The following is a 72,089-nucleotide window of genomic DNA, read 5'->3' as shown; positions in this document are numbered from 1 at the left end:
GCGGACCAAACAGGGTGGGACTTACACGGTGAGCAGTCAGGAACTGAGGAGTGCGGGATCTGGGAATACAGATCTATAATTCCTTGGAAGTTGCATCACAGGTAGATAGGGAGGTAAAGAGGGCAGACAATTGTGAGAACCAGTCAGGGTTGATCTTACACGGTGAGCATTAGAACATGGAGGAGTTTGTTAGAACAGAAGGATCTGGGAATACAGATCCATAATTCCTTGAATATGGCACCACAGGTAGACAGGGTTGTAAAGAAACTGCAGGTCAATAGGACTAGGCAGATTAATGGATTGGTATGGGCCGGACTGGTCAAAGGGGCGGTTTCTGTGCTATATTGTTCTTATGACTCCATGGCCCCTACGAATGCCTGGTGATGGTTTTGGTCTTTCTACTGTAACAGACTGCCTGGTTTTACAAGCCTTCATCAATGAGATCCTCCAAGACAGTTATGTGTTCCTCTACTCCATGACATCCTGATCTCTCCAAACACCCACAAGACCACATCTGTCACTCCACACAGTCTTTCATCATCTCCTCAAAAACTAGCTGCACTGCAAATTAGAAAATTGCCAGTTCCCCACCCCAGTCATTTCCTTCCTGGGTTACGTCCTTTCACCCCAAAACGTAACCATGGACCCAAAGAATATGCATGCCACTGTTGAATAGCCCCAGCTGTGCTCCCTCAAACAGCTACAGCCTTTCTTCGGCTTTTCCAACTTCTACCACTATTTCATCAGGAGCTACAGTCAAACTGCTGCTCCTCTCACCTCCCTCACCAAATCACTTTGCTCATGGGTAACCTGGTCTGCTGCCACAACCACTCTTTCGAGCTACTTCACCACCAACCCCATTCTCCACCATCCGAACTTCTCCCTACCTTTTGTGGCAGAGGTTGATGCATCTGATACGGATGCCAGGGCCAACCTCTCCCAGTCTGGTCCGGACAGGAAAACACACCATCGTGCTTTCTTCATGCACAAGTTCGACTCTACACGGTTCTGCTATGGAGTAGGAGACAGGGAGCTGCTCACCATCACATGGGCCCAGGAGGAATAGAGACAATGGCTGATGGGAAACACCGAGCTCTTCCTGATCTGGACTGACCAGCTGAACCTCATAAACTTTCAATAGACCAACCAACTCAACCCACGTCAGGCTCACTGGACCCTCTTCTTTGAGCAAGTCAACTTCACCATCTTTTTCTGACCCAGTTCCAAGTACGCTAAGGTGTGCTTGGTCACGACAGTTCAACTCAGCTGAAGCAGAGATTGCCCCTCAGCTTATTATTCCATCCTCCCAGATCCTCACCCCGATTGTCTGGGATTTTTAGAAGCAGATCCGCCAGGCCCTACAGCACGAAGCTACTCCGGCTGATACACCTGACTACGGCACGTGCGTGCTGGTGGCCGCGTTCGCTGAAGCACTCCACTGGACCCACCCCTCTGCACCATCCAGGAGCACGACGGACTCTATGACACTGGTTCTGGTGGCCCACCATGACTGCTGATGTACATCAGTTTGTCGCCGCCTGCCTTCAATGTGTCTAATCCAGTTCCTCCAACCAGAGGCCCTCTGGGCCCCTACTGGTCCCTCAATGACAGTGGACCCACACTGCCATCGATCTCATCATGGGTCTGTCACCTTCCGATGGAGCCGTGGTGATCATGAAGTGGTGGCAAGTTTCCTAGGCAGCCCACTGCGTTGCTCCAGAACCAAGGATGATGGAAGGTGGTCCAGTATGCATAGTTCACCGATTGATGGATTCACGTGACTGTAGACAAGATGTACAGTACCTGGTTGACTGGGAACTGTACAGTCTTGGGAGTAGTCCAAAGTCATCTTGCATCCATTGTTCATCGGAAATTTCGTTTGGACCTATCCAGACTGTCCTGGGCCAACGGGGGCTGGCCATAGGAGAGTGGGTCCTGTCAGGAGGCATCTCCCAGTCTCCACCCAGCTTACAGAGGTCACCTGGAACTCATTTCCGAATCTTCACCTGCAGCTCTTTTTCACCCAGCTCTTACCCACAATCTTTGTTCACTTATACGAACCAGCCAGCCGCAACCAATTGTTCCTCACCTCCAGTTAACTTGTTGCCTTGTCGTGTGAAGTATTTGTTCTCTCTTGTTTTGTTGCCCCTTATGGCTTGTTATTTTGCAGCTGATTAGCAATTCTTTTGTGTGGGGATGGGGATTTGGAGGTCAAAACGCCTGATCCATTCTGTTTGTTTTTTTTTGTGTTGAAGGAGGGATTTGGGGGTCAAAATGACTATTCCATTTTGTTCATTTTTTTGTGTGGGAGGAGGGATTGGGGGGGCACGATGTGCTTGATTTGTTTTTGTTCACTTTTGTGCGGGGATGGGGTTTTGGGTGCCCGTGTACCTAATCCATTTTGCTCAGTTTTTGTGCGGGAGGGGGGATTTGGAGGTTATGTGCCTCATCTGTTTTTGTTCATTTTTAGCAGGGAGGTGGGATTTGGCGGTTGATGATCGCGCTGCCTTTCTTTTCTTTCCTGGTTTTATGGCTACCCGGAGAACCAAAGAATTTCAGATTTGTATACTTTGATAATAAATGAAACTTTGAAATATCATTTACTGCTAAATCTTTTCTGCTGTTCTGCTTTTGGGTCGAGCCTCGTCTACACTCCCTGACATTGAGTAGAAAGGATTCCACAGGGGTTAGTAGCTAAGCCACACGTGAAGGCCAGAAGTTGGACTACATTGTCAGAGGGTACTTGAGATGCATTCCATTGGAGTACTTAATAAGTAGTGGGAGCTTATTCCCACTACCCTCTCCCAGCTATGACAACTTTAAGGAACTTGGCAACCTTAAGGAACCTTAAGAATTGCCCCAAATATTCGAAATTCCATCATTGTATCTAAGAATTTTTTTTTTTTGTTTTACATGAGTAGGGTACTGAGCTATCTGGCAATGCATGTTATTAAGTCCTTGAATATGTCATCACAGATAGACAGGATAGAATTATAAAGAGAGCTTTTTGGAATATTGGCCTTCATAAATCAGAGTATTGAGTACAGGAGTTGGGATGTTCTGTTGAAGTTGTTTAGGACATTGCTGAGGCTTAATTTGGAGTATTGTATATAGTGCTGGTCACCTACCTACAGAGAAGTTATCAACAAGATCGAAAGGATGCAGAGAAAATTTACAAGGATGCTGCCAGGAGTTGAAAACCTGAGTTATGGGGAAAGGTTGGATGGGTTAGGAATTTATTTTCTGCAGTGTACTTTATACTTTATTGTCACCAAACAGTTGGTACTAGAATGTACAATCATCACAGCGATATTTGATTCTGCGCTTCAAACTCCCTGGATTACAAATATTAAATATTATAAATATTAAAAATAGCTAAAATTAGTAAATGTTAAAAATTTAAATTATAAATCATAAATAGTAAATAGAAAAATGGGAAGTAAGGTAGTGCAAAAAAACCGAGAGGCAGGTCCGGATATTTGGAGGGTATGGCCCAGATCTGGGTCAGGATCCGTTCAGCAGTCTTATCACAGTTGGAAAGAAGCTGTTTCCAAATCTGGCCGTACGAGTCTTCAAGCTCCTGAGGCTTCTTCCAGAGGGAAGAGGGACGAAAAGTCTATTGGCTGGGTGGGTTGTGTCCTTGATTATCCTGGCAGTACTGCTCCGACAGCGTGCATTGTAAAGTGAGTCCATGGATGGAAGATTGGTTTGTATGATGTGCTGCGCCGTGTTCATGATCGTCTGCAGCTTCTTTCGGTCTTGGACAGGACAACCTCCATATCAGGTTGTGATGCACCCAAGAAGAATGCTTTCTACAGTGCATCTATAAAAATTAGTGAGGGTTTTAAGGGACAGGCCAAATTTCTTTAGTTTTCTCAGGAAGTAAAGATGGGCTGGTGGGCCTTCTTGGCAGTGAACTCTGCTTGGTTGGATCAAGTCAGGTCATTTGTGATATTGACCCCAGGGAATTTAAAGCTTTTGACCTGTTCCACTTGCGCACCACCAATGTAAATGGGGTTGTGCAGACCGCTACTCCTTCTGTAGTCAATAACCAATTCCTTCGTCTTTCTGACGTTGAGGGATAGGTTATTGTCTTCGCACCATGCCACCAGGTTCTTAATTTCCTCTCTGTACTCAAACTCATCATTACCCAAGATACGGCCTACAATTTTTGTGTCATCAGCAAACTTGTATATTGAGTTTGATGGAAACTTGGCTACACAATCATGGGTGTACAGTGAGTACAGCAGGGGGCTGAGTACACAGCCTTGTGGGGCACCGGTTCTCAGAGTGATTGTCGAGGAGAGCTTGTCCCCTATTTTTACAGCCTGGGTCCTGTCTGTGAGGAAGTTGAAGATCCAGCTGCAGATCTGAGTGTTAAGGCCCAGGTTCCGGAGCTTAGGAATCAGTTTATTTGGAATGATGGTATTAAAGGCAGAGCTGTGGTCAATGAAAAGGAGCCTTACGTATGCGTCTTTATTCTCCAGGTGTTCTAAGGAGGAATGTAGAGCCAGAGAGACGGCATCTGCCGTTGACCCGTTGCTCCGGTAGGCGAATTGCAAAGCGTCGAGGTTGACTGGTAGGCTGTGGCTGATGTGTGCCATAATCAATCTCTCGAAGCACTTCATAGCAATTGATGTCAGAGCCACAGGTCGATAGTCATTCAGGCATTCCATCTTGCTATTCTTTGGCACTGGGATTATCGTTGCCTTCTTAAAACACGAGGGGATCTTAGACTGAAGCAAGGAACAGTTGAAGTTGTCAGCAAACACTCCAGCTAGCTCGCTTGCACAGGCCCGGAGAACCTGTCCTGGGACGCCATCTGGGCCCATCGCCTTCCTTGGATTTATCTTCAGGAAGGCCCTTCTAACGTCCTCCTCGGTGACGATGAATCTCGATGCCACCAGGTCCGGTTCATCCGGAGGGAGTGGGACGCTCCTCTTCTGTTCGAATCTTGTGAAGAATACGTTAAGTTCATCAGAAAGAGAAGCGCCACAGTTATTGATATTCCCAGCCTTTTCTTTGTGCCCAGTGATCTCATTTAGACCCTGCCATAGTCTACCGGCATCCCTCTGATCAGGCTGGGCTTCCAACTTGGCTCGATATTGCCTCTTGGCGCCCTTAATGGCTTTCCGGAGTTCACATCTGGATTCTGTGCAGCGACTGGTATCCCCGGACCTAAAAGCCGCAGCTCTAGCCTTTAAAAGGGACTTGACCTCATAATTCATCCAAGGTTTCCAGTTAGGGAATACCCGGATCGTCTTGGGACACACACAGTCCTCCGTGCATTTCCAAATAAAGTCCGTGACAACTGAGGCATACTCATCGAGGTTAGCTGCCGATGAGTAAAAGAATAAAGTGAGATTTAACAGAGGTATATGAAATTTAGATAGGGTGAATGCAAACAGGCTTTTTCCCACTGAGATTGGGTGAGGTTAGAACTAGAGGTCATAAGTTAAGGGTGAAAGGCAAAATATTTAAGAGGAAGCTGAGGGGGAGCTTCTTCACTCAAAGGGTGGAACGAGCTGCCAGCAGAAGTGGTGGATGTGGGTTCAAATGCAACATTTAAGAGATGTTTGGATAAATACATGGATAGGAGGGGTAAGGAGGGCTATGGTCCAGGGGCAGGTCGATAGGAATAGGCAGAACAGAAGTTCTGAAGGGCTTGCTTCTTTGTTGTAGTGTTCTGACTCTGCTTTGTTGTTTAGTCTCTAAAGGTACCTGCATACAGTAGTATGGCCAGGGAAAATAAGACTCTGCAGAAGTCCCTGGGTTGTAAGGGTGATTTTAAATTAAAGAACAATCAAAGAAAGTTATAAATATTTAAAACCTTGTCCTCAGCTACTAACATAAACGATTTTATCAGCTGTTTTTTTTTGCAGGCTGCGACCCTGCCTTCTGTTTTGCAGCTTAGCCAAGGGATTGCTATGTCTATTTTAAATCCAGTTTATGTATGATTTTCACATGAAACCTGAAATTCCATTTTCAGTCAAAGCTGCTGACAAGAGACAGCTTCACATCTTTTCTTAATTTTCTCCAATTGGTATCTAAATTCCAAAACTATTCTCCCACTTTGGCTTCAATTATTTCCAAAACACAAAATTTTCAAATAAAGAAAGAGGTACTGCCCTTTACTTCGTGAAGGTATGTTCAGTAGATCTTCTCTTTGCTGCCCAGAGATGGGTTAAGCCAAACTGAAATGTTTTAATCCAACATTGGAGCCTTGTGCTTTATAACTGTTGTTTTCCTTTTCATGAATTTTTCCTCGTAATATTTCCATTTATCCTTTAACTATATCCATCTGTAAATATGACTGATCTTGTGGTCTTACAGCCTGACCAAAACTCTTCCATGGAGGGCGTCCAGACTGTTTGGGCTGACCGGAAGTGCACTGAAAGAAGTAAGCGTAAAGGAGTTGGGTGCTTGCTGTTCTGGTTAACAACGGATGGTGCAATCCTGGTCATATTACGATCAAGGAACGTGTTTGTAGCCCGGATATTGGACTTTTTGCTGTTGGACACCAGCCATATTCCACCGAGATACAACACTGGGCGTCACGGGAGGTTGTTCCTGCCTGTGGCCATCGAACTTTGCAGCTCCTCCCGTGGAGGGTCAGACACCCTGAGCCAATAGGCTGGTCCTGGACTTATTTCCATCTGGCATAATTTGCATATTGTTGTTTGATTGTTTGTGTTTTTTGTATTTGTATATTTATACTCTATTTTTGGTTGGTGCAGCTGTAACGAAACCCAATTTCCCTCAGGATCAATAAAGTATGTCTATGTCTATGTCTGTGATTCAGTTGACAGTTGTCCCTGAGTCAGAAGAGTGCAGGGTCATCTCCTACTCCAGAGACCGGAGTACAGAAAATCTAGGTTGATACTCCTATTTAGTGGCAAACACACACTTTGTTGTAAAAGAGCAACAGAAAATCTGCAGATGCTGGAAATCCGGAAACACACACAAAATGCTAGAGGAACTAAGCAGGCCAGGCAGCATCTATGGGAAAAAAAGTATAGTCAACGTTTCAGGCCAAAACCCTTCGGCAGGATCATCTGGTTCATTTCCCCCCCAAATTTCCGTATAAATTTACACAGGCATGCACATATTTACTATTATATTTTTTATCTTGCAACACAAACTAAATTTCAAAAGTATTTAATTGGTATATTATCAGTACTTTACATACCTCCATATTCCATCACTCTACTTATCTCTCCTGATGTTACAAATTTATCCTAGAGTTCAATTACGTAAGTTCTGAAACTTTCCTGAGAATCATCCTTGGGTTAATTTTAACACTGAAGTTTTGAGCAACAGTAGGCTATGTAATCATGAAACAAATGTATGCTGTTTTTATCTGATGTTCACACATTTGATCTTGTCAAAGCATAACAGCTAGAATAATTATCAGACTGTGGAGTGTTTTTCATCATCACTACTGTAGTAGTTAACTAACCATAGAACTCAGAATTTTTGGTGAAGGCACTAATCAGTGCAACATTGATTAAGGGAATGAGAGTCAGGCCAGGAGCAATTTGAAACCATGTTAAATGTTGACATGATTAAAAATTGCCCCGATATAGAAATGTGGGCACATGTCTCTTGCTTTTCCTTTTGATAAAGCAATTTTTTTTAGAAGTTCAAAAAGGAAAAAAAAATTTAAGATGGATTTCAAATAATACAAAATGATGAGTTTTAATGACCTAGTATTTAATAACTCATTTAGCATAGACCCTTGGCTGGGTTGTAGTGTAACATGAATTTTAACAAGTTTATTTGGGTATCATATAATTCATTTTAGGTTTAATGCATGCCACAGACAAATACAGGCTACACTCTAGTCCAGTAATTTTATCCTTATATTCAATTTTGTGAGATTATGGTTTGAAAATATTGCTTGGCACAGATTTAGCTGACAGAGCAGTCAGCTGAATGCTGCCCGTGCTCTCTGAAATTACTGTATTTTGTGGGGATAAGATTGGAGGAAATGTCTACAAGTATAGAAAGGACTTCATGATGCTGATTAGATCATTGCAAACAAAGGAAAATTTAAATATGACGTGTATAAAATCTTAGAAATCTGGAATTACTACTAAAATTCAGGTTTTCGGTTAGTGATGCCAACCCCTTGTGTTTAATAAGGTGCAGACTACAAGCATATGCCCAACGGAGACACCTCTTTCTCTCTTATTAGGGAGAGAGAGAGCCTGTGGTATGTTGAATACTGGGTGAACAAGTAGATGCTGGAGTACTGGAAGTCTGTGTCTTTGCTATTGCTTTGCTCACGCTTGAGTGCTTGGTGGCGGGTGCTGATGCTTTTTTTTTGCCGGTGGGGGAGGGGGATCCTTGCTTGCTGCCACGTACATGTGGGAGGGGGGAGCTGGGGGGTACTTTGGGGTTCTAACATTTAACTGTCGTTCATTCTTTGGGGGCACTCTTCTGTTTTCCTGGATGGTTGCAAAGAAAAAGCATTTCAGGATCTATATTGTATATATTACTCTGACATTCAATGTACTTTTGAAATCTTCGAAACCATTGAAACAATCCCTAACTTTCAGTTGTTAAATCTTACTAATTGCCGAAGTTACTTGGTGAGTTTGGCAACACACATAAAAGTTGCTGGTGAACGCAGCAGGCCAGGCAGCATCTCTAGGAAGAGGTGCAGTCGACGTTTCAGGCCGAGACCCTTCGTCAACTTGGTGAGTTTGGCCCTTGATTGATTAAAAATTGGACGGATAAATTACAATGAAATCCTGCTTCCCTATTACCTGGATCAGCACGGCATAAATTGGGTGTTGCCTTAAGAACAGCAATTTAGCTTCTAGTGGGGGAACATGGATGCAATCCAAGAAATTTTCATCCATGCAAATAGTAAAGTTAGGACAGGGTGAAAACAGTCAACCCAACTCCCATAGCCTTCTTGTTCCTTTCTTCTCTGTTTTAAAGGTGTGTTTTTACGTAACCTGTTCATCAAAATGGATATCTTTGGTTAAGATGATACTTAACTGAAGTTACTTGTATTTATATTTACAATATCTCTACCAATAGAAATCATTCTTATCAACAGGAAACTTCTATACTTCTGTTATTCCTGGAATGTATTCTATTTCAAGATAAGAGAGGATATGATGGCTACACAACAGTCTTTCCCATGGGAATTTCACTTTATGTGATTTATATCCTGGAGGTAGAGGAGCAGCAGGAGGCTTGAAGTGAAGTGAGATTAATCAGGCAAAGCCAGAAGAGAGCCAGACTATCTTAACAATACTCATCCAGTAGCATCTATAGATCCAAATGTACTTTCCAGTGCCTATTCCAGTGGTTTTCTTTCCTGAAGCTGCAGTTCATTCATCTTTTTTCCTCTTCTCTAACTTCTAACGAATGATAATTGATCTAAGTTCAGGTGAAAAATCCTTGATCTAAAAGGCTGACCTAGTTTCTTTGTTTAGATGATTCCTGACCTGCTGAGTACTAGGAGTCTCTCTGAGATTTCCAAAAGGCTCAGCTTTTGCTGTTTACTGATTAAGAGGCAGTATTGTAGTGCAATTAACTTCTACTGAAGTACTGTTGAAAGTACCCTAACGGTTGCATCATGATCTGATAAGGATATTCAAATACGAGGGGTGATTGATAAGTTTGTGGCCCAAGGTAGAAGGAGTCAATTTTAGAAACCCTAGCACATTTATTTTTCACCATAGTCCCCTCCTACATTTACACTCTCAGTCCAGCGGTCGTGGAGCATACGGATCCCTTCTTTTTAGAAGTCGGCGTCTTGGACCTCCAGAAAGTGGTCCACAGCAGGGGTGATTGATAAGTTTGTGGCCTAAGGTAGAAGGAGATGAGTTATTAACTTCAAACTTTCTGCATAATCACTCAAGGAGTTGAACTGCACATGCATGTAACGAGAGCTATATAACTCATCTCCTTCTACCTTAGGCCACAAACTTATCAATCACCCCTCGTACACTGGAATATAAGAAGCTGAAGAGAGTGGTGGACTCAGCCTGATACATCATGGGTGTATCCCTCCTCTCAATAGGTAGTATCTTCAGAAAGGGTTACCTCTAAAATGCAACATGTATCATCAAAGATCCCCACTGGCTGGGCCAAGCCACCTTCTCTCAGCCATCATCAGGAGCCTGAAGTTCTACACCACCAGGTTTGAGAGCAGTTACTTCCCTTCAACTGCTTTTGAATCAACCAGCAAAATCCTAATCACTACCTCAACCACTCTGATCATTTTGCACTAGAATTGACTTTGATTTTTAAATTGTTTAAATTGTGTTTTTCTTGTAAAATTATATGTAATTTATGCTTGATTTTTTTTTGTGAATGCATCTTATCTGATGTTCTGTGCCTGTAATGCTATTGTAAATCAGTTTTTCACTGCATCTGAGCATACATGTACTTGTGTATATAACAGTAATCTTAGCTTTGACTTTGAATTCTATCTCTAACTATAGCCACAAGTCTCAAATTTTCAGTTTCATTCTGCATTTCTAAAATAGCTCAACCTGCTCTATTTAGATTCCTCTCAAATAGATGATTGAATTCTTGAATTTCCCAGGGATGGCTGAACTGTTATTGTAACTCCTAAAAGCAAACCTCCGTATTTGTATAATCCACAAAAACTTCTTTTCCTCAAATAAACAATGGCCAACATGTGCTTACATAAGGAACAGGGAGTTGGTTTGATGCTTTCAGTAATTTGCAAGTTTGATTTTTCAGCTGCACTTTGTCATCAAAGGAAATTTGTGGGATAGGTGCATTTTTATAGTGATAGAGAGGAGCAACTCTGAGACACTAAAGTTGATTGCTAGTGACTTATGAACATTTTTGCCTCTATAGGCATGTTCTTCCTCTGTTGGCTGGCACCCAGAATCCTTTTCCAATAGCTGAACAACAATGCGTGCCCAAGATTAAGTAATCACACTAGTTTTAATTGGAATGAGGGATTTTCCTCAGTCTCACAACACTTTTCTGTGGAACTACTAGTGCTTGACATGGTTTTGGTTTTGTAATACTGCAATCAGAAAAGGATTAATGCCACATATTTCAGAGGATTCTAGAACACTTGATTGAGAAAAGGAACCAAGTCTAGCAGCAATGAATGCTTGTCAGCTGATAGATTCATTTGGTGTGCTATTTTGGTGCGCTTCTCGGCCTTTTGGCTAAGATCAAGTGTAGTATCTGTTCTTATCAGACCAGAAGGCGGAGGTGAAGAGTTCGCGCTGACGCAGGGGTGGATCCTAATGCTGATTGGCCTCCAATCTAACACCCTATACCAGCGACGACAGTAGTGAGGAAGAAGATGGCAGCAGCGAGCAGTGCATCGGCTCGAGGCCAGGGCATCAAGAACACTGTCAGGCTGACAGTGCGAGACCGGAACGGGGGCACCGGCTTCACCCGAGAGACCTTCATCCGGAAGGTCTTGATGGAATGCTGCGGATTTACGCCTGACGACATCTACTGTGTCCAGGACTTCGCAGGTTTCTTCAATGTCACTTTCCAGCAGGCTGCAGGGTGGCAGAAGCTGTACCAGCAGCTTCAGCTGAAGGGGACAGAGGCGCCGCTGTCGCTGCTGAAAGCACAGGCCCTCTTTTCAACGGCTACACAACAGGAACGGGCAATCACGGTGCACATGTTCAACCCGCACGTGCCAGTGGTGGATGTCCTTACATTCCTCGCTCGGTATGTGGAGAGCGTAGGAACACCAGCGGACGTGAAGGACGGACTGGGAATCTGGACCAGCAAATGGCAGGTCAAGGTGAAGCTGAGGTTGGATTCCAACGGCGGCGTCATCCACCCCCACTCCGTCTTCGCCATCGGAGGGAACCGAGGGTGCACGGTGTACGCGGGGCAACCCAGAGTGTGCCGAAACTGCGGCAAGGCAAGGCACATCGCAGCCCAGTGCAGGGTGGTGATGTGCAAGAACTGTAAAACCGAAGGCCACCTGACCAAAGACTGCACGCAAGCCAAGTCCTGCAACCTTTGTGGACAGGCTGGCCACCTGTACAGAGCCTGCCCGAGGCGTGGGGGCACCTACGCACAGGCGACCAGGGGAAGTGCTGGCCCTGAAAGGGCCCAGGCAGTTTCGGACGTACCTGCCAGCACTGCAGACGAGGCACCAGACAGGACGGACGATGAGACCAGGAAGGAAGGTGCAAGCACCCTGAGACCTGCCACCCCACTGCAGACCCTCCAGGACCAGGCAAACAATGAGCAGGAGTCCATGGAGGAGGGGAGAGCTGAGGTGGAAACTGAATGGAAGGTCGTGAAACGGAAAAAGACCCAAAAGGCGGCGGCCAAGCGACAGAAGGCGGAGCAACGCAAGAAAAGGGCAGGGAACCACACAGCCTCTGGTACCCTGTCCTCTTCAGAGGAGGAAGGAGTTGGGCGAGGCCAGTAGCCCCAGCGGAAGAAGCGGCTGGCGGAACAGGTGGAGAGGAGGAGAGAGGAGGGAGAAAGCCTGCTTGGCCACCCCCCAAGTACAGGAGGCGGAGAGCAGCAGACACACAGAGCTCCGGGAATCTGGGAGCAGAGCCACGGCTGGCACCCAGCAGCTGGAAGGGGAAGCAGCCCAGGAAGCCAACAACCCCCCCGGGCCCAGAACCAGAACGGCCACACACGGAGGAGTACTACCAGCAGTACCTGAGCCCACAGGAGGTGGAAAACTTCACAAAGGCGGTGGGAATGAAGGCTCAGGATGGCAAGGGTGAGGACGGAGAGCAGCCAAAATAAAAGACTTACAATAATGGCAGACCTTAAATTGGCGTGCTTGAATGTGCGAAGTTTGAAGAGTACTGGGCGATGCGTCAGCACGCTCCAGTACCTGGACACTGTAAAGACCGACGTGACCTTCCTCCAGGAGTGCGGACTACCACACCTCCGGAACTACCGGAGGTGGTCACGGTGGTGGAAAAAAGGTTTGTCTGTGTGGTCGGGGGGCAACGATTGTCGCGCTTCCGGCCTGGGGATTCTGCTACGGGGAGGCAACTTCTCAATCACCCAAGTTAAAGAGGTGGTTGCGGGGCGCCTCCTGGTAGCAGACGTCAAATACCGGGGCACTCCGCTCCGGCTGATCAACGTGTACGCCTCCCCTGTGCGGAGCGAGCGGCTGGCCGTCTTCGAGCAGCTCCCACAGCTGCTGGTGACGTCCCAGCCGGTCGTTCTGGCCGGAGACTTCAACTGCACCATTGATGGGGCTGGAGGACCCGGCAGCGCCAACGGCAGGCTGGACAGTACCTCCAGACTCCTGAGGGAAATAGTAAAGACAGCCAAGCTGCGCGACGCCTTTGGCACCCCCGCAGGTGGAGCACAGCCGCAAGCCACCTGGACACGATCGGACGGCTCAGCCCGCTCCCGGATCGACTTCCTCTTCCTGTCTAGTCCCTCACGGTCAGGTCCACCAACGTCACGCTGGTGTTCTTCTCTGACCACTGCCTTCTGAGAGCCACCTGTCGCTTACGGGAGGACCGGAAGGCAGGCAGGGGGACTTGGAAGCTGAACGTAAAGCTGCTGACCCCAGAGAACATCGAGGAACTAGAGAGGGAGTACACAGGTTGGAGAACCTTGAAAGCCTTCTTTGATTCCCCGGTTCACTGGTGGGAAGCCACCAAGGAGAACATTAAGAGGTTCTTCATCCGCAAGGGTATCCAGAAGGCAAGGCAGGAGCAGAGGGAACTGCATAAACTCCAGACAGAGTTGCAGCAACTTCTCCTTCTGCAGTCGAAGGGGGTGGATGTCAGGGAGGAATTGCGAGAGGTGAAGGGCCGGCAAGCCCAGCACCTCGACGCTGAATCCTCCAAGATCATCTTCCGATCAAGGGTCCGAACCGTGGAACAGGACGAGATGTACTCACGCTTCTTCTTCCAAAAGGTGCACAGGGGGAGCTCTGTGATCCACAACCTTAAGGAAGAGGACGGCTCAGTCGCGTCCTCGCAGACCGACATACTGAGGATCTGCAAGTCCTTCTATGCCGGTCTGTACGACGAAAAGGCCACAGAATCCACAGCCTCCCGCAACTTCCTGTCGTCTATCACGCAGGTCTTAGACGACGGCAAGCGGGAGAGTCTGGATCAGCCACTGACCCTGGACGAGCTGACAGGCTCCATCCGTTCCTTTGGATCCGGTAAGACTCCCGGAAGCGACGGCTTACCGGCTGAGTTGTACTCGGCTCTGTGGAACTGGATGGGCCCAGACCTGCTGGAAGTGTACAACGCTATGCTTCTGGCCGGCAGTATGTCTGAGTCCATGAGGAAGGGCATCATCACCCTCATCTACAAGCAGAAGGGGGAAAGGGAGGATATTAGAAATTGGAGACCCATCTCTCTCTTGAATGTGGACTACAAGATCCTGTCCAAGGCTATCGCCAACAGGGTCAAGTCTGCTCTGGGACAGGTGATCCACCCAGACCAAACCTGTGCTGTATCGGGCAGGAAGATCTCAGACAGCCTCGCGCTGCTGAGGGACACCATCGCCTACGTGCAGGACAGGGGGGTGGACGCCTGCTTGGTCAGCTTGGACCAGGAGAAAGCCTTCGACAGGATATCGCACACGTACATGGCGGACGTGCTCTCCAAAATGGGATTTGGGGAGGGAATCCGGAATTGGATCAGACTGCGCTACACAGACATCCGTAGTGCAGTCCAGGTCAACGGGTGGGAAACAGACAGCTTCCCCATCAGGTCTGGAGTCAGGCAGGGCTGTCCCCTCTCCCCTGTCTTGTTTGTCTGCTGCATAGAACCCTTTGCGGAAGCCATCAGGAGGGATGGGGGCATGAGGGGTGACGCTGCCAGGCAGTGGAGGGACCCAAGTGAAAACCTCCCTGTACATGGACGACGTCACCGTCTTCTGCTCTGATCCGAGGTCAGTTCGCAGGTTAATTGGCACCTGCGAACAGTTCGAGCTAGCGTCGGGGGCCAGGGTCAACCGCACGAAGAGCGAAGCCATGCTCTTCGGCAACTGGCCCGACCGATCCAGCGTCCCCTTCACCATCAGGTCTGACCACGTGAAGGTGTTGGGGATCTGGTTCGGAGGGGCTGAGGCGTGCAACAAGAACTGGCAGGAGCGGACTGCCAAGGTGAAACAGAAACTGGGACTGTGGGGAGGGCGCTCCCTGTCGATAACGGGCAAGAACCTGGTCATCAGGTGTGAGGTGCTCTCAGGGCTGCTGTACTTGGCGCAGGTCTGACCCATCCCCCGCTCCTACAGCTCGGAAATCACCCGGCTGTCTTCAGATTCGTCTGGGGATCCAAGATGGAGCGGGTGAGACGGACCGCCATGCACAAGTCCCTGGACAACGGGGGCAAGAACGTCCCCAATGTCGCCCTCACCCTGATGGCCAGCTTCGTATGTGGCTGCATCAGGTTGTGTGTAGAGCCCAGGTATGTGGGCACCAAGTACCACTATGTGCCCAGGTTCTACTTGTCGCCCTGGCTACGAAGGATGGGTCTGGCCCCACTCCCGCGCAACGCCCCAGTCAGCTGGTCGTTGCCGGCATACCTGTCCTACGTAGCAAAGTTCTTCCAGGAGAACGCCTTTGACCACAGGGCCATCAGGCAGTGGTCGGCACGTAGTGTCCTGCAGGCACTGCAGGAGAAGGACGTGATGGACACAGTGGGGTGGTTCCCTGAGCAGACTGTCCAGTTCATCTGGCAAAATGCCTCATCGCCAGATCTAACCAACAGGCACCAAGACCTCGCCTGGCTGGCGGTGAGAGGGGCCCTCCCAGTCAGAGCCCTCCTGTACGCCCGGAACGTCGTCTCCGCACCCCACTGCCCACGGGAGGACTGCAGTGAGGAGGAGTCTGTGACCCACCTCTTTGCACACTGCCAGTTCGCAAAGAGGGTGTGGAGGAGGATGGACGGGCTAGTGTCACGTTTTATCCCCAGCAGCTGCGTAACAGAGGACTCTCTGATCTACGGGCTGTTCCCGGGGATGCACACGGAGACCAACGTCCGGTGCTGCTGGCAGATCATCAACTCGGTGGAAGACGCTCCTTGGTCGGTCCGAAACTTGATGATCTACCAGCACATGGAGATGTCCGTGAGAGAATGCTGCCGACTGGCACATTCTTGGCTGCAGGAGTACGTGCTAAGGGATGCACTGAAACTCAGTGCAGCCACCGCAAGGCCCAGTGGGGAAGGACCACAGTATAGGTTTCTCCACCCGTGGGAGTGGGAGGGGTTGGTGGGCGGGGAGTATACCCCTCAACAATGATATGGTAAGCCGAACTACTGGAGTGCCACGTGGGTGGCTATAAATACGGATATGTACCGTGTATAATGGAAACGTATGTAAAGGATGAAAAGTTATTGAATGGTTTATTGTATATATTTATTTTTGAATAAAGTATATTTTGAAATTAAAAAAAATTGGTGTGCTATTATTAGTTAAAAATTAAGCTCATTAAACATCAGCATTTCTTATCATTTTCACTGTGACCTAATCTAAATTCTTATTCTTTCGCGCTAATCTTCAGATTTGATCTAAAATGAAAAGTTACTCATTTTCATTCACAAACACCAAATAGACTGCTTATCAAACTTTTCATTTATTCGTTGTTCTTGTCTTCAAAAACATAACTGTGAACTTGTGCATATGCCTTGTGACTTTTTTCTCCATTTTTTTTGACTCTTCTATATTTAATACTGGAACTCCTGGGTCTGATAGTCAGAACATGACTGAAAACATGGCAAATATTTTGGGATGGAGTGAGTCCCTCTCATAAAATTTCCAAAAAAGACAATGTAGAAAAGACTAATTCTGAAAAATACATTAAGCTTGTCCTAAAAACTCAAAGGCTGGGGCTTTAGGTAAATGGGTGGGTGAAGAGAAACAACACTCACTAAGATTCATGTACCTGGAATAGGATTCTGGTTATTAGACATCTGTGGAAGAAGAGGCCATAACAAATCTGAAATATTCAAGACGCTTTGAGAACATGATGTAATACCACTGAAGCAACAAACATAAAAGTTGCTGGTGAACGCAGCAGGCCAGGCAGCATCTTCGTCAGGACGAAGGGTCTCGGCCTGAAACGTCGACTGCACCTCTTCCTAGAGATGTTGTCTGGCCTGCTGCGTTCACCAGCAACTTTTATGTGTGTTGCTTGAATTTCCAGCATCTGCAGAATTCCTGTTGTTTGCGTTTGTAATACCACTGAGATGTCTCTGAGTATATGTTACCATCCTGTAGATACTGAATTTCCTAAATCTTTCTTAATACTTTCAATGTTTCATTCCATATCTTCACATTGACTTGATGTATTTACCACAACTTATGAAACAGAAGGATATTTGCAGAGGCTCCTGCAATTGCCAGAATATCTGGTACCTTGTAATGAGTTAAACTTTCCACTGTACACTCCATAGCTTGTTCAGGCATTGCACATGTTCTAGAGGACACACGGAATCTTCATGCATGCTTCATTCTTCTACAAAATTCTTTTCTTCATGGCCACAGCCCTCATGGTCTGCAGCTGGACTGTGACATGCCTTACACATTTGCTCAGTTACATCATGACATATATCTGCAACCCTGGGTTTCCTTGTTCTCTGTGTTTTCCCATTTATAACATTCAAAGTTCAAAGTAAATTTATTATCAAAGTATTTACGTTGAGATTCATTTTCTTGTGGGCATTCACAGTAGAATAAAGAAATACAATAGAATCAATGAAAATCTACACTCAAACAACCAATGTGCCAAAGAAGACAAACTGTATATAATAAACAAACAAACAAGTAAATAAGTAATATTGAGAACATGAGTTGTAGAGTCCTTGAAAGTGAGTCTATAGGTTGTGGAATCAGTTCAGTGTTGAGCTGAGTGAAGTTAACCATGCTGTTTCAGGAACTTGAAGCTTGAAAAGTAATAATTCTTTCTGAACCTGTTTGTGTACAACCTAAGGCTCTTACACCTCCTTTCCAATGGCAGTAGCAAAAAGACAACATGGACTGAATGGTGAACATTTTCTACACAAGCTTTAGTATATCTAGTGGATGTCTCCGGGCTCCTCAATAGAAGCCAAGATTGAATGACAAGTTGGGGAGTAGTCACCCAAAAAAGATGAGAATAGTAGAGTTAACATACTCCATTATCCTCTTCACTCTCTTCTGCTGGAGTGGAAGAACAACCTCATTAACTTTGGTATTATCGAGCACCATTCTGTCTTGATCTGTGGTTTTGTTATCTTCTTAAAAGGAAGAGATCGTCCTGAAAAGATTAAAGAACAAATGGTAGCAGTGAATATTAAAATACATTTTCACATTTCCACTGTCCATGTTACTGACCAGAGTGACCTAATTATTGGCATCCTTCCTCTTTATTTGGTATCGAAATCCAGATGTTGGCTCATTTTCTTCATGCAGATTGATAACCATGGCACTGTTTGCTGTCTTGTCCTAGAGGAGAAATACATTATGGAAATTGCTTGCTGCAATTTCTATATTGTGTGGTCACACTTGGTCAAAATTCAGAAAATAGATGATAATGTTATGCATATGGGATCAAAGGTCCAGTCTGTGAGGCTTCAGTGTATTTGGATCCATTGCAGGAAGTGAAGCCAAATGACTTTGATTCCGGGGCAAAGACACGGGCATCCTCCTTTAGTTTTGGTACACATGAATCCCACTCAACTCATCTAGGCCAAACAGCAAATTCCCAGGAATTTTCAAGCGGATAAATGTCAAGCACACATGCAGAAAATGATTATCATAGTTTTTCTCAGTATAATTGCATTCCTGTTTGTTTGGAACACAAACATACAAAGTACCTATTGTGCTTTATTTTTGCCAAGATTTTTAACAGATGTGAAAACATCAGTCCATTATGCTATATCAGATGCTGGCCAACAGAATATGTCTGTTAATTCATACATTCAGCTCCAATAGGCATCTTAGTACTCCTTCAGTAATGCTATTTTATGTATGTAATTTATTGTAATTCTGAAACTCTGAATGTTTTCCATTTGTGATTGTCACAGTCACAATATTATGTCAAAGTCTCTCAAATACAAAGGCAGCTGTGAATTCTCTTATTGAGATTGTATTCTGACTTTGGACGAGCAATGAAAATAAAAGCAAGAAGCAGGAGTAAACTAAGAAGACAGTGAGGCGTGAATCAAGAACCGGTCTTTCATCTCAATAATGCCATTTACTTAGATCAGCCACAACTCGTATAATTATTTTCTGAACCATCAAGAACTTGCATCCTGAAGAGAACTAAACAATCAGAGGTAAAACGTCTGAAGTACCATAATTCCATTGTTTCCCCTCTTAATGTTTGCTAATTTAAAATATTCCATAATAAACTTCACTGTGTTAGAGAAACATCACTTTACCCACTTAACAGAGAGTTTTCAACCAATTAAGAAACTAAATAAGCTCAAACATTTAAAATCATCTTCCCTACATGCATTCCTGTAAACAATCCATCTACAAGTAAGATGGAAAAAAATTACCATAGAATTTATTTTCATCTCCTCCCACAATGAATCTTTCCTGTGCTCGCCAGTTAAAGGAAAAATTTGCAAGGATTTGTGGTCCTGAGTTAAAGGGAGAGGTTGGTTAGGCTGGCCCTTCATTCCGTGGAATGTAGGAGAATGAGGGGTGAATTTACAGAAATGTTTAAAGTTATAAAAGCCATAGATAAAATGGAAGGTAGGAGTCTTTCCCCCAGGGTGGGAAGACCAGAACAAGGCAACACGGATTTCAGGTGAGAGGAGAAAATTTTGAAGGGGCCTGAGGGGCAACTTTTTCACACAGAGGATGATGTATATGGAATGGGCTGCTAGAGGAAGTGATTGAGACAAGAACAATTGTATTATTTAACAGAAGGTATAGGTTCCTGGAAAGGTGAAGAGGCATATCACAGTAGGTAGGAAATGGAACCAGTTGGCTGAGCACCATGGCCGTCATGGACTGGTTCGTCTGAAGGGCCTGTATCTGTGCTGTATTTCTCTATGACTCTTCGAATGATCAGATGGTCTGTCTGCAAAGCATTCAACAAATTATTTTTGCACCAAACAGTTTTTATAGAATAAATCAAAGTAACATTGGATATATTGTCTCTTAAATTAGTTGAGTTTGCATTTATAGGTATTAAAGAGGGAAGACTATTCAATCCAGTCTATACTGTACTTCTGATTGGTTAGTGAATATTTTCAAGGCTTGCTTGAAAGAGATATTGTGTCCTAGCATTTGCAAATAGGGGCATAACTACTGTTTAGAAACTACTGGACTACATGGAGCCTAAACATATGTTATTACAGAGACTGTAAGAGACTGGAGGAGGGAGATGGAGTCTTCTCTGTTCTTCAGTGCACAAGACAGAGAGAGAGAGGTTACTGCATGTGGGAAGTGTGACCTACTGTCTGGTCAGAATCTTGCAACCTTAAGTGGTAAGTCTCAATAACATGTGGGAAGAAAAACTTTCAACTTGACAAATTTTGTCTGTTCATGATATTCCTTCCTGCAGTGCTATATGTCGAGGAGTGCCTCATACATTAACAGAATCTTTGTCATTACCTCCCTGGCTTTGTGTCTCTCCCACTCCTCACCCCCTAAAAGCTCTCTTTAAGACATTATAACCTGTGATGCCACTTTCAAGGAATTATGGATCTGTATTCCCTGATCACTCTATTCTATTGCACTGCTCGGTGCTCACCTTGTAACTCCTAACCTGATTTGTCCTCCCAAAGTGCAACACCTCACATTCGATTCAATATTCCATTTTTCGGACCATTTTTGCAGCTGGTGACTTTCCTGGTAACTTCCTCGAAAGATTTTATAAGATTAGTTAGACATAACTTACCATGTACAAAGCCATGTTGACTATCTCCAATTAGTCCTTGTATATCCAGTTACTTAAATATCTGGTCCTTTAGTATACCTTCCAATAACTTGGGCACTACTGATGTCAAGCTCACCAGCCATTAATTTCCTGGCTTAGTCTTAGAGATTTTCTTAAAAAATGGAACAACATCAATCTTTGGACACCTCACCCATTGTTAAGTACATTTTCAATATCTCTGCCAGGGCTCTGCAATTTCTGCACTAGCATCCCACAAGGTCCAAGGGAACACCTTGTCAGGCCCTGGAGATCTAACCACCCTAATTTACCTCAAGACAGCAAACACCTCCTCTTTTGTAATCTGTATACGGTCCATGACCACCCTGCTGATTTGCCTCACTTCTATGGACTCTGTGTTTCTCTCCCAAGTAAATAGAGGTGCAAAAAAATCAATTTAATATCTCCCCCATCTCTTTCAGCTCCAAGCATAGATGACCACTGTGTTCTCCCAGAGGAACAATTTTGTCCCTTGCTATCCTTTTGCTCTTAATATATCTTTTCTTATTACTTACTTTACTTACTTTATACTTTATTGTCGCCAAACAATTGATACTAGAACGTACAATCATCACAGTGATATTTGATTCTGCGCTTCCCGCTCTCTGGATTACAAATCAATAGTAAATATTAAAAATTTAAATTATAAATCATAAATAGAAAATAGGAAAATGGAAAGTAAGGTAGTGCAAAAATACAGAGAGGCAGGTCCGGATATTTGGAGGGTATGGCCCAGTTCCGGGTCAGGATCCGTTCAGCAGTCTTATCACAGTTGGAAAGAAGCTGTTCCCAAATGTGGCCGTACGAGTCTTCAAGCTCCTGAGCCTTCTCCCGGAGGGAAGAGGGATGAAAAGTGTGTTGGCTGGGTGGGTTGTGTCCTTGATTATCCTGGCAGCACTGCTCCGACAGCGTGCGGTGTAAAGTGAGTCCAAGGACGGAAGATTGGTTTGTGTGATGTGCTGCGCTGTGTTCACGATCTTCTGTAGCTTCTTCCGGTCTTGGACAGGACAACTTCTATACCAGGTTGTGATGCACCCTAGAAGAATGCTTTCTACGGTGCATCTATAAAAATTAGTGAGGGCTTTAAGGGACAGGCCAAATTTCTTTAGTTTCCTCAGGAAGTAAAGGCGCTGGTGGGCCTTCTTAGCAGTGGACTCTGCTTGGGGGTTGGACCAGGTTAGGGATAGGTTATTGTCTTCGCACCATGCCACCAGGTTCTTAATTTCCTCCCTGTACTCAAAATCATCAGTACCCGAGATACGGCCTACAATTGTTGTGTCATCAGCAAACTTATATATTGAGTTTGATGGAAACTTGGCTACACAATCATGGGTGTACAGTGAGTACAGCAGGGGGCTGAGTACACAGCCTTGTGGGGCACCGGTGCTCAGAGTGATTGTAAAGGAGAGCTTGTCCCCTATTTTTACAGCCTGGGGAAGATGAAGATCCAGCTGCAGATCTGAGTGCTAAGGCCCAGGTTCCGGAGCTTAGGAATCAGTTTATTTGGAATAATGTTATTAAAGGCAGAGCTGTAGTCAATGAAAAGGAGCCTTACGTATGCATCTTTATTCTCCAGGTGTTCTAAGGCGGAATGTAGGGCCAGAGAGATGACATCTGCTGTTGACCTGTTGCTCCAGTAGGCGAATTGCAAAGCGTCGAGGTTGACCGGTAGGCTGTGGTTGATGTGTGCCATAACCAATCGCTCGAAGCACTTCATAGCAATTGATGTCAGAGCCACAGGTCGATAGTCATTCAGATAGTCATTCTGCTAGAGCAACATCATGCCTTCTATGCCCTCCTGATTTCCTTCTCAAGTGTTCACTCGCATTTCTTGTACCCCTCAAGGACCATAGTTGTTCCTCCCTACCAGTACCTGCAGTGCACTTGCATGGAGCACTTTAAGTATGGGGATCCTCAAGGCAGAGTGGCCTTGCCATGGGCTAGCAGGTGTGTGAAATTAATTCGAGATTTTCATGGGGATGTACCACTCTCCAACAAAGGAAATGTGGGTAGCTCGGATCATCGGAGTTCAGAGTTCAATGCTAGTGTCTTCTAAGGAGTTTGTATGTCCTCCCGTGGAATGTGTGGGATTCCTCTGGGTTCTCTAGTTTCCTCCCACTGTCCAAAGCTGGCGGGTTAATTGGTCATTGTAAATTGTCCTGTGGCTAGGTTAAATTGGGGGCTGCTGGCAGCATGGCTCGTAGGACCAGAAGGGCCTATTCCGTGATTTATCGCTAAACTCATGAGTAAAAAGCATGTGCATGCTCACACACACACACACACACACACACACACACACACACACACACACTTGTTCCATTGTAGTCCCTCAATGACTTTTTGACACAGTGGTCAGGGAAAAAACAATAGAGTTTTAATGCTCCTCATTAAAGCAAAATACAACTCTGCCTCACTCCTTTGAAAACGGAAGTAGACTGTGTCCTGCTCTATGATATAACGACAAAGACCATTTCTGACGTTGATTGATTACCCACGTTCCACAGGAACGTAAGGGCTAATACCTGCAAAGACTGAATGTAAGTGTCACATCACCAAGAACAGAATAAGATCCAATGTCAGGTAAATCTTATGTTGACCTGCTCCAGTACAGGGACTGTTCTCTCCATACAGTTCAGAATGGCAAAAATAATATTAGAATTGAGACTCAGATGCACTAATTACTAACACAATTGTTTTGGCACGGCATTGTAGGCCGAGAGCCTGTGTCTGCGCTATACTGTTCTATGTTCTATGCCAGTGTTCCGACAGTCGTTGAATTGGTAAGTTAGTTTTTAATTGCCATATGTACTGAGAGACAATTAAGAAGTTTATTTTTCATGCCACCTATACAAGTATCAGTTCTCAAGTATCACACCAACTTTCCACTTTGTTATGCAATGTGTTACCTAAAATAATGCAAGAAATACTGAAAAACATGTGAATTTTCTCTTTCTATTGGTAATGTGCTCATTAACAATAGTACTAAAACTAATGGAATTTTGGCATTGCTGGTCAATGATATAATTTGTTTTGTTCCTCAGGCAATCTAGCATTACAGGAATTCCTTGCATATCACTTTCATTGATGAAGAATGGCATTCTGGATGCAGATGGTAAAAAAAGAATCCAGACTCCTTGCTTTGGGCCTAGAATAGATAACACTCTAGGAATTTTATCTTTCACTCATTTGCCAGTACTTACTGTGAGATCGTTACTTGGATATTCCATCAGTGAATATGGATCTAATTTTAGGGCAATTTTGACATGGCCAATCTATGGTGTGATTGGTTAAAAATCCCTTTGCAAATGAGTTTGCCTTTTATAGAAAAACGAAGACAGATTACACAGGAAGAATAGTTACTTGAACTAGTTCAGCAATGTTAATTCAGCAATATGTAAGGAAGCACTGTTTTGCTTGGGATATAATAAAATTTGTGGGAAATCTCTGTTGATAGTCTTCATTTCTTATGAAATTGAGTCTTGCTCCCGATGTGGCCTCCTCTGCATTGGTGAGACCCAATGCAAATCGTCGTCCGCTTTGTCGAGCACTCCACTCTATCCACAATAAATTAAATTTCCCAGTGGCCAACCATTTAAGCTCCTATCCCGATTCCCATTCTGATCTGTTAGTCCATGGCTTCTTCTTCTACCATGATGAGGCCACCTTCAGGACAGAGGAGCAACAACTTGTATTCCATCTTGGTAGTCTCCAGCCTGATGGCATGAGCATTGATTTCACCTACCGGTACTTTTTTTCTTTTTCTTTTCTGCTTCCCCCTTCTTCTATTTTCCACTCTGGCCTCTTACCTCTTCTCCTTACCCACCTATCACCTCCCCCCTGCTCCTTCTTCCCTTTTTCCCATGGTCCATTCTTCTCTCCTAATCGATTCCTTCCTTCTTCTCCAGCCTTTTACCTTTCCCATGCATCCAGCTTCACCTATCACTTTCTCACTTGTCCTCTTTACATACCCCCCATCTTTTTTTTTCTAGCACCTTCCCTTTTCCTTTTCAGTCTTGGTGAAACATCTGAGCCTGAAACATCAACTGCTTACTTATTTCCATACCCTGACCTGCTGAATTCCTCCAGCATTTTGTGTGTGTTGCTTTTGCATTTCTATACACATTTTGCAGCCTTGGGTTATACCGAAGCACTCCGTAGTAAGAAATATTCTGCAGAGCTCAGAGTACCCACCACAGATAATATCCTCTTTTTGTGATATTGATTTAAACAGGTCACTGGAGTTCATTTTCCTGATCTACTTGAAAAGAGTGAGACCTTTCATGCCCCCGTAATAAGTCATATAGGACTTTTTCTCTTCCAAAAGTTGTCAACACCAACACCAATGCTTCAGTAAAGCATTGCATCTTCGTTTTACTGAAGTACTAGCCTAAATTCTTGTGTTTGAATAGCTTATAGGAGGGATGCTGAATTTCCACACTACAGTTTCATCCAATATATTCTTCAACACGACAGCTTATTGTGTATGTTCCCTTAATGTAGGATTTCTTTATTTCTTTTCGGTTATGTTTCTGGTATTTATATTAAATATTTATTGAGCATTGCTAGTTGTTCCTGTAAACAGATGTTAGTTCAGGGTACCCATTCACTGATTAACATCTCACTAAGAAATATTGTAACCCAGGGAATTTTATAAGCAACTTTATTACATGCACTAAACCCTACAAATTTATCACTATGTTTTCATGTCAACAAAAATTCTGTTTAATATAGTTTAATATCTAACAGTGCAATTCTGTTTAGCGTAGGTTAATATCTTAAAGAACAATTTAAACAATATCCTTGCAGGTTATGCAAGCAAAATTTTCAAATCAATTTGCTCAGCATACTTGTCAGTTCAACTGAAGTAGTGAAATATTGCACTGGCTACTAACCTGATAACAGGCACAATATTACAACTGAACTGTTTAGGACCAATTGTGATAATTGGCCAATTGACCAATTGTAATAATTGGCCAATTAACCAATTATAATAATTAAGGTTATAATTTAACTTCCAAAAATATTAACAAAAATTTACCTGGGAGGATTTTGTGTTGGCCAGAGAGCACTACAAACTGCAAATCAATGAACAGGAATGAGGCAAGGGTGGTAGAAACAGACAAAGCAAAAGTCTTTATTCTTGGCGTGTGGTTGTACGAATGGAGGTGGCCATTTTGTGAGACTGTCCTTGCAGCACCATTTTGTGAACTATTTGGAGAACTAATTCTTTCTGCAGGATATTTTAATCAGCGAAATTGAACGTGGAAACAAGACGTTTCTACTGATTATCTGCTAAACTTGAGAGTATTCTCAAATAAGAAGCTGTTTATTATGTAAGGAACAACCTGCGATCTGGTTGTCTGGCCCAGTGTTTGGCTGACCTGGTTGGACTGGTTTGAACCAGTCTGAGTTGGACAGAACAAAAAACATTGCCTAGGTCACAAGGCTGAAGGGAGAGCTATAAAGCAATACTGCTTCTAGACATCAGTCACATCCAATGAGAAGCTGACAAAGATCAGTCAGATGACTTTGAGCCCACAAAATTGAAACATCACAGATTAATCTGGTAAGGAAAAGAATAAGAATGGACGATTTTGGGAGTACAGGCAGGGACAGCTCTGTGGAGACCAACCATCACAGAAGTGGATGAAAATTGGAAATTGCATGGGATGAGAAAGAATGCCTGGCCAGGCATAAACTCCTTTTCCTAGGTTTTTCCTACCTTTTTTTCCACCTTTGACTGTTCATGGAGGGTCAGGGAAACCTAGTGGATGTGCACCCAGGTACTCAGTTGTTTAAATTCATGTGCATGTGAACTGAGCCAATAAATACAGACTCTTTCTGTGCCTGACTGGTCATTAGTATTGAGGGTTAATCCTTGTAATAGTTGTTTACCCAAAGAGTGGATAACACATGGAACTTCCCATCACAAATGAGATGAAGAGATGCATTATAAGTGCATTGCAGAGAGAGGTTTATGTTGATAAGATTACTAAATTGGATGAAGAAAAATGTCAGAGGACTCCTGTACAATATAAATATTGCAGGGATCCACTGGGTTTGTTTTTCTGTTTTTACTCTGCAATAACAACTGAAAATCAGAATTAGTACCAGAGATTACCATAAGGCTCTTGACCCTGTTCTGCTTTCAGTAAATAAGAACTGATTTTCTGCCTCAGTTGTTGGTTCCCACCTGATCCCCACACCTGAAGTTCAAAAATCTATTGAGATCTAACTTGATTATAATAATTGAACAACCATTATCAGATGGTGCAGAGATTTTCCAATGTTCACTCTCTTTCTCCATACCTCAGTTTTAAGTGGTCAAAATCTTTACATAAAGACATAAGTCACTCACTTTATTTTAATCCTTCAACCTGGAAGTCAACCTCTCATCACCTACCTGTCAAGGTGTGCAATAATTTTAAAAGTTTCAATGAAATCATAGAAACATAGAAACATAGAAAATAGGTGCAGGAGTAGGCCATTCAGCCCTTTGAGCCTGCACCGCCATTTATTATGATCATGGCTGATCATCCAACTCAGAACCCCGCCCCAGCCTTCTCTCCATACCCCCTGATCCCCATAGCCACAAGGGCCATATCTAACTCCCTCTTAAATATAGCCAATGAACTGGCCTCAACAGTTTCCTGTGGCAGAGAATTCCACAGATTCACTACTCTCTGTGTGAAGAAGTTTTTCCTAATCTCGGTGCTAAAAGGCTTCCCCTATATCCTCAAACTGTGACCCTTCGTTCTGGACTTCCCCAACATCGGGAACAATCTTCCTGCATCTAGCCTGTCCAATCCCTTTAGGATCTTATACGTTTCAATCAGATCCCCCCTCAATCTTCTAAATTCCAACGAGTACAAGCCCAGTTCATCCAGTCTTTCTTCATATGAAAGTCCTGCCATCCCAGGAATCAATCTGGTGAACCTTCTTTGTACTCCCTCTATGGCAAAGATGTCTTTCCTCAGATTAGGGGACCAAAACTGCACACAATACTCCAGGTGTGGTCTCACCAAGGCCTTGTACAACTGCAGTAGTACCTCCCTGCTCCTGTACTCGAATCCTCTCGCTATAAATGCCAGCATACCATTCGCCTTTTTCACCGCCTGCTGTACCTGCATGCCCACTTTCAATGACTGGTGTATAATGACACCCAGGTCTCGTTGCACCTCCCCTTTTCCTAATCGGCCACCATTCAGATAATAATCTGTTTTCCTATTTTTGCCACCAAAGTGGATAACTTCACATTTATCCACATTAAATTGCATCTGCCATGAATTTGCCCACTCACCCAACCTATCCAAGTCATCCTGCATCCTCTTAGCATCCTCCTCACTGCTAACACTGCCACCCAGCTTCGTGTCATCCGCAAACTTGGAGATGTTGCATTTAATTCCCTCATCCAAGTCATTAATATATATTGTAAACAACTGGGGTCCCAGCACTGAGCCTTGCGGTACCCCACTAGTCACCGCCTGCCATTCTGAAAAGGTCCCGTTTATTCCCACTCTTTGCTTCCTGTCTGCTAACCAATTCTCCACCCACACCAATACCTTACCCCCAATACTGTGTGCTTTAAGTTTGCACACTAATCTCCTGTGTGGGACCTTGTCAAAAGCCTTTTGAAAATCCAAATATACCACATCCACTGGTTCTCCCCTATCCACTCTACTAGTTACATCCTCAAAAATATCTATGAGATTCGTCAGACATGATTTTCCTTTCACAAATCCATGCTGACTTTGTCCGATCATTTCACCGCTTTCCAAATGTGCTGTTATCACATCCTTGATAACTGACTCCAGCAGTTTCCCCACCACCGACGTTAGGCTAACCGGTCTATAATTCCCCGGTTTCTCTCTCCCTCCTTTTTTAAAAAGTGGGGTTACATTAGCCACCCTCCAATCCTCAGGAACTAGTCCAGAATCTAACGAGTTTTGAAAAATTATCACTAATGCATCCACTATTTCTTGGGCTACTTCTTTAAGCACTCTAGGATGCAGACCATCTGGCCCTGGGGATTTATCTGCCTTCAATCCCTTCAACTTACCTAACACCACTTCCCTACTAACATGTATTTCGCTCAGTTCCTCCATCTCACTGGACCCTCTGTCCCTTACTATTTCTGGAAGATTATTTATGTCCTCCTTAGTGAAGACAGAACCAAAGTAATTATTCAATTGGTCTGCCATGTCCTTGCTCCCCATAATCAATTCGCCTGTTTCTGTCTGCAGGGGACCTACATTTGTCTTTACCAGTCTTTTCCTTTTTACATATCTATAAAAGCTTTTACAGTCCGTTTTTATGTTCCCTGCCAGTTTTCTCTCATAATCTTTTTTCCCCTTCCTAATTAAGCCCTTTGTCCTCCTCTGCTGAACTCTGAATTTCTCCCAGTCCTCAGGTGAGCCACTTTCTCTGGCTAATTTGTATGCTTCTTCTTTGGAATTGATACTATCCCTAATTTCTCTTGTCAGCCACGGGTGCACTACCTTCCTTGATTTATTCTTTTGCCAAACTGGAATGAACAATTGTTGTAGTTCATCCATGCAACCTTTAAATGCTTGCCATTGCATATCCACCGTCAATCCTTTAAGTGTCATTTGCCAGTCTATCTTAGCTAATTCACGTCTCATACCTTCAAAGTCACCCCTCTTTAAGTTCAGAACCTTTGTTTCTGAATTAACTATGTCACTCTCCATCTTAATGAAGAATTCCACCATATTATGGTCGCTCTTACCCAAGGGGCCTCTCACGACAAGATCGCTAATTAACCCTTCCTCATTGCTCAAAACCCAGTCCAGAATAGCCTGCTCTCTAGTTGGTTCCTCGACATGTTGGTTCAAAAAACCATCCCGCATACATTCCAAGAAATCCTCTTCCTCAGCACCTTTACCAATTTGGTTCAGCCAGTCTACATGTAGATTGAAGTCACCCATTATAACTACTGTTCCTTTATTGCACACATTTCTAATTTCCTGTTTAATACCATCTCCGACCTCACTACTACTGTTAGGTGGCCTGTACACAACTCCCACCAGCGTCTTCTGCCCCTTGGTTTTATGCAGCTCTACCCATATCGATTCCACATCTTCCCGGTTTATGTCCTTCCTTTCTATTGCGTTAATCTCTTCTTTAACCAGCAACGCCACCCCACCTCCCTTTCCTTCATGTCTATCCCCCCTGAATATTGAATATCCCTGAACGTTGAGCTCCCATCCCTGGTCACCCTGGAGCCATGTCTCTGTGATCCCAACTATATCATAATCATTAATAACCATCTGCACTTTCAATTCATCCACCTTATTACGAATGCTCCTTGCATTGACACATAAAGCCTTCAGGCGCTCTTTTACAACTCTCTTTGCCCTTATACAATTATGTTGAAAAGTGGCCCTTTTTAATGCTTGCCCTGGATTTGTCGGCCTGCCACTTTTACTTTTCTCCTTTGTACTTTTTGCTTCTACCCTCACTTTACACCCCTCTGTCTCTCTGCACTGGTTCCCATCCCTCTGTTGTGAACTAACCTCCTCACGCCTAGCCTCTTTAATTTGATTCCCACCCCCCAACCATTCTAGATTAAAGTCACCTCAGTAGCCCCCGCTAATCTCCCTGCCAGGATATTGGTCCCCCTAGGATTCAAGTGTAACCCGTCCTTTTTGTATAGGTCACGCCTGCGCCAAAAGAGGTCCCAATGATCCAAAAACTTGAATCCCTGCCCCCTGCTCCAATCCCTCAGCCACGCATTTATCCTCCACCTCATCGCATTCCTACTCTCACTGTCGCGTGGCACAGGCAGTAATCCTGAGATTACTACCTTTGCGGTCCTTTTTCTCAACTCCCTTCCTAGCTCCCTATATTCTCCTTTCAGGACCTCATCCCTTTTCCTACCTATGTCATTGGTACCTATATGTACCACGACCTCTGGCTCCTCACCCTCCCACTTCAGGATATCTTGGACATGATCAGAAATATCCCGGACCCTGGCACCAGGGAGGCAAACTACCATCCGGGTCTCTGGACTGCATCCACAGAATCGCCTATCTGACCCCCTTACTATCGAGTCCCCTATCACAACTGCCCTCCTCTTCCTTGCCCTACCCTTCTGAGCTACAGTGCCAGACTCTGTGCCGGAGGCACGGCCACTGTCGCTTCCCCCCGGGTAAGCTGTCCCCCCCAACAGCACTCAAACAGGAGTACCTGTTGTTAAGGGGCACAGCCACCGGGATACTCCCCATCACCTGACTTTTCCCCTTCCCCCTCCTAACCGTGACCCACTTGTCTGCCTCCCGTGGCCCCGGCGTGACCACCTGCCTTCCACTCCTCTCTATCACCTCCTCGCTCTCCCTGACCAGACGAAGGTCATCGAGCTGCAGCTCCAGTTCCGTAACGCGTATCACCTCTCATTATGCAAAAATACAGAAAATATAATTCTGTTCAGACTCCCTTTAAAGGACAACCCTCTCATTCCAGGGATTAGTCTAGATTGCCTTATTTTTGTTACCTCTGTAAGGTAATCTACCTGGCTATACAGTATATTATCAGCAAATATAGATATATCACAATTCCATTCCTTTTATCCAATGAACAGATCCCTTGACTTCCCCTTACCTCCAGCCTGTTAACCTAAAAGTGACTCATTCATTCAAATTCTATTCATTATGATAACCAACCTTAATCCAACCTATAGAATTACTCCATGTCCTTCAAACCTTAATCTGGGGTTGTAACTTCCCATATATTTTTTAAATGCGAAAGCAGACTTCTAATTGAATTAGTAGTTAACTTAAATAGAGAAATTTGAAAGGAAAAATAGACTGTACTTAAAGAATCAATTCATTGTCCGCTCAACAAAATGTATTTAATAGTTCATATAATTGTGTCATTTTTAAATAGATTAAATGGATGAAGTTGTTTAACTTCCTATATTCTTTACTAACTGTGATACCTTGTCTTTTTAAACATATCCCAATCTGAGTTTATCTAAATAATTCCCTTTCATTTCAATCTTTCAAATGATCCTCCAGTCCCAATGAAGGGTCTCGGCCCAAAAGGTAGAATGTTTACTCTTTTCCATAGATGCTGCCTGGCCTGCTGAGTTCCTCGGTTTGGCATTTTGTGTGTGTTGTTTCAGATGATGCTACAGTTTTTTATCTTCCACATCTGACATATTAAAAACCATGCAAATATTGTATTCATCTGGGGTAAATGACTTGCCTCTCTTATCTGTAACTGTCATGGTATTCTTAGCATTATGTGTATATCAACAAGAAGGCTGAGATTCTACTTAGCAGCTGAATAAAGATACCTCTCATATTGGAGCATTCATCAGCACTGTACCCAAGTGACAATCTCTACGTAATGCAACAGGGCTTCATAATATTTATGAGTGAATACCTTGGGGTTTTGCACCAAGCTGGCTTTTTTACTCTTTGTGAATAACAAACCTTTTCTTAAGCTGAAACAAACAGTCTCAGGTGTACAGTGCCCTGTAGCAAAGTGTTTCTGTAATGTCTGACTCAAACAATTCCAAGTATTTTAACAGCCCATCTTATGATCAAGGCCAAAATAATCATGCATTATGTATTGAAGAAAGGCATCTTAATGAAATTTCTATTTTAAAATATTTTCAGATAAAATGGCAACAGAACCAAATTTCTACTCCCTATTGATTTTGTTGCCAACTAAAGTATTCTGAATTGAACACAGTACTTCACTTGCCAAATAATGAAAATAACACAACTTTCTACATATGTTGCCAGATGACTTGTTAAATACGCTATTGCTTTGCTAGTGTGTTAACTGTACCCTTTGGGATTAATTATGGGGAAAACTTTAGATTACTTTCATTTAGAATGTTTATGCTGAATTCTCAGCTGCAAGTGTTTCCACTTTGCCTTGCACGTCAGTAGTTTAGATATATATGACAAATTAACAAAAGAAAACACAAAACCGATCAGTTACTTTTCTAAATAAATGCTTGTCTGTAAATGTGAGATTGCATGGATTATGTCTGGACTAATTTCATTTTTGATTTGGATTTGTATTAAAATTTGCTTCTGCTGATGTGTATTCTTTCAGTAAATACGTGCTCAATTTCTGTCGACACAGTTCACTGAAATGTTTGTAGAAAGCCACAAGAACATTTTTAGATGATATTAATTTACTACAATATGATGTAGGGACCATGTCTCTCATGGAAGTTTGCAGAGATGATCTTGGGCAATATAGATTCCCATTTTAGGCTAGAAACACAAAGAAAATTACCTTCATATTTGTATAATATTGGACCTTACAGATATACTTAGCTAACAGGGCCTCATCATTTTCTTTTGAACTTTTGATCAACCTTGTAGAACTCGAGATAAAGCAACACTAATTACAGTTCAGATTAACACAGACAAAATGCTGAAGAAACTCTTCAGGTCCGGCAGCATCTATGGAGAGAAATAAAGGTTTGATGTTTTGGGCCAATATCCTTCACCAAGACAGTCCTGATGAAGGGTTCTGGCTCAAAACATCGAATCTTTATTCCTCTCTATCAATGCTTCCTGACTTGCTGAGTTTCTCCAGCATTTTGTCTGTATTACTTTGGATTTCCAGCATCTGCTGAATTTTTTTTTACTGAAGGCATTTCAAAAGAAATTCATTGGCAGTAAAGAATTTTGAAATATGTGAGGACATGGAACTCTTCATTTAAGTGCAAAATGGTTCTTTATTCAAAGCTCACTTATTAGCGATGGAAAAATTAACCAAACTTATCGCTCTTGATTACTGTCAGAATGTGGATGGGGGCTGAGATGAACACCAAGGGAAGACAATGTTTATTCTTGGTTCTGAAGTTCTGATGCTTCACATTGACAGATGTGCTTACTCTCAGCTCTGGCAGCAAAAAGGGGTGGAAGAAAGTATCAAGCTCTAGTATGGAATGACGTTGCTAACCTGAAAATCAGTAACTACAAACAACAGGAATTCTGCAGATGCTGGAAATTCAAGCAACATACATTAAAGTTGCTGGTGAACGCAGCAGGCCAAGCAGCATCTATAGGAAGAGGCGCAGTCGACGTTTCCTTCGTTTCCGAGACCCTTCGGCCTGAAACGTCGACTGCGCCTCTTCCTATAGATGCTGCTTGGCCTAATCAGTAACTACAGTAGTTAACATTTTATTGACCTACATTGATTAATGGAGAGGTGGGCTAGAGAGTGAGAGGGAACACCAATGACACGAGGCTGCAGCCGCCAAGCCTTGGGAAGATGTTGGGTAACCAGAATGGATCTGCTTGAGACAGGAGAGAAGAGACCTTGATTGTAAAATGGAAGAAGCTAGTGAATATGGGACTGCCATCAATTAAAGATTCATTGGAAATACCAGGAGATAACTTTTGCTAATCTATGTCAGAAGAAATGTTCATGTCCATGTAGATCTAATAAATACATCGCCCAGTTCTACTGTTGCTCTTCTTCAGGCTGCCTTAAGTCCTTTTCTAGCTGTCCAGGTGGAATCCAAAATAATTGATAAGTTAAGAACATGTTCTGTATTGTTTTGTTTGCAAACATATTTTTGACCTTCTCCCAGCCTATTTAACATTTTTGCCTTGCACATGAGGAATAACAAAGTAATGTCCCTATGTGCCTAAATTTATTTGCAGTTTGGACATTGAACTCAAGATACTGAGCAACACCAGGCAAACCTCATTTTAAACTGTCTCAAGCTCCACATCAATGAGCTTTCAGACAAATATCACATGACAAGAACCAGCAGCAAAATCCAGCCAAATTGTCCAGCTGCTTAGTGACAGACAATTTTTAACTTTACAGCAGTGAATTATCAGACAATTGTCACACTAGCATTCACAGACATGGAATGCAATGGAAAGAATTACTCAGTAAAGTAGTAAGTGGGAGGGGAATGGGAGCTTAGTGTGATAACTGAGAAAAGAAAGCAATGAATTTGTTTAGAATAGCGAGTGAGAGAGCAACATCTTGCCGGGCAGGAGCCATTTTGAAACTGCAATCTCATTGGGAGTGAGTCTTATTTGAGCCAATAAAAAGGATGGAGGTGTAAATAGAGCAGGTATTGTTGGAGTGGCTTTGGCTTAACAGGCTTCTGTGAGGAAAGTCCTGGGCAAGCACAGAAACAGGCTCAAAGTAAGTTTCCAGTAAGTTTTTTTCTGTTAGTGCATAATTAGTGTGCTACGAATGGGTCCAGAGGTAGTGGTATGTTCCTTGTGTGAAATTTGGAAAGCCTCCAGTCTCCCTGATAACTACGTCGGCACAAAGTGCACTGAACTGCAGCTGCTTAGATTCCCATATTAAAGAACTAGAGCCACAGATCAGTTCTTGGCTCATATGGGAGAATGAAGAGGTAACAGATAGGAGCTACAGGGACGTAGTTACCCCTACGTTGCAGGAAGTGGGTACCTGGGTAACAGTCAAGAGAGGGAAAAGGAATAGCCAGGCAGTGCAGAGTACCTCTGTGGCCGTACTACCTAATTATAAGTATACTGTTTTGGTTACAGTTAGGGTCGATGACCTATCAGGGAGAAACTGCAGCGACAGGTCTCTAGCACGGAGTTTGGTTCCACGGCTCAGGGAGAAATCAAGGAGTGCAGTAGTGACAGGGGATTCAATAGTTAGGGGAACAGACAGGAAATTCTGCAGATGCGATAAAGATGTGATTAAAATTTACTATGCTGTGGATGTCTATATAGTAGTTGAATTATATAGTATACTGTGTGTGTGTGTATATATATATATATATACACACAGTATACTACTGTCTATAATACAACTATTAGAGTGTAAAACATTGGATAGAAACATAGAAACATAGAAAATAGGTGCAGGAGTAGGTCATTTGGCCCTTCGAGCCTGCACCGCCATTTATTATGATCATGGTTGATCATCCAACTCAGAACCCCGCCCCAGCATTCCCTCCATACCCCCTGATCCCCGTAGCCACAAGGGCCATATCTGGGATATTTGGGTTGAGATACATTCTATATTGAGTTGAAGTTTATCACTAAGCAGGGAGGAGTGGTGTATTTAAAATTTCAGTAATATTTTGAGAAATATTGTAAATATATTGTTTGATTAAGCATGCATTGCTTGCATAATGTGTTACTTTGTAAACATAATTCATATGTGAGAAGGAATATTAGGAGAATGGGCAGAGAAGTGGTAGATGGAACATAGTGTAGTGAAGTGAACAATTATGCACTTTGGTAGAAGGAATAAAGGGATAGACTATTTTATAAACGTGGAGAAAATCTGAAAACTCAGAGGTGCAGAGGGATTTGGGAGTCCTTGTGCAGGATTCTGTGAAGGTTAGCTTGCAGGTTGAGTTGGTGATAAGGAAGGCAAATACAATGTTAGCATTCATTTCAAGAGGACTAGAATATATGAGCAAGGATGCAATGCTAAGGCTTTATAAGGCATTGGTTAGACTACACTTGAAGTATTGTGAATAGTTTCGGGCCCCTTGTCTGAGAAAGGATGTGCTGGTATTGGAGAGGCTCCAGAAGAGGTTCACAAGAATGATTCTAGGAATAAAAGGGTTAACCTATGAGGACTGTTTGATGGCTCTAGGCCTGTACTCAATCAATAGTTCAATGGTTCAATTTAATATTAGAGAATGTATAGAGTATAAAACCTGAAATTCTTAGTCTTCGCAGACATCCACGAAACAGAGAGAAAAAAGCCTAAAGAATGAATGACAGAAAACTTTAGAATCTGATGATCCCACTCCCATGCCCAAGCAGCAGCAAAAAACATCAACCCTCCCCTCTCCCCCCAACTTGCTCCAGCAAAAACATCAGCCCCCCACCACCCACCATGCTCCCAGAGACCATGAATTAGAGTATATCAGAAACTACTGTCTATCCCAACACTTTGACATCTCAACAGACTCTCTTTCTCATTAACGAATGAGAGAGATATTGCTTCTGCAACAGCAAAAGGCCAGGCGATTGTTTCGATGTTAACAATCTGCAGCGTCGCTTATTTGTGTTTTCCCTGACTCAAGAATCAGCAGACTGTCTCTCACCATTGAGCGAGAGAGAGAGAGGGAGTGATCGCTTGAGTGCAGAGGCCTCTGGCAGATGTGCCCACAGTGTCAATATCCTGTGACACTTCAGGGAGCCAACGAGGAATTGAGTTGTCCACAGGGCCGCACCCCGAAGGCACACATCTTACAAGCTGCTCTTGGAGATTCCAAAATGTCGGCTGCTTGGCAAGTTCTGAAGAGTGAGAATCCACAGCCTGTGAAGAATGTAGTTTGAGCGCAGCTGTAGATCATAGACTCCAGCAGGACCCCAGCCACCTTAAAAAGGACAAAAACAGACATGGGAAGAGAAATTTAAGCTGTTTTGCGGATGGGCTGGAAGAAGTTGCCCAGGTCTGTGAAAACCTCTGGCATCATCTTTAGTTCCTCCCACTAGAAGAATGTGGCGGGAGGAACTCCTTGAACGTATGGAATATTGAAAGTTCTTGAGAGAATGGATGTAGAGAAGATGTTTCCTACAGTGAGTGAATCTAGGACTAGAGAGCACAGCCCCAGACAGGAGGGACATTCATTTAGAACAAGGATGAAGAGGAATTTATTTAGCCAGAGGATAATAAATCATTACCACAGGTGGCCGTGGAGGCCAAGTCATTGAGTATATTGATAGGTTGATATTGATATATTGATAGGAGGTTGATAGGTTCTTGATTAGTCAGGGTGTCAAAGGTTATGGGGTGAAGGCAGGAGAATGTGACTGAGAAGGATAAGACTCATTCTGCTCCTACGCTTTATGGTCTTATGAACAAGAAAGGTCTGTGAACCACAACGCCCCAAAGTTGTCAGATTTTGATATTCATCAGGTCAAATGTTTTACACTGAACACGGATGGTTAAATTTGCATAATGTGTTCTGTGAAATGTTCTATTGTGTTCTGGTAAAAATGTTCCTGTCAGCTATTTTGACAAATATAGGGTCTGATTAGGCTGACAGGCAACCAGCTGTTCTGTGGGGAGCTGCTAGCTAGAGGCAATGCAGTGAGGTCCGAGCTCGCATGCCTGTTCAGTGCAGATGTTGACACATCTGACCTGTGCTGTCACTGTATGCAGAACTGAATCCAATGACATATCCGTAAAGTTCCGAGGTGACAGGCCAAATGCACTCCTTCTCTACCTCTGGCATTACACTAGCCACAGCTGACAGGTCCTATATGTCTGAGTGGGGTCAGTAACATGGATGGATTAGGAAAATGAAGGCAAGTGTTTTGTGCTTTGGGTACTTTAATTAATATGAATAATTCCAATCAATTTCCAAAAGAATGTATGATAACAAATACATGTTTTTCTTTTTTTTTGGCTAATATTTTATATATTTTTGAACGAACAGTCTTTTTGGATTGTACCTCAATAATTCTGATTGCCAGAGACTGTAGATAAAACAGACAAGGCCTATGATATTGCCCACTGTCACTGGGGTAGGCTTTGGTTGGACCTTGGCTTCTGTCCTTCCTCCACACTGTATGGCTGTGGCCATGAGGTTGGCAAGACACAGAGACATCTGTGTCTGCAAACAGTTAATACAGGCATGGGCATCTCATGAGAGTGGATACAATAATATAGAAGTTCAGTTTCTATTTTTGTGCATTTTAAAGTCAGTGTGTGAAATATCACAGAGCACACATGCCTGGATTCCTGATAACTGTTTTCAGGGAGTGCCATTTTATTATTATTGTTACTATTTTGGATGACTGGGAGAGCAAAGTATTATATTTTCATTGGCAATTAAAAACTGGCGGTCCAAAATATGCTTAACATGACAATTTATCTTAATTCCTACTTTAAAACTCTTGAAGTATAGTGGGCATTAAAACTTCAGTCTTCTAAATACATTCTTTCAACTGCACAAGGAATGTTGTTAATAAATCAGGTGTGAAGTTAATTGTTTACATGTTAACATTGCTTGTTATGCCTGTGTCAGTAAGGAACACTGTGGAAGGTGCCAGAGAATGAGAAACACATGTTGCTTATCAGTGATCAATGAAGAACAAATCTGACTAAACTCCAGCAATGTAAACATCATCAAGGATGAATCTGTAACACACAGATGGTATCCTGATGATTATATGTGAACCAGTGCAACAGAAACCCAATCCTATTGCAGAAGAGTAATGACCAAGGCATATGTTAAAGGAAGGGTGTTTTCCTTCAAACATAAATGATGTTGGAACAAAAAAATAGAGAAGTTAAGGAAACCTGGTAAGTGTCTTATCCTAACTATTAACCTTTTTCAAACTATTAATCTTTTTCAGAAGCTAACTAACTTGATTCCTCTATTTTCATGTTGTAATTCAGAGGTGATCATAAAACAGTAATAGTTTCTTCATCAACAAGAGAAAATCTGTCGATGTTAGAAATCCTGATGAAGGATCTCAGCCTGAAATGTCAACTGTTTACTCTTTTCCGTAGATGCTGCCTGGCCTGCTGAGTTCCTCCAGCATTTTGTGTTTGTTGTCATGTAAATAATGTAGTGATTGTGTGAAGAAATTTATCTATAAAGAGGCATTTGTTTGTAAGCCTTTCATTAATGCATTTGCCTTCACAATACTACTAAGAATAGGAAAGAACAAGAAATTGGTGGTAACCTTGTGACATGAGTTGGTTACTGATGGGAGGCAAGGAAACCAAGAGTACTAGTTGTTTTCTGATTAGCCAACGTAGCAAGAGGTGTTTGCTTGTGATTTGTACTGTAGTCTGCACATCTCACATCTCATCAAATGTACAAATGACATTGATGGGGTCATAGAAGCAAGAGTATCCAAATTTGCTGATGATGTAAATGAGATGAGAAAGGAAGATTGTAAAATGGCTAAGTTAGGATGAATTAAGCAAGAGTGTATAGTCGTTGTACTTGACTTTTATGGGGAAAATTGGTGGATCTGAAAAAGAGTGAGTGAAATATTTTAATGTGAACTATTTTCTCAATAGCAGATAAGTAAGAAGTATGGAAAAACTTATGCTGGGATGATGAAGACGGGAAGTCCAGGAGGCCAGACCTGTAAGTCTGCAATGAGCTGCTAAGAGGTTACATGAGCTGAAGCTGTGGAGGGAATTAAAATCAAGGGTGAAGTTTCTAATAATGAGGCATTGCTATTCTGTAAAAGAATCCCTAAGAGCTAGCCCTGAAACAAAAAGTGATCAAAGATGTATGTGAAATGTTGGACCATCACAAAGAAGGAGGAATTTTAAAGTAAGGTTGTGAAACTTTTTTATTTGTACAGAAATTTGACCAGCTCCCATCTGGGAAACTGCTGCTTTAGAAAATCCCTTGATTCATGAAAGATCTGATGGAAGGTTGTTGGCCTGAAACACTAACTCGCAGATGCTGCCGGACCTAGTGAATACTCTCAGCACTTTCTGTATTGTTTCAGATTCCAAGTATCTGTAATATTTACTTTTGAATAGATATCTACTACTGATGGTGGGTGCTCTTAAAGCCAAGAACACCATCAACATTTTAGCTAGGACTAGATGCTTAGATCAAGAGACCGATCCATGGTATATATTTCTGCCTATGTTAAAATATAAAATTTCCAGCAGACACATAACATTGGCCATGAGACATCTCCTCTGGCAATCAACCAATACTTGGAAAGCATCATTAGTTTCTAGTTACACTAGGGCACATGAACAAAAGCAAAATAAAAAATCAACTCTCACGAAAACTATTTTCCTTTTATTATGGTCCTAATTTCTGCTGCGAAGAACTTATGTCTGATCCCTAGACTTAGAGATCTACATTGTGATGAAATTCAACTCTATAGTTTTACTATACCATGTGACTGAATTGTAACATAAATTCAATTCGTGAATGTGACTGGGACCTTACACGTTACAGATGTGTGGCGGTGTGAGTGCACAATTCTTGCAACACACATTTGACACCACTCCACTGAAATTATTTCACGTATATGCAATTATCACACTGACTGGGCCTTGTACAGGAAACCGTGTCTGAATGGTAGGAACCAGGTGTTATTTGTCCATGTCTTTTGTGCTCTTTCAAGAACCTGAGCACCCAGGAGGGAGGGCCTCCGACAGCACATATTAAGGATAGGATTTTAAATAGCCCCATACACTTGCTGAGCTAAACTAATTCATGCCTGGTTTACAACTCTTAAAGGGGAGGTAAATAATCAGAATTAGATTCAGGTTTAATATTACTAGCATACAGTATGTTGTGAAATTTATTGTTTTGGGGCAGCAGTACATTGCAATACATAAAAACCATAAATTACAGTAAAAAGTGCAGGAAAAAAAAAACAAAGTAGTGTTTGTGGGCTCGTTGTCCATTCAGAAATCTTGATGGTGGTGGGGAAGAAGCTGTTCCTGAAACATTGTGTGTTCTTTAGGCTCTTGTACTTCCTCCTTGATGGTAGCAATGAAAAAAGGGCATTAACTGGGTGAAAGGGGTCCTTAATGACAAATGCCATCTTTTTGAGGCATTGCATTTTGACAGAGTCCTTGATACTGAAGAGGCGAGTGGCAATGATGGAGCTGGATGAGTTCACACATTTCTGCAACTCTTTTTGTTCTTGTGCAATTACCACTCCATATCAGACATGCAACCAGATAGAAAGCTTTCCACCATGTACCTGTAGAAATTTGTGAGCGTATTTGTCGACATACTGATTCTCCTCAGACTCCTAATGAAATACTGCTGCTGACATGTCTTCTTTGCAATTGCATCAATATGCTGGGCTCAGAGATCTTGACACCCAGGAACTTGCAACTGCTCACAATTCCCACTTCTGATCCCTTGAAGAGGACTGGTGTGTGTTCCCTTGAATACCCCTTCCTGAAGTCCATAATCAATTCAACCAACACACATCAAAGTTGCTGGTGAACGCAGCAGGCCAGGCAGCATCTCTAGGAAGAGGCGCAGTCGACGTTTCAGGCCGAGACCCTTCGTCAGGACTAACTGAAGGAAGAGTGAGTAAGGGATTTGAAAGTGGGAGGGGGAGGGGGAGATCCAAAATGATAGGAGAAGACAGGAGGGGGAGGGATGGAGCCAAGAGCTGGACAGGTGATAGGCAAAAGGGGATACGAAAGGATCATGGGACAGGAGGTCCGGGATGTTTGCGTCCATAATCAGATCTTTGGTTTTACTGACATTAAGTGCAAAGTTGATCTGCTGCAACACCCCACAGTCTCACTCCTTTACAACTCCTTGTCACCATCTGAAATTCTGCCAGCAATAGTCCTGCCATCGGCAAATGTATAGATGTTGTTTGAGCTGTGCCTAGCTACAAAGCCGTGGGTGTAGAGAGAATAGAGCATTGGGCTAAGCATGCATCCTTGAAGTGCTCCAACAATGATCAACAACGAGGAGTGTTATTTCTGATCCACACTGACCGTGGTCTCCCAGTGAGTCATAGTCATACTTTATTGATCCTGGGGGAAATTGGTTTTCATTACAGTTGCACCATAAATAATAAATAGTAATAAAACCATAAATAGTTAAATAGCAATATGTAAATTATGCCAGTAAATTATGAAATAAGTCCAGGACCAGCCTATTGGCTCAGGGTGTCTGACCCTCCAAGGGAGGAGTTGTAACGTTTGATGGCCACAGGCAGGAATGACTTCCTATGACGCTCTGTGTTGCATCTCGGTGGAATGAGTCTCTGGCTGAATGTACTCCTGTGTACACCCAGTACATTATGTAGTGGATGGGAGACATTGTCCAAGATGGCATGCAACTTAGACAGCATCCTCTTTTCAGACACCACCGTGAGAGAGTCCAGTTCCATCCCCACAACATCACTGGCCTTACGAATGAGTTTGTTGGTTCTGTTGGTGTCTGCCACCCTCGGCCTGCTGCCCCAGCACACAACAGCAAACATGATAGCACTGGCCACCACAGACTCGTAGAACATCCTCAGCATCATCCGGCAGATGTTAAAGGACCTCAGTCTCCTTAGGAAATAGCCACAGCTCTGACCCTTCTTGTAGACAGCCTCGGTGTTCTTTGACCAGTCCAGTTTATTGTCAATTAGTATCCCCAGGTATTTGTAATCCTCCACCATGTCCACACTGAACCCCTGGATGGAAACAGTGGTCACAGGTACCTTAGCTCTCCTCAGGTCTACCACCAACTCCTTAGTCTTTTTCACATTAAGCTGCAGTACTAGGCTGAGTGGAAAGCCAGTGAGGGTACATCCACGGTAAACCTACTGTGGCAATAGGCAAATTGCACAGGTCCAGTTCCTTGCTTAGATAGGAGTTGATTCTAGCCATGACCAACCTCTTAAAGCACTTCATCACAGTAGATGAGAGTGCCCCTGTGAGATAGACATTGAGGCAGCTCACCCTGCCCTTCTCAGGCACTGGCACGATTGTCACCCTTTTGAAGCAGGTGGAAACCTCCGACTACAGCAGTGAGAGATTGAAGATGTCCTTTAACACTCCCACTAGTTGGTTAACACAAGTTTTCAGAGCCCTACTAGGTACACCATCAGGGCCTGGCACCTTGCAAAGATTCACCCTCTTGAAAGATGTTCTGATGTCGGCCTCCGAGACAGAGATCACAGTGTCTGCAGATGCTGCAGGGATTTGCACAGGTGAAGTTTTGTTCTCCCTTGCAAAGCAGGTGTAAGATGCATTGAGCTGATCTGGGACTGAAGCATCACAGCTTTTCATGATGTTAGATTTCACTTTGTAGGAAATAATGGCCTGCAAACCCTGCCAGAGCTGAGGTGCATCTGATCACATCTCTAACCTCAATCAGAATAGTTCTTTTGCCCTTAAGGTGGATTTCCTGGACTACTTGTATAGCTCTGGATCGCCAGTCATGAATGCCACAGATCAAGCCTTCACAGACTACAAATCTCCTGGTTCTTCCATGGCTTTTTGTTAGTTTTCGAAGGTACACATTCATCCACATGCAGGTCGTGATGAAGTCAGTGACAACTATGGCATATTCATTCAGACTTGAAGATGAACCCCTGAATATTGACAGTCCACTAACTCAAAGCAGTCATGGAAGCACTTGGGGTGGCATGGTAGTGTAGTGGTTAGCAGAACACTTTACAGTACCAATGACTTGGGTTCATTTCCCACCACCGTGTCTGTAAAGAATTTGTATGTGTTATGTATTTCATATTTGAGAAATTATATATAAACACTAAATATAAAAATACATTAATTTCATATATCATTATGCTACCACATGATGCCTTCAAGTCTCACTTAAAGTAAACTTGAAGTTAAACCTGCATTTCCAGACTCCTGGGAGTTTCTTTGAACTAATTTAATGTTTTGAAGTTACAATACGTAACACTATGTTCTCCCTGTGACTGGTTGGGATTCCTCTGGGCGCTCCAGTTTCCTCTCACAGTCCAAAGATGTACGGGTTGGTAGGTTAATTGGTCATTGTAAATTGTCCTGTGCTTGGGCTAGGGTTATATCTGGGGTTGTTGTGTAGTGCAGCTCGAAGGACCAGGAGGACCTATTCTGCACAGTATCTCAAATTAATTAAATAAGGCACTTCTCCACCTCCTTTGACCACACCACCTTGGTCCTCACCATTGGTGCTGCGATCACTAGTCTCTGCTTAGCGTTGGGAGTAGAAGTTCGGCTTGGTGATCGGACTTTCCATTGTAGGCGTGGGATGGCATGGTAAGTGTTCTTGGTAATGGTATAACAGTGGTCAAGTGTGTTGACTCCTCTGGTTCCGCAGGGGATTATGTTGGTGGTAGTTGTTCAGAGACTTCTTCAAGCTGGTCTGGCTGAGATCTCCCGCAATGTTAGGAAAGGCATCAGAGTGAACAGTTTTGCGCCCACTGATTACATTGCTCAGCTCCTCCAGTGCCTGCCTGACAGTGGTCTGAGGTGGAATGTATGGCGGAAAATGTAAAAACCTGGATTATGGTGGAAAACTCCCTGGGCAGATACAATGGACGACATTTACCGCTAGATGGTCCAGGTCAGGGTAGTCGGATGTATTTCCACCACTTTTTAAAGGCATTGCATAGATGGATGTCTGTACTGTAAAGACTGGTGTACTGCAAAGCGAACAATTGCACACCAAGAGCAAGATTCCAGTTCCATGGACAAACTGCAGCTGTCTAATGAAGAGATGATTCTGCACATTGAGTGCACCAAACCCATGTGACCTACTCACCCTGTATTATTTTAGTTGGGATTCTGTGCACAAATTAATTTCAAGATTCAGAGACATTCTGGAAAGGTACTTAGTTCGGTCTTAGAAGTAGATTTGAGTTAATTAGCTGAAAGAGTTTGATAAAGAATAAATTAATTTGGCTCTTGAAACCACGAGCAAATTAATTAAGCAAAATTTAGAGCTAGTAACTTAATTTATTTCTCTTACAGTAGTGATTCTTGGAATGGACTTCCATGTATATGGCAATGAACTGTTTAAGAAGCAATTAGATAATTGAAAAACAGGCAAAGCAGTGTCTTTTAGAAATAGATGAACTAAGTATTGTCTGAGCTCATCACTTACTGTCAAAGAACCTTGTTGGAAAACTCCTTCACTCTGCTCCTGATATTTGAAGGAACAAATTAATGGAGGTGGAGAAAAAATGGAATGATTGTATAGATTATATAATTTATGTTCTAAGTTTATGTAAATTATATTAGTCCTATTTTAATGTACTGTGCTGCTGTTGTAAAAAAAAGCTAATTTTTATACCATTTATCCCAGGCATGTGCCTGTGCCAATGACAAAAAACTTGAACTTGGACAAAACGATAGAAAAGCAAACATTAAGATCATCTCTGTCTCACATCTCAAAAAGCTCACAATGCTTTTCACCACTCCCCTTTTCTCTCTATTGTACATGTGCAGTGATGATCTTTCCATGGGGAAAAAGTTGCTAAACGGATTGTGACAAACTTCGCACCATAGCCAATGAAAGTAACACTTCACCTATGGTTGGTATTTATATCTAATCAGATCATATAGAAAATCAAATTAGATAACAAAAATCAGACATTTAAAAACCAGAAATCTGAAACAAATGCTTGAAATATCTGTGGAAAGAGAAACCGCTACCAGCTAGAGTTGAAGACACCTCATTAGATAGGCTCATAATTTGAAGTGTTAATCCTGTTTCTCTTTCCACAGATACAGCCTAATCTGTATTTCTAGCAATTTTTGTTTCTGTTTGAAATTAGAGATGATTTAGTTATACCTACTTTGTATTGTATTAGCAGCTGACTTAAGGATCCAAGATGCATGCATTTTATTTTATTCAGACTATTACCATGTGTTTACAAATTATTTAGTATAAATTATGATCACAATGTATGAATTCCTGGGAGTACCTAGAGGGCCTGTGGGTACTTAAGGGGAACTCAAATGAGCAGTATGGAAACATGCACTAAATAATTTCTCATCTGCTGTAAGATTTTAATATTTTCTGATTTTGAGGTGAGCAGAAGGACTTGAAGATAATTTTGAGATCATATTTATTGAAATTACACTTTGAGTTCAACCAGAAATCTTTCAGCAAACAGAAAATTTCTGAAGTTACTTAATAGCAAAAATTGCTTGAGGCATTTTTCAAGGGAAATTCCTGCCTTAATTTCAAACTCTGTGATTGCAGCTGTCCATTAGAACTTAATTCGGAGCGACATTATCTGGTTCGTTGAACGTACAATCAGTTGGAATACAATTTCTTTTGCAATTTTGACATTAACTAATTTATCAGAGTAAGGTGTTGTCAACTGTGTTCATTCATTTTCCATAAATCGCTTTATTCACTCCACACAGTATTATGTGGGTTGTCAAACACATACACACATTTTCGGGTCAGTGGATGTTTTTTTTTAACTGGCATTTTCACTGAACTGAATGTTTTTCTTCTTGATCCTTTAATGGCTACTGAGTGACTGGTTTAACCATATACTCCTGAACAAGGCATTCCGAATTTATTCTAAAATGGCCAGTTTTTAACTTAACCTCTTTTAAGATACCAATGATCCAAATGAAACTAAATTGATTGAAAAGTGATGATATTCTTTTCAGATTTATTTTTGACGTACATTGCTGAGATTTTCTTTTAAAATGGCTGTTTTGAAATTTGTCTCTGTTCAAAAGTAAAATTGTAAAATAGAATGGGATATTGCTGAGCATCATAAGAACATTGGATGTCACATTGCTCAGTATTGAAGCAACCTAGAAATATAAAAGTTTGCATGTGAATTGGATTTAGAAGACAGTTGTGCACTACACTCTTGGTTTCTCTTACAAAAAAAAACTGTAGGAGGCCACTACAGAACATTTAAATTAATGAGGTTTTTCAGATCTACTTTTGAGGTACAAGGTACTTTGGTGGATCTGATCATGTTCTTCCGGTCTGCCTGAACCACAAAGAAAAGCCAAAAGTTTATGCACTGAATTCCTGCAAGAAACCAGCTACAATTTAAATCAGTTAGATGACTGGTAGCATTTGAACCAAATGAGAGAAAGAACCAAATTTAGTAACATACCAAAAAAATTGCCATCGATACTATCACTGAGGCTATTTACGATGACTAAGAAATAACTTTTCTTTTGAATGCTTCAGGTAGAGTGAAAAAACAATCCTCATTAATCTACTTCTGACTAAATTTTGAGGACAAGATGTGATTGCCCTGATTGTGGCACCATTAGACATTCCTCCTTCATTTTTGATGGGGGAAAGAGCACCTTTAACTTTTAAACTCCCTTTTAATATGGTGTCTCCAATATGAAACATTGGTCAAGGAATGGCAAAGGAAAATAAATTTAATAAATTTTAAGCATTGTCTGGGATAAATGTACAATGGCCAACAAAGCAGCCACAGAAGCATTTTGTGCTGTTACATAAATTTTGGAAGCAATAACAAATTAATGGGAGGTATTATTTTAGTGTTGACTGGAGACTGTAGTCAAATACTACCAGTAATTCCATGAGATGCTAAAGCAGATGGATTGAAAGACTGTTTTTAAAGCATTATATATCTGGGAAAACCAATGGAATTTGTCCCTGGGTTATAAATACCTGACTATGGACAGACGATCTATATGAATGACCATTTGGTAGATTGGCAGGATAGGTGGGGATGGCTTTGTTGGAAACTGCAGGTCTACAGGCATTTTATTCTTGGTGGCAACAGGGTATTTCTGTGTGCCTTCTACCCCACTCCCCATCACCATCTCTGAGCCATAAAAACCGAAGGCTGGTTGAGCTAAGCAGAGATTCCCTCACTGAGTCAGTGAGGCTGGATGCCAGAGCATTTCTTCCTCTTAAGTTCATTTTCAACTTTCAAACAGTCCAGTTCACAGGATCTCAACCCTGTTGTAATGTGGGGACTGCCTATATCTTACTTATTTCGCAACCAGAGCTCTTGCACCTGAAGAACGGGAAAAGAGCTATGTTTCAGTATCCTTATTTTGGATTTATATTAATCATTTTGCATTTCTTGCTTTGTTATCTTTTTTAAATGTAATTACCTGATCCCCATTAGCTTATGCATTATAAAGTTGTTAAGTAAATCTGCCTCATTGTTTACATTAATACCAAAATGGTCAGCTCCCTGGAACAGATTCTTACTGAAATAAGTAAGATTTGGAGCAAGGTTTGATTCAGAGCAAGAAGGCTGCGGGTGAATGGCTAAGGATTTCCGGAGTGAAGGCAGTTTTACTACTCGGGGTAAAGGAGAGGCAAGACTGTGCAGGCGTGTGACATCAGCCAGTAGAGCGGGAAAAGTTTAAAAAGAAGACTGCTATATTGAGCGGGCTGTGGAGTGAGAAGTGGCAGAGTGATGGGGCTTTGGCTCAACGGGCTTAAGCGGTAACGGGACGAGGCGAGGTAGGTTTACCTGTGTTAATTGCGGAAAAGAAGTAGTATGTGTGTGAGCAACACGCATCAAAGTTGCAGGTGAACGCAGCAGGCCAGGCAGCATCTCTAGGAAGAGGTATAGTCGACGTTTCAGGCTGAGACCCTTCCTAACGTCAACTGTACCTCTTCCTAGAGATGCTGCACGGCCTGCTGCGTTCACCAGCAACTTTGATGTGTGTGCTTGAATTTCCAGCATCTGCAAAATTCCTGTTCTTTTAGTATGTGTGTGAGGCCGGTTTTCTGTGCTCGGTGTCAGATGTGGGGGGGTCTTGGAGTCTCCCAGCCTCCTGGACGGCCACATCAGCACCTAGTGTGTCGAGCTGCAGCTCCTAAGGGACCGTGTTAGGGAACTGGAGATGCAGCTCGATGATCTTCGTATGGTCAGGGAGAGTGAGGAGGTGATAGAAAGGAGTTATAGCAGGTGGTCACACTAGGGCCACGGGAGACAGACAAGTGGGTCACAGTCAGGAGGGGGAAAGGGAAGAGTCAGGCACTAGAAAGTACCCCTGTGGCTGTACCCCTTGACAATAAGTATGTCATGGTCCAGTCTGTGAAGTCTGCATTCCGGTTCACAGACTGGTCCATCAATCCTTATTCCAGGTTTTCTGGTTTTCCTTTGTTCTGTTGGGTGCTCTAATTGAGGCACCTGATTCTCATTTGGGCAGACACATAAATACCTCCGGAGACCAGGACTTGGCTGCTGGATTGTTCCTGTTAAAAACCCCTGTCTGAATCCCTTCTCTGCCCCTTCCCCTGAAGCCTTGCCTTGCCTGTAACGCTTGCCTGCAACCTTCGCCTGCACCGCTGTCAAGTTCAACTGCTGGAGCGAGATAAGCAACTGCCTATCGTTGTTTTGAACTGTCTCTGTGTCCATACCTTCTCTAGGTAGGTCCGGCCATTTGCTGGTACCTTGTGTTGGGGACCGTCTCTTTGTGCCCTTGCCTCTGCTGGGTAGGTCTGGCTGTTTGCCACTACCTTGAGTGGAGATCTGTCTCTCAGTGTTCTGTGTATGAGTCCCGGCCCTACTTCCTGCACCCTAGGAGGGGGTCCAGGCTCTGTGCTCTGCGTTCCTGTCTCTCCCTCAACCAAGTCAAGGCTTTGTGTTCTCATCCTGTCCATGTGCCTCGTTCAGCCCAGGAGTACCTTGCCCAGCCAGGTACTGGGGTTCCCATGTCCTTTCCAGGAGTCCTCGTCCGGTCCAAGCCACGTCTAAGAACCTCGTCCGGGCCAAGCCACGTCTAAGAACCTCGTCCTGTCCAAGTCAAGGCTTTGTGTTCTCATACTGTGCAGGAGTTCCACATCCTATCCTTACCAAGATCCTAGTCCCGGGTTCCGAATCAAGACCTGGGTTCTGAGTCCCAACCAAGATCGAGGTTCTGGGTCCTTGTGCAGGCTCTGGTTCTGGAGTTCCATGTCACTAGTCCAGGCTCCAAGTTCCTAGTTCCTCGTCCAGGTCTGACTTCCCTTGCTTTCTTGACATACCAAGTCCTGTTCCTAGTACTTCAGTGACTCTGTCGTGCATTTGGGTCTGCCACCAGCACCCCCCTTTATGACAAGTACTCCTGTTTGAGTACTCTTGGGGGGGGGGGGGGGAAACAGCCTACCTGGGGGAAGCAACAGTGGTTGTGCTTCTGGCATAGAATCCGGCCCTGTGGCTCAGACGGGTAGGGAAAGGAAGAGGAAGGCAGTCAGGGAATTCTGTGGACGCAGGAAAGAAACTCTGATAACACACATAAAAATTGCTGGTGAACGCAGAAGGCCAGGCAGCATCTCTAGGAAGAGGTACAGTCGACGTTTCAGTCCGAGACCCTTCGTCAGGACTACCTGAAGGAAGAGCTAGTAAGAGATTTGAAAGTGGGGGGGAGGGGGAGATCTGAAATGATAGGAGAAGACAGGAGGGGGAGGGATGGAGCTAAGAGCTGGAAAGTTGATTGGCAAAAGGGATATGAGAGGATCATGGGATGGGAGGCCTAGGGAGAAAGAAAGGGGGAGGGGGGAAGCCCAGAGGATGGTCAAGGAGTATAGTGAGAGGGACAGAGGGAGAAAATGGAGAGAGAGAGAGGAAAAAAAATTAGTTATAATAAATAAATAACAGCTGGGGTACGAAGGGGAGGTGGGGCATTAACGGAAGTTAGAGAAGTCAGTGTTCATGCCATCGGGTTGGAGGCTACCCAGACGGAATATAAGGTGCTGCTCCTCCAACCTGAGTGTGGCTTCATCTTTACAGTAGAGGAGGCCGTGGATAGACATATCAGAATGGGATGTGAAATTAAAATGTGTGGCCACTGGGAGATCCTACTTTCTCTGGCGGAAAGAGCGTAGCTGTTCAGCGAAAAGGTCTCCCAGCCTGTGTCGGGTCTCGCCAATATTTAGAAGGCTGCATCGGGAACACCGAACGCAGTATATCACCCCAGCCGACTCACAGGTGAAGTGTCCCCTCACCTGGAAGGACTGTCTGGGGCCCTGAATGGTAGTGAGGGAGGAAGTGTAAGGGCATGTGTAGCACTTGTTCCGAGACCCCTTCTCCCATCTTCAACCCTCTTTCTCTTCATGGACACCCCGTTCTAGTCCTCTGTCTGCTCTGGATCTCTTTATTGCCAACTGCCAACGGGACATCAACTGTCTCGACTTCACCACACCTTGTTCCCATTCCAACCTGACTCCTTCCGAACGATCTGCTCTCCACTCCCTCCGCACTAATCCTAACGTTACTATAAAACCTGCCGATAAGGGGTTGCTGTTGAAGTCTGGCGTACTGACCTCTACCTTGCCGAGGCACAGCGACAACTCGCGGATACCTCCTCTTATTTACCCCTCGATCGTGACCCCACTAAGGAGCACCAGGCCATTGTCTCACACCATCATCGACTTTATCCGCTCAGGGGATCTCCCATCCACTGCTACCAACCTTATAGTTCCCACACCCCGCACTTCCCCTTTCTACCTCCTACCCAAGATCCACAAACCTGCCCGTCCAGGTAGACCCATTGTTTCAGCTTGCTCCTGCCCCACCGAACTCATTTCTGCATACCTTGACACTGTTTTATCCCCCCTTGTTCAATCCCTTCCTACCTATGGTTGTGACACTTCTCATGCTCTGAATTTTTTCGATGATTTTAAGTTCCCTGGCCCCCACCGCTTTATTTTCACCATGGATGTCCAGTCCCTATATACTTCCATCCCCCATCAAGAAGGTCTCTAAGGTCTCCGCTTCTTTTTGGATTCCAGACCTAACCAGTTCCCCTCTACCACCACTCTACTCTGTCTAGCGGAATTAGTCCTTACTCTTAATAATTTCTCCTTTGGCTCCTCCCACTTCCTCCAAACTAAAGGTGTAGCCATGGGCACCCATATGGGTCCCAACTATACCTGCCTTTTTGTTGGCTTTGTGGAACAATCCATGTTCCAAGCCTATACTGGTATCTGTCCCCCACTTTTCCTTTGCTACATCGACAACTGCATTAGCGCTGCTTCCTGTACGTATGCTGAGCTCGTTGACTTCATTAACTTTGCCTCCAACTTTCACCCTGCCCTCAAGTTTACCTGGTCCATTTCCGACACCTCCCTCCCCTTTCTTGATATTTCTGTCTCTATCTCTGGAGACAGTTTATCTACTGATTTCTACTATAAGCCTACGGACTCTCACAGCTACCTGAACTATTCTTCTTCTCACCCTGTCTCTTGCAAAAATGCCATCCCCTTCCCGCAATTCCTCCGTCTCCGCTGCATTTGCTCTCAGGATGAGGCTTTTCACTCCAGTACGAAAGAGATGTCTTCCTTTTTTAAAGAAAGGGGCTTCCCTTCCTCCACTATCAACTCTGCTCTCAAACGCATCTCTCCCATTTCACGCACATCTCCTCTCACCCCATCCTCCCGCCACCCCACTAGGGATAGGGTTCCCCTTGTCCTCACCTACCACCCCACCAGCCTCCGGGTCCAACATATTATTCTTCGTAACTTCTGCCACCTCCAATGGGATCCCACCACTAAACATATCTTTCCCTCCCACCCCTCTGCTTTCCGCAGGGATTGCTCCCTACGTGACTCCCTTGACCATTCGTCCCCCCTCATCCCTTCCCACCGATCTCCCTCCTGGCACTGATCCTTGTAATTGGAACAAGTGCTACACATGGCACTGTTGATCAGAGATAGTGTCACGGCTGCAGAAAAGGTGGACGCCATAGAGGGATTGTCTATGGAGTCTCTGTGGGTGGAGGTTAGGAAAAGGAAAAGGTCAATAACTTTACTGGGTGTTTTTTATAGGCCGGCCAATAGTAACAGGGATATTGAGGAGCAGATAAGGAAACAGATCCTGGAAAGGTGTAATAATAACAGAGTTGTCATGATGGGAGATCTTAGTTTCCCAAATATCGATTGGCATCTCCCTAGAGCGAGGGGTTAGATGGGATGGAGTTTGTTAGGTATGTTCAGGAAGGTTTCTTGACACAATATGTAGATAAGCCTACAAGAGGAGAGGTTGTACTTGATCTGGTATTGGGAAATGAACCTGGTAAAGTACCAGATCTCTCAGTGGGAGAGCATTTTGGAGATAGTGATCATAATTCTATCTCCTTTACCATAGCATTGGAGAGAGATAGGAACAGACAAGTTAGAAAAGCGTTTAATTGGAGTGAGGGAATTTATGAGGCTATCAGGCAGGAAATTGGAAGCTTAAATTGGAAACAAATGTTCTTAGGGAAATGTACGGAAGAAATGTGAGAAATGTTCAGGGGATATTTGTGTGGAGTTCTGCATAGGTATGTTCCAATGAGACAGTGAAGTTATGGTAGGGTACAGGAACTGTGGTGTACAAAGCCTGTAATAAATCCAGTCAAGAAGAAAAGAAAAACTTACAAAAGGTTCAGGGAGCTAGGTAATACTTGAGATCTAGAAGATTATAAGGCTAACGGGAAGGAACTTAAGAAGGAAATTGGGAGAGCCAGAAGGGGCCATGAGAAGACCTTGGCAGGCAGGATTAAGGGAAACCTCAAGGCATTTGGCAAGTATGTGAAGAGCAAGAGGATAAGATGCGAAAGAATATCAAGTGTGACAATGGGAAAGTGTGTATGAAACCGGAGGAAATAGCAGAAGTACTTAATGAATAATTTACTTCAGTATTCACTATGGAAAAGGAACTTGGTGATTGTAGTAATGACTTGCAGCAGACTGAAAAGCTTGAGCATGTAAATATTAAGAAAGAGGATGTGCTGGAGCTTTTGGAAAGCATCAAGATGGATATGTCACCAGGACCGGATGAAATTCCTCTCAGGTTACTGTGGGAGGTGAGGGAGGGGATTACTGAGCCTCTGGCAAGGATCTTTGCATCATCAATGCGGACAGGAGAGGGTCCGGAGGATTTGAGGATTGCTGATGTTGTTCCTTTATTCAAGAAAGGGAGTAGAGATAGCCCAGGAATTTATGGACAAGTGATTCTTACTTCAGTGGTTGGCAAGTTGATGGAAAAGATCCTGAGAGGCAGGATTTATGAACACTTGGAGAGGTATAATGTCACTAGGAATAGTCAGCATGGCTTTGTCAAAGGCAGGTCATGCCTTATGAGCCTGATTGGATTTTTTGGGGATGTGACTAAACATATTGATGAAGGAAGAGCAGTAGGTGTAGTGTATATGGATTTCAGCAAGGCATTTGATAAGGTACCCCATGCCAGGCTTATTGAGAAAGTAAGGAGGCATGGGATCCTAGGGGACATTGCTTTGTGGATCCAGAACTGGCTTGCCCACAGAAGGCAAAGAGTGGTTGTAGACAGGTCATTTTCTGCATGGGGGTTCGTGACCAGTTGTGTGCCTCAGGGATCTGTTCTGGGACCCTTACTCTTCGTGATTTTTATAAATGACCTGGATGAGGAAGTGGAAGGATGGGTTAGTAAGTTTGCTGATGACACAAAGGTTGGAGGTGTTGTGGATAGTGTGGAGGGCTGTCAGAGGTTACAGCGGGACATTGATAGGATGCAAAACTGGGCTGAGAAGTGGCAGATGGACTTCAACCCAGATAAGTGTGAAGTGGTTCATTTTAGTATGTCAAATATGATGGCAGAATATACTATTAATGGTAAGACTCTTGGCAATGTGGAGGATCAGAGGGATCTTGGGGTCCGAGTCCATAGGCCACTCAAAGCAGCTGCTCAGATTGACTCTGTGGTTAAGAAGGCAAACGGTGTATTGGCCTTCGTCAATCATGGAATTGAATTTAGGAGCCGAGAGGTAATGTTGCAGCTATATATGACCCTGGTCAGACCCCACTTGGAGTACTGTGCTCAGATCTGGTTGCCTCTCTTCAGGAAGGATATGGAAGCCATAGAAAGGGTGCAGAGGAGATTTACAAGGATGTTGCCTGGATTGGGGAGCATACCTTATAAAAACACGTTGAGTGAACTCAGCCTTTTCTCCTTGGAGCGACGGAGGATGAGAGGTGACTTGATAGAGGTGTATAATATGATGAGAGGCATTGATCATGTGAATAGTCAGAGGCGTTTTCCCCAGGGCTGTAATGGTTGCCACAAGAGGACACAAGGTGCTGGGGAGTAGGTACAGAGGAGATGTCAGGGGTAAGTTTTTTTTACTCAGGGAGTGGTGAGTGCGTAGAATGGGCTGCCGGCAGTGGAGGTGGAGACGATAGGGTCTTTTAAGAAACTGTTGGATAGGTACATGGAGCTTAGAAAAATAGAGGGCTATGGGTAAGTCTAGTTATTTCTTAGGTAGGGACATTTTTGGGACAACTTTATGGGCCGAAGGGCCTGTACTGTGCTGTAGGTTTTCTGTGTTTCTATGTAAGTTAATGAAAGGGTTATCCTACAAGTATGTTTGATGGCTCTGGGTCTGTACTCACTGGAATTCAGAAGAATGAGGGGGGATCACATTGAAATGTTTCAAATGTTGAAAGGCCTACCTACATGTGGATAGGATATTTCCCATAGTGGGAGAGTCTAGGACAAGAGGACACAGCCTCAGGATAGAGGGGCACCCTTTCAAAATAAAGATTTGGAGAAATATCCTTAGCCAAAGAGTGGTGAATTTGTGGAATTTGTTGCCACATGCAGCTGTGGAGGCCAGGTCGTTTGGTGTATTTAATGCAAAGATTGATAAGTTCTTGATTGGACATGGCACCAAAGGTTACAGGGAGAAGGCCAGGAACTAGGGTTGTGGAGGAGAAAGAAAAAGGATCAGCCATGATTGACTGGCAGAGCAGACTCGATGGGCCAGATGGCCTAATTTTGCTCCTATGTCCTGGTCCCATCCAAAAACCACTCCCGAAATGTACTACTTTCCAGGAATAACTTAATCTGGTAGTTTGGTAGCTAAACTCACAAATAAAATATCTTGAATAAATGACTTAATTTATCCATTCTGAGACAGTTGCTACTATGTAGCTTATTCACAACCATCTTACAATTCTGACAGGATCTTTGTTTCTGCTCTCCCTCTCCACCTCTCTTTGATCTTCTACTGTTTTATGTTATCACTCAATCCATTCATTAGGAGTCCTGGATGAGTTGTAACTTTGCATCTCACAAAACATTGGTTTACTGTTTTATAACAGACTCTATCCCTTTGCCGTAAATTCTGTCCGACCTTCTTGCTAATGGTTGAACCAAATTATTAACATATACGTCCTATGTGACTCGAGGCTGATCTTTTGATCCTGTCATTTTTTTTGTCCAATCTACCTATTTTATATCTACAAAGCAGCACCTATGTCTACCTTGTATTAGCTTATCTGTGGCTGGAATCTTCACTTGGCTCCGGGGTTATGGAGGGACAAGCATGAATTTCCAACAGGAATTTAGCTTTTTTTTTGTGTATTTTGGTTTTCATTCCTTGTCTGCTCTGTGCCACACCATTCCCATCACAAAGCTTCAGAACAGTTTGCTGGAGTTCAGGAGTACGTTTCTAGGTTGTGCACAAGTTACCTATTTTAATGTTCCCAGTGCTTTTCTGGCTACTTAACCACTTCACCTACCCCATCTTGAGTTCACTTCTTGCACTGCCAATATTCTAACTTCTATTGCCTCTAATCTTCATGTTCTATATTTTAAAATGGATCCAAATTTCTAAATTGAAATTAAGTATGCTCATTTCATGCAACTGCCATGGGTATCTTTAACCAGACCATAACTAACTTACCAGAGGCTTCAGCTCCCATGGAGATTAAATACAGTGTCCAGCTGTTTTAAATTGGCCATTAGTACATCTATTTTAGGCAATAAATTGAATAAAATAATGTTAAACATATTCCTTTGTGCTTCAAAATGATTCATTGCATGTGAAACATGTGGAGATGTTTCTAAGACAAATAGTAAATCATTATTTGTATTCAAAGTCCCCTTTCCCATTAATATATCGAAGTTGGATCAACAAGATGATCCTAAAGTACCTATGAACAACGTTGCCCACAAGGAATGAACAAAGAATTCCAAACCATGTTTGCCTTAGAGATTTCAAAAACAGGAATACTAACTTGTATGATAAGCTGGGATACAGAAAACAGTTGTATAATGTTTTATGTACATAATGCAGCAACTGTGCTATTTCTTAGCATATTAGAGACAAATGTAGTAGCAATATGCCTCCATGAGAATATCATTTGAATAATGTGCATAAATCTCCTTTGTTTCCACTGCAGATTGGAGATATCCTGCACAATGCAGATGCAAAAAAGAGTTAAGCAATTTTTTTTTAGTGACCCTTAAGTGTACTCTGTGAAATAACAACTACTTTTTCAAGTTATTTTCTTCTCTGATCTATTTATAGAGCAGTTCACAGCACTGTGGGAAATAAGTCTTTCAGCTGAATTTGAACTGTGGTTTCAATGATAATAACGAGCATTGGTGTTTCACAGGTCAGTGCTATATTCATCTGTAGCAGGTTAAATTAATTCCAGCCATTAAAAGAAAAGGCTAGTACATCTGGCTCTTGACTTAGAGACTTTCCAATGCTTGTTCGAACTCTCTACTGATTGGAGATTGTCTGGCTAATTAATAGAAAGCTCTTTTGAAAATTCTGTTCCAGCATAAAATTTGAACCAAAAGTGATATATATAAATTGCTATTATGAGTAATAGAATTTTTTGGGATATTGAGAAAAGGAAGACGCACATGACAAGTTGCCTTCAAATAGTTTAATTATTTATGTTGAGGTGTAATACAGATAATTCAGCGGCTGGCTTTCAACTGTAAACTCCCAAGAAAATAATGCATAAATGAACAGATAGTCCGATTGCATTGATGTTGATTGAGAAATAATTTTGGCCAGAACACATGGATAACTCTCCTATTTGATGTACCACTTTAGTATCTTTTCCAGCCATCCAGGAAATGATGTTGCATTTATTCAACAATGCATCCACAAGCTTGAATCTATGACAATGCCTCAGTGTCTCATAAAGTTTGCCTGAGTTTTATTGCCTAGGAGGGACAATTAAACATAATATTCTGACTAGTCATGGAGCTTTACAATGTATTACATGACAGTAAAACTATTGATGTTTCACTGCTTGTCAATTAATATTATTAAGAATGACCCTTTTTCTATGTTGTGTAAGTATAAAGTACAAAGTAAATTTATTATCAAAGCTCATATGTCATCCTGTACAGTGCTAAAGTTCATTTTCTTGCAAGCACATAGAGTGAAACCAAGAAACACAATAGAATCAATGAAAGACCACACCTAACAAGACAGACAAAACAACCAGTGTGACTCTGTTATCTTTTAAATAACAATTGCTAAATTATCTTGTTTGCTTCATTGTAATTTGGTCAGTAAAGTGTCTAGAGTAGCACATTTGGTCCCATACGCTGCAAATCTGAACTCAGTTGGAGTAAGATCACAGTATGAGGACATATTTTAGTGAATCAATCGATGTATGTGCTTGTCTAAAAGAAAGTGCAAATGTCCTGTACTTTTCCAGTTGCAAATGATTTATGTTGAGGTTTTTGTTGTGTAAAGGCAAATGCTCAGAGGAATTACACTGTGGAACCCCATAGCTGTACAGAAGATTGGAACCTGTAATTCATTCTTAATATTGTTTTACACCTAATAAACAAGTGCAACAATGCTGGATTTACCAACATGAGTCCAAGAACATTCTGGAGATTCTTTGCCAGTGCACCTGATCACCTGCTGCCCTGTTGGAATGAGCACTGAGTCCAGGGTGGAATTCAAGTATCCTATTCCTCACAGACGGACATATTGTATGTTGTACAAGCCCATTCATGTAAATAAGCTTTGTATATCTATTTGTAGCAACTCATTACCCCGGCTCACTCAAGAATTTCCCTTCACTCCCTTAAAAAATTATTCACCTTCCTTTGAGGACCCATGACCATCCAATAGAAAAAAATACTCATCACTGTTTTAAATGGACAATCTATATTTTGAAACAATGACCCTAATTCTAGATTCCTCCATTGGAGAAAGCAACCTCTCCATATGAAAGCAATCATGGCAAATCAGAATCCTGCATGTTTCTGTTCAGTCCCCTGTTCTTTTCCAAATTCCACAAGACCAGCCTGCTCATTAGACACCTGCTTATCCAAAAGTTAGTGCACGATATTTTTCTTTCTTTTTAAATCTTTTTATTGAATAAGTATACAAAAGGGTAAGCCATATAGGCACTAATACACTGTTAGAATATAATAAAATTACAGGAAATATTAATACAGAAAAGAAAGTGATACAAACAATGTAATTTAAACATAACATACTAAGGTAACATAATAGTATACTAATTTTTATATATATCAATAGAGAAAAGGAAAAAAAAAACCCAAAAAAACCCACCGTGCAACTAAACTAAAAGCAAAGCAATGGGCTAACTTGCAACCAAATAGAGTTAAAGAACTTAAAATCACGTCCTCAAACCCGACCTCCATTGAAAACAGTAAAAAAAAAACAAGAAGGGTATATAAATATGGAGTAAAGTGCAAGATATCTTGTTGAACAACTTTTAAGATGTTAGTTCCCTTTTTAAAATAAGGAAACCAGCGCTATAATAGTATTCCCTATATGGTTTCACCAATGCCTGTTACAACGGAAAAATAAGCTCCCTGGTTTGTATTCTATTCCCCTTAATCAATGATGTTCTGTTACATTGCCTAATTAGTTGCAGTGATTGCATTCTAGATTTTTTTGAATCATGCAGGAGGATGCTTGGATCTCCCTGCAGCTCAGAGCTCTGCAATCTTCTGTTATTCAGGTGATTGACATGCCTCCTTTTTAAAAATTTTTTTCCACCAAAATATACATTTTGGTACCCATTTTTGACCCAGGCTGTGAAAATAGGGGACAAGCTCTCCTCTACAATCACTCTGAGCACCAGGTGCCCCACAAGGCTGTGTACTCAGCCCCCTGCTGTACTCACTGTACACCCATGATTGTGTAGCCAAGTTTCCATCAAACTCAATACATAAGTTTGCTGATGACACAACAATTGTAGGCCGTATCTTGGGTAATGATGAGTTTGAGTACAGAGAGGAAATTAAGAACCTGGTGGCATGGTGCGAAGACAATAACCTATCCCTCAATGTCAGCAAGACGAAGGAATTGGTTGTTGACTTCAGAAGGAGTAGTGGACCGCATGACCCAATTTACGTCGGTGGTGCGCAAGTGGAACAGGTCAAAAGCTTTAAGTTCTTTGGGGTCAATATCACAAATGACCTGACTTGGTCCAACCAAGCAGAGTTCACTGCCAAGGAGGCCCACCAGCACCTTTATTTCCTGAGAAAACTAAAGAAATTTGGCCTGTCCCCTAAAACCCTCACTAATTTTTATAGATGCACCGTAGAAAGCATTCTTCTAGGGTGCATCACAACCTGGTATGGAAGTTGTCCTGTCCAAGACCGAAAGAAGCTGCAGAAGATCGTGAACACGGTGCAGCACATCACACAAACCATCTTCCGTCTGTGGACTCACTTTACACCGTATGCTGTCAGAGCAGTGCTGCCAAGATAATCAAGGACATGATGCACGCAGCCAACACACTTTTCGTCCCTCTTCCCTCCGGGAGAAGGCTCAGGAGCTTGAAGACTCGTACGGCCAGATTTAGGAACAGCTTCTTTCCAACTGTGACAAGACTGCTGAACGGATCCTGACCAGGATCTGGGCCGTACCCTCCAAATATCCGAACCTGCCTCTCGGTTTTTTTTTTGCACTACCTTACTTTCCATTTTTCAATTTTCTATTTATGATTTATAATTTAATTTTTTAATATTTACTAATTTTAACTATTTTTAATATTTAATATTTGTAATCCAGGGAGTGTGAAGCGCAGAATCAAATATCGCTGTGATGATTGTACATTCTAGTACCAACTGTTTGGTAACTATAAAGTATTTTCACATTTTCTCACATTGTATTCAACTTGCCAGATCTTTAGGTCACTCACTTAACCTCCCTGTATCTGTTTGCAGTTTCCCTACATTCTCTTCACACTTCCACCTCTAATTTGTGTCTTCAGCAATCTTAACAGCCAACTACGGAAGAATTCTGAAACGTTGAAGCACCAGCACAGATCTCTATAATGCACCGCTCGTTACCTCTTGTCAACTAAAACAATATCTATACATGACTTTTCTGTTTGATTTTAACCATCCAATCTTCTGTCCATACTAACGTCTCCTACCCAACAATTGTTGAATTTCTACAATAATGTTTAATAAGATACCTTATCAAATACCTCTAGAAACTAAGAATGTACAGCACAGAAAAATTCCAATGAATTATTCAAATTTAAATCTGTTTTGGAGAGAGAGAGGAGACCGCAGATGCTGTAATTTAAAGCAAAATCTACTCTATCTATTAAATCTATTTCAGTTCTTTTAAATGTCCGACTACAAAGCCTCAGGATCTTCTGCCTAAAGCAATGAGACCTGGAGCTCGATTTGACCTTCATGGGTTTGTGAAGATTAAATGATGTTGTGGGAACAGCATGGGGTGGGGTCTGGATGTTGAAGAGTGGTACAACATAAGCACAATTCAATCAAGTAACTTTTCAAGATTTGTGTAGTCGAGATTTAAAAAGGAAAGGCTACAATGTTCATAAATTTTATCCAGATTGCATTCTTAGTAATACAGTAAAGAGAAATAACCATATTCCAAAATAGGAAAGTTATCTTTCCCTGAAGATCTAGCCCACATGTATCCACAATAGACATTTTGGCTGAAATTAATTTATTATGAGACAGATGCATAAATATGAAAATCTGCTCCTTTGAATGTGTGCCATGAAGCCTTGTAGGGAATGTTATTTGGCACTGACAATTATCAATTGTCACTGGAGTTCCTTCATCATACATTTCCTGTGCTTTGTTTGGACATTTTGTATCTTTAATCTTAGATTCGTTAATTCTTAAGTAAATTTATAGGTATGGAAACTCCAATAACTCTTCTGCTGATAGGACTTCAAAATTCCAGTTACTGCATCCCCTATGAGCATATGACCATTCTGCTAATTATAAAAGAGATTGCATTCCTGGAAAATGTTTAGTTATGTAAACTGTTGTAAACTGAAAAGGCTAGATGAAATATATTATGCATTTTTTGGTATGGGGTATTCGGAGGACAGAGAATGGCACGCTAAGTGTGAATGTAGATTAACAAATTGAAGGCAAAAGAGGTAACAATGTTACAGCAAAACCTTTAAATTGAACGTTCATAAACTGAGGAATGTCTGGACCATTTTGCTGTTATCATGAAGGAAGATGAAGGGCAGCATGTGACAGATCTAAGGAAAACTGAGCAACATTTAACAAGGTTGCAACCCCTCTTATTATCGATGATGCATGAATTTCTGGTCTCATTGTGCTTAATTTAGAGATATGTTCAAATAGAATGTGCTTTAAATTTCTGTCATTCATCCTTACTGTTCTTCCGTGTAGTATTAATAATGAGTATTGTTTTCAACTTATTTGGCATTGGGTTAATTTAAATGTGAGAAACAAAATACCACTGGAAATCTGAAGTAATAACAGAACATACTTTAATACTCAACATGTCAGGCAACATCTGTAGAATTGGATTTATCATCACAGACGTATGACATGAGATTTGTAGCTTTGTAGCGGCAGTACTATAATAAAATTACTCTAAATTTCAAAAAATATATAAGTACAAAACAAAGTACTGTTCCTTGACGGTTCAGAAGTTGATGACAGTTAGGGTGAAGCTAGTCTTGAATCACTGAATGTGAGTCTTCAGTTTCCTGTACCTCCTCCCTAATGTTAGTAACAAGCTGAGGCCATGTCCTGGAAAGTAGGGTCTTAGTAATGGGTGCCATTTCCTTTTGTGCTTCCAACTCGATACAGTATTAAGTTTTATGATCTTTCATAATAACTGATAAAAGATAGAAGTGAAACACATTTTGATTGAGCAGGATGAAGCTAGAGATAGCGAACAAAATGGAGGTACTATGATAGTGAGGAAACAGAGACTGAGTAACACAAGTGGTGGTGCAGTCTGAAAGAATGTAATAAAGGTAAGTGTGGAGGACATGTAAGTAAGAAAAAGAATGAAATCTGAAATACTGGCGGGGGGGGTTGCAGAAGGGGAATAAGGCATAATTATCTGAAGTGGTTGAATATAAGATTAAGTCAAGTCGGCTGTTGCATGCCGTCAGAAGATAAAGTGCTGTTATATATTGAACTTCATTGGAACTGTATAGGAGGTTGTGTACATACATCTATTGATGCTTCTGGACACATCTTCAGTGATGTTCCTGGAATCTTCGGGTGTTTCGGGTCTTTCAACATCATACAACCTCCTCCAGGTGACCCAGCCGGGGCTGATCAGACCCCAGCTTGTGTCCAGATGGCTAGCTACTTATGACTCTATGGCTCCCCTCTTTTGAGCCACAGCCATCTTGAGGCCCTCTCTGCCGCATCGGTGGCACTGCAGATGGCTCTCCTCTTCCTCTCTCCCTCGATGCCCAAAATGCTGAAGGCTCTAACTAAAGAATGGGCTGCAAATCCCCTACAACCAACCTCCACTGGGAGACACCTCGCTCTCCATCCAGCCTGCTGACAGTTGCTGACCAGTCCTGCGTACTTGGAGAGCTTCCTTTCAAAGGCCTCTTCCAAGCTATCTTCCCATGGGACTGTCAGCTCCAGCAGCACCACTTGCTTAGTAGACTCAGACACTAGGACAATGTCTGGTCGCAGGGTGGTGGCTGCGATATGGTTGGGGAACTTCAGCTGCCCTTCAAGGTCCACCAACAGCTGCCAGTCCCTTGCACAGGTCAGAATGCCTGCAGATGTTCTTTTGGCAGGTATTGGCTGCTCCCCAGCTCTGACAAAGGCAATGGTCTGCTTGGAGGGTGGGGACCGCTTCGCCCACTCAACTCCAGCGCTGATGGCCAAATATAGTGTGAGTGGGATGATCAGGTTCCAGGCAACTGGAAGTTCACGGTTGCCCTTCTAAGACTAAATAGTGTTTTGCAAAGTGGTCAGCCAACCTGCATTCAGTAAGAAAGTGAATGAGTATTGGTGGAGAGAGAAAAGTGGATCAGTGCATTATAAAGGTAATTCTGAAAAGAGCTGGGAGAGGAAGCCAGGTATGGGAGTGTCATGGTCAAAGAGAGATATACCTGTAGCATGGAAGCAGGTCCTTCTGCCCAGTGACTCCGTACTGACCATTAACATCCACTAACACTTACTCTACCTTAGTCACATTTTTATTCTCACATTCTTCTCCGTTCCCCAACTCCCCATGTCAAAAACTATATCTCCCCTCAGCCACACCCCGCTCCCTTCATTCCTGAGGTGAAGGCTTATCCTTGCCCAAAAGCATCTGAAAACTTTAAGAGTTACGACCACTGATCCCAAAATGCTTGCATACTGAATTTCTGATCACCAGCCTCATTGCCCAATACATGGCCCCCTCCATGATTGATCTATCAACATACTGCTTCAAGGTATCTTTCTGGATGCACCTGACAAATTCTGTCCCACTAATGCTCTGGCATTGTTCCCACTCAGTATAATGGGGCAGAGTTTGGAGATATTAAAGTCGCCTACTACAACAATGCTGTTGCTTTCAACTTCCATTATCTGCCTACATATCTCTTCCTTGATCACCTGTGGTCTATTGGGAGCCAATAGAAAATCCCTATCATAGATATCCTGACCTCTACATATATTAGCTTGCTGGATCAGCTCTCCAGGATGACCTCTCTAGGTGTAGCCATGACATTCTCCTTGATCAGTAGCACAACACCCCCACCTCTTTTATATCCCTCTCTGAACCTAGATTGGTTTTTCTGGGGCTTTGGATGCTTGGTGGGGGGGGGGGTGTACCTGATAGAAGTACTTAATATTATGAGAGTTGTAAAATTGGTAGATAGAGTCTTTCTCTCTGGCTGGAATTGTTTAGTAGTAGAGGGCATAGATCTAAAATGAGAGGGGGAAAATGTAAAGGAGATTTATGAGGCAAGTTCTTTTCCCTTGAATCTTGGTTCACGAAGTACATCATGATAATGCTCATTTTATAGGCTTCTAAAGCAGAATATTTTTAAAAGATAATTGAGTTAACTTTTGAGCACAATTAACTAAATTAATTAGGAATCAAAAGGTGTTCTGTTTATAAATCATTGAGGTAATAAAGAAGGCAAGACAGCGACTATACTTCGTTAGGAGTTTGAAGAGATTTGGTGTGTCAACAAATACACTCAAAAACTTCTGTAGATGTACCATGGACTGTGGACAGCATTCTGACAGGCTGCATCGCTGCCTGGTATGGGGGTCCGAAAGAAGCTGCAGAGGGTTGTAAATTTAGTCAGCTCCATCTTGGGTACTAGACTTCAAAGTACCCAAGACATCTTTAAGGAGCAGTGTCTCAGAAAGGCAGTGTCCATTATTAAGCACCTCCAGCATCCAGGGAATGCCCCTTTCTCATTGTTACCATCAGCAAGGAAGTACAGAAGCCTGAAGTCATTCACTCAGTAATTCAAGAACAGCTTCTTCCCCTCTGCCATCCAATTCCTAAATGGACATTGAACCCGTGAACACTATCCCACTTTAATATAACTTCTGTTTTTTTTTTACACGATTTTAACCTATTCAATATATGTATACCGTAATTGATTTACTTTATTATTTTTTCCTGTTCTAGATTATGTATTGCACTGAACTGCTGTTGCTAAGTTAGCAAATTTCACGACACATGGTGGTGATAATCAACCTGATTCTGAGGGAAATCCCATTTAGGAATAGATGTGAATTGACTTTATTACTCTCATCTTTCATATACATGAGGAAAAATTGTTATGTTATATCTCCATCTAAATATGCAATTTATAGTAACTTATAAATATTATGTACAACAGGATACTCAATATAAGAGAAATACAGTTGCATCAGTATGAATAAAGCAGTCTGATGGCCTGGTGGAAGAAGCTGTCCTGGAGCCCATTTGTCCCTGGTTCTTCTGCTGCGGTACCGTTTCCTGGATGGTATCAGCTGGAACAGTTTGTGGTTGGGGTGACGCAGGTCTCTAATGATCTTTTGGGCCCTTTTTACACAGCTGTCTTTGTAAATGTCCTGAATAGTGGGAAGTTCACGTCTACAGAGGCACAAGGCTGTCTGCACCACTCTCTGCAGGGTCCTGCAGTTGAGGGAAGTGCAGTTCCCATACCAGGCAATGATGCAGCCAGTCAGGATGCTCTCAGTTGTGCCCCTGTAGAAAGGTCTTAGGATTTGGGGGCCCATACCAAACTTCCTCAACCGTCTGAGGTGAAAGAGGCGGTGCTGTGGAGTTTGAGTCTAAAGTAAACTAAGGATGATTCGCGTTTACTGTAACACTAAATAACAGACCTGGAATAGAATGAAAGATGCTTTCTACAAACAGTCAGCTAAGAAGATTTTTGCACAAGTATGGACTACTTTCTCAGTATTTAATTCATCTGTGAAAGGTTAACTGGACACAGGCTTTCAATGTGTTTTAAAAAGTTGAGAAAACAATGAAGAAAACAATGAGAAAAAAATTCTGCACTTCCTTTCAATCACTTAAGGCATGAAGAGTGTGTGATAGTTTAACGAATGCTACACAAATGTCGTCTTTTCCATTTTGCAGTTCAAATTAGGAAACCATTTGGATTTTAATGGCTAACTTTCCATACTTGTACCTGAATGTTTCATTTTAAAGATCTATATCCGTGTATCCATTTATACTCTCACCGGTATCATCTAACAAATGCAATAATGAGCTGAGCGCCAGCAGAAATCCCACTATAGCACAAAAGAATCACCAGTAACACACTCAAAATGAACTCAGCAGGTCAGGCTGTATCTATGGAAATGAATAAACAGTTGGCATTTTAGCCAAGAACCTTCTTCAGGACTTGAAAGAGAGGGGGAAGACACTAGCATTAAAAAGGTTGGGGAAAGGGGAAGGATGATAACTAGAAGGTGAGAGGTGAAGTCAGGTGGGTAGGAAAGGTAAAGGGCTAGAGGGTGATAAATGAGATTGACTCATTCATTCATTTATCTACCTATTTATTTCTTTGTTTGTTTATTGAGAAACAGCATGGAATCAGCCCTTCAAGCTGCATAACCTAGTAATTCTGCTATTTAATCCTAGGTTAATCAATTTGTGTGGCGCGTGGCCAAATGGTTAAGGCGGCGGTCTAGTGATCTGAAGGTCGCTGGTTCAAGCCTCAGCTGAGGCAGTGTGTTGTGTCCTTGAGCAAGGCACCTAACCACATATTGCTCTGCAACGACACCGGTGGCAAGCTGTATGGGTCCTGGTGCCCTTCCCTTGGGCAACATCAGTGGCATGGAGAGGGGAAACTTACAGCATGGGCAACTGCCGATCTTCCATACAACCTTACCCAGGCCTCAGTCAACATCGAAAATCGATGGACAGCCAAAGAAGAATCGAGGGACAACTTACAGTCACCAATTAACCTACCTCTTTGGGATATGGGAGCAAATTGGGGCACCTGGAGGAAGTGCTCATGGTTATAGGGATAAAGTACAAACTCCTTACAGATAGCCAGGAAAAGAGAGTGGACCATAAGAGAAATGGCAGGAGGAGGGGTACCGGGGGGAGGTAATAGCCTGTGAGAAGTGTTAAGAGACCTAAGTAGGGAACAGAAGAAGTGAGGAGGGGGAGGGACATTTTTTTTTTTACCTGATGGAGAAGTCAATATTCATGTCATCAGGTTGGAGGCTACCCAGATTTAAAGTAAGATAAAATACATAAAATGCTGGAGGAACTCAGGAGGTCAGGCAGCATCTATGGAAAAGAGTAAATCATAGATATACTGGGATTAGTCCCCTCTTCAGAATTCAAAAGGAAGGGGAGAAGTCAGAGTTAGAATGTGGGGGGAGGGGAGGAAGAAGTACAAGGTGGCAGGTGATGGTGAAACCGGGAGAGGGTGATAGGGTGAGTAAGGAGCTTGGAGGTTGATTACTGAAGGAGATAAAGTGCTGGAGAAAGGGGAATCTGATAGGAGAGGACAGAAGACCATGGAAGAATGGGAAGGGAGGAGGAGCACTAGAGGGAGGTGAAGGGCAGGTAAGGAGATAAGGTGAGAGAGGGAAACAGGAATGGGGAATGGTGAAGGAGAGGGGCATGCCATTACCAGAAGTATGAGAAATCGATGTCTCCCAATCTATGTTAGGTCTCACCAATGTACAGGAGGCCAGACCGAGAGAACCGGATACAGGGGGGGTGGCGAGAAACAGTTGAGTAAAACAAAAGCAATGCAGCATTTTTTTTTCTTTGCAAGGGGAGAAAGTTGGTCAAGTTCAAATAAAAGGCAGAAAAGAGACAAGTTTATGAATCCATGAACAATAAATCCAAGAAACTCACATAAAGTGCTGAAGGAATGTTGCATTGCCTGGGACTGTGGTTGAAGAAAGGATTCTCCGAAAAACCCAGGCAATTATGGATGATGTTTCTCACACTCTGCATGCCACCTTGGCTGAACAGAGGAGCACTTTTAGTAGCAAACTAAGACAACTGTGCTGTTCCGGAAAGCACTGTATGAGGTCATTCTTACACTCACCCATTAGGTTCTATAATGAGTCAATCTACAGCCAGGGAAGTGTTGACCCCCTCCTGTTAGACTGTTTGAGGTAACTTATTTTTTATTCTCTCTTTCTTCTCTTCTGATATTCGTATATTTATGTATCTGTGCACTTATGATGCTGCTGTGACTCTGGGACCAATAAAGTATCTATTATCTATCTACCTCTCACAAGGATGAGGGAGGAGAGTGCAGATACAGCCATTGATTCCTGATGGTGGAACATGAACCCGACGTCTGCTCCATTTCTCCATGCCAAATGAAACATTGAGCGATACTGAAATAACTGAGGCCGAGAGCAGAGGGCAAATGGGTGCTTAACACCGTATGCCTGCATTTGACCTCTCTCGCTCTCTTGCTGCTGCCATTGTGCAGGAGGTGCAGGAGTCCTGGGTCCTCTACCACCTGGCTCAGGAACAGTTGTTGCCCTGTAGCCATTGGGTTCCTGCCCAGGTTCATCGCCTCATCATCAAACAGGCTCTGGACTCACTTTTGCGGACTTTTCTGTTCACGTTCCGAGTGTTTTCCTTTATCTTCGTATTTGTGCAACTTGATCTAGGTGCTTCAGCTTTGAACTGACTCTGCAGCCATCGGACCCCTGGACCAGCTTCGCTCACCTCAGTGCTGACTCACTCTGCAGCTGTGGGCTCATGTTCGGGGTCTCTGCCATGTTTTATTTTCTTTTTTATTGTTTGCTCGATTTGTTTTTTTTCACACTTTGGGTGCTTGATGGTCTTTGTCATGTGGGTTTTTAAAAGAATAGGTTCTATTGCGTTTCTTTGTATTGTGGATGCCTGCAAGAAAACGAGTCTCAAGGTTGTAAACTGTATACATACTTTGATAATCAATGTACCTTGAACTTTGTCCGGAAATGCATCGTTAGGTTTGAGCATATTCACGCAAGTGGGTGTATCACAATGCTAACATAGATGACAGACTAGAATACAATACATTTAGCTAATATATGAGATTCCTTCATAACTTAATGTTTATCACTCACAGCCTTCTACAGATTTTAATAACTTCTGAGGCTTGTCATTTTCCTGCCACTTAATGTCATTCCACAATTCAATGTCGAGCTTATCATCAAGCTTCATCTCATTTGTACATCACACAGAACAGAACAGCAATGAAATGTCAGGAAACATAATTTTGCCTTCCTCGCTTTCCTGTCCCCCCATAAAACAATAAACTATGGTCATTTCGATCTTAAAAACATTGTACAGAACCAATCAATAACATTCCTACCAGTCTGTAATGTCTATAGATTGAGGATACATTTGGCTTAAATCTAAATAATTCTGTCCAAATGCTAGTTGAAAATGAGTTGCTTTGACAGATTGTTGTGTGAAAAAAAAAACTAGCAGGCTCTGATTCAATACAGCTGTATTTATTTTATTTTCTACCTGAGAGATGAATGCAGTTCGAAAGACTCACATCATTATAAACAAGGCCAGGAATGATAGCATTTCACAGTTAACTGAAAGGCCAGCTACCTGCCTTTAAAACAGCAAGAAAAGCTTTATTTTTCCTGACTTTTGGAATTACATTATCCTGCACTCATAAATTTCAGCAGAGTATTAGTCCACGGTAGAGCTATCCAAATCCTATTTCACTGTCACAGGCACAAAAGCGGGGTGTTGCTCCAGTTTCACTGTGCTTTCTTTACTTTAAGATGCTTTCTTTTAAATATATTCATTCATCAGCTTCCATTGCAATGTATTTTTATTTATAACAGCAGTGTCAAGCTATGATTCCATTCATTGCCTCCTTATTTTTACTGAATATTCAAAATAATTCTTCACTATTTCCTGCATTAAATTTTTCCAGTCTTTGGATGCCTATATCAAACACACATTTACTAGTTAGGGAGAGCATAATTCTAATATTTTCAGGTTTTTCAGTGTAATTATCTCTGATGTGCATAATTTGAATCATTCCCGGAATAACTACAGTTATATCAACTTACTTTGATGCACTTGGACAAATCTAATCAGTTTTGGAGTTAGTAATTCATACATAAAATTATAGTTTTCCATTACGCAAACTGGAATAAACTTTCTCTTCCGTGCAAAACCCCGAAATGAAAGCAAATGATGTTTACTATTAATTTTATGTATCATTAGCTGTTACTCCAGAATAAAGTAATTGAGATTCAACCCGATTTGCCCTGGTGTATAAAGCCAGCAAACAGGACATATGCTATACAGGCTAAGGACTCAAATCCTATTCTGGATTAACTAGTCTCAATTGGAGCATCATAGCACATGTGATCCAGGAAGTAAACAAAAATAAAACATCTTAAATTATAGCTTCAATTCAGTCTGGCAAAGGACTACCACCAAAACTATCAAGCTCTCTTCTCCATTGGAAGCTAATTTGCATTTATAGTACAAGTCCCATTTAGTTTAGAGTATAGTTATCGGAAAATGTTTGGACTAAAATCAAACTGCAATTCAGAGAGCGTTTAAAAGCTTCTATTATGAAATGTTGCTGACTATATTCTTAAAAAATTCTTTAGTTTTTGTAATTTTTTTCCTACTTACAGCTGCGCTTTTGGAGTATCAATGAAGAACAGAAATTATTTTTGGCTCTCTCTGCAGGTTCATTTAATTACATTTTGAAAAGCTAACAAAGTTTCCAATAATCAGAGGAAGTAGAAGGTCTTATGGAATTTTTTTTTACATTTACAAGGTATATTTATCAGGATCAACTGTTTGTATTTATATGGCACCTTAATCAAAGTAAACTATCCCAGGTTACTTAATAATGTCATTACTAAAAAACTTGGCTCTGAGTCACAAAGATATGTGACTGTAGATGACATGAAATTTGGGTAAAGCAGTAGGCTCATAGAATATCCCAAAGCAAGAAAATGGAATTCAACAGCAAAGAAGTGTAGGGAGGATATTCTGCTTCCTGGAATTCAGCTACTTAGGCATAGCTGCCAGGGGTGAAGTGATCTATCTATCTAACCACCATCCATAAGTGCTTGAAGGTTCCTTTATGTAGGTGATATGTGGAGAAGGAAAATTCTGATTTTAGAAAACCTATAGCACAATACAGGCCCTTCGGCCCACAAAGTCCCTACCTTAGAAATTACTAGGCTTACCCATAGCCCTCTATTTTTCTAAGCTCCATGTACCTATCCAAAAGTCTCTTAAAAGACCCTATCGTATCTACCACCACCACAGTTGGCGGCAGCCCATTTCACGCGTTTTCCACTCTCTGAGTAAAAAACTTACCCCTGACATCTCCTCTGTACCTACTCCCCAGCACCTTAAAACTGTGCCCTCTTGTGGCAAC

At 42.6% G+C, this 72,089-nt stretch overlaps 1 long non-coding RNA gene and 1 pseudogene across 1 annotated transcript; both read left to right on the top strand.

The window, feature by feature from the left end:
* The first annotated feature begins 11,154 nt into the window (after positions 1–11,154).
* Positions 11,155–11,286, top strand: LOC134357653 (U2 spliceosomal RNA; annotated as a pseudogene).
* Positions 11,287–38,877: 27,591 nt separating this feature from the next.
* On the top strand, positions 38,878–58,803 carry LOC134357579 (uncharacterized). Its single transcript, XR_010020660.1, has 4 exons — positions 38,878–39,115; positions 39,845–39,914; positions 45,728–45,813; positions 57,387–58,803. It is a non-coding gene; the product is annotated as an uncharacterized LOC134357579 (long non-coding RNA).
* The last annotated feature ends 13,286 nt before the right edge of the window (positions 58,804–72,089 follow it).

The sequence above is a fragment of the Mobula hypostoma genome, chromosome 16 (assembly GCF_963921235.1).
Source record: "Mobula hypostoma chromosome 16, sMobHyp1.1, whole genome shotgun sequence".
In the NCBI taxonomy this organism is placed as follows: Eukaryota; Metazoa; Chordata; class Chondrichthyes; order Myliobatiformes; family Myliobatidae; genus Mobula; species Mobula hypostoma.
The sequence above is the reverse complement of the archived record's forward strand: the minus strand, read 5'-3'. Positions and strand labels throughout refer to the sequence as shown.